At 43.7% G+C, this 72,089-nt stretch overlaps 1 protein-coding gene across 1 annotated transcript; it reads left to right on the forward strand.

The window, feature by feature from the left end:
• Window positions 1-3,320: 3,320 nt before the first annotated feature.
• MTHFS (methenyltetrahydrofolate synthetase) lies at window positions 3,321-26,964 on the forward strand (the record flags this gene model as incomplete). Its single annotated transcript, XM_084293297.1, has 3 exons — window positions 3,321-3,473; window positions 6,867-7,131; window positions 26,282-26,964. The coding sequence occupies 3 exons, from the start codon at window positions 3,321-3,323 to the stop codon at window positions 26,503-26,505; spliced, it is 642 nt and encodes a 213-aa protein (XP_084149423.1). The 3' UTR covers window positions 26,506-26,964.
• Window positions 26,965-72,089: the final 45,125 nt, after the last annotated feature.

Below are 72,089 nucleotides of genomic sequence, written 5' to 3' on the forward strand. Positions count from 1 at the left end.
ATGCTGCAATGCAAGCCAACCTTTCCAGGCAGGACTGCTTCGAGAGAGAGAGATCGTCCCCCGCATCCAGACAGTTCTTGGAATCTCTGTTGCACCTCCATGAAAGGACATTGTTTTTCTCAAATACAATCCAATGGGTTAGGAAACAAACTTTAATCTCATTTGTTTTGTAAATGAATACTATTGTAATGCATTTTTATTGCAACATTTGTATAAGTAAAAGGAGGGGATTCCTCTGAAGAAAAAGGAAACGCAAATTCCAATGTAAAAGTGGGTACAAATTACTGACACAAAGCAATCTTCATAGAACAAATTGTGGAAACTATCAACTTAGACTTGTACACTCACTCACTGTTAATGCAATGGTATGTGTTTCTTTGTTGTATTTTTAATTGCTCATATCTACAGTGACTGTTCCTTCAAAATTTTGTAATGTAGTCACCTGAACATTTTTAAACTAGATTTTTTAAAATAGAGAAATACAAATTATTTTTAAATCAAAAAATTTGTGTAAATACACTAATATTTTTGAAAAATACATTAAAATATGTATTTTAAAGTCTTATGATTGGCCTCATCTCTTTCAGAGAAACTGGAGGAAGGGGAAAGATCTACCGGGGTAAGATAACTCTCAGAAAAGCTGTTACAGAGCTACGAGAGAATCTAAGTAATACATGGGTTTGAGCTGAAGCCCAGGGATGTCAATACTTTAATTTTCTGTAGTACTCTTAAGTGTTATATGGCAGTTTATACAAGAAATGGATAGCTTTTTGCAAAATTAATGAACTGGATCAGCTTCAATGACAGTAACTGGTGTTTTGGGATACACGGCCTAGTCAGAAAATTCAGAGGTAGTTCCTAACAGACTTCCAGAATTTTATAATCTGGGACAACTATTGTTTTGACTCAAGTTCCATTTGCATTCAAACTTTAAACTGTTCTTTCTCAAGAATTTATTTTAGAAGGGTTTTCTTTAGCTGTAGTGACTGCCCTACATTTGGGGACTAAGACTAGGTCTAAATAGTCTTCTTCTGTAGACATGGTGGGAGGTGAACTGAACCAAGTCAGCAGTGGGCCTGTGGCACACAACGGCAGTATTCCCCGAGACAAATCCTCTATACCATGAAGGCTTTATGACACCAGCAGAATGAACCAGCTTCCTCCTAGTATTGGGCTCTCTCTCCAACTTGCTGGGTTTAACTAGAGAACACATGCATGCGTTAACATTCACAAGAAACAGCACCGCTCCCTCTTCCTCTCCAATGAAAGCAATAAAGATGATTTAGCATGTATACCAGGATTTCTGAGATTAATTTTGTTGCTGTTGAAGAAGAGACGGCAGCTTCCTGAGGGCATATGGCAGCTAAAGGAAAACATCCCCTTCAGGACAGCTATGGAAGTTTCTGTCAGGAATGACATTTTAAATGTATTTTGTCATACTTATTTATTTATAGTCTCAGTCTTCAGGATAAGGGCAGTAATTCTTATTCAGTTCCCTTTCTTATGCCATTTAAAGCTCTTACTGTGTTATGGCTAATACCAGCCTTTTAACGCTATATTCACTTCCTTTTATACTAATATAGTACCTTATTTTATACTGGGGAGTACAATTTTTGAATTAAATATAAAAGACTATCCGACCCTTTAAAAAGTCTAGATGTTGTAATGATTTGATAATTGGCCTTTCATGGATAATGCCTGGGTTTAAATAAAAGAAACCTAGACCACTGACAGTTCCTTAAGCTCTAGATTATCTTCACTAGGACATAAATAATGTGTTTGCTTCGCATTTAAGAGCAAGAAAAGCTGGGTTGAGAGGCTGCACCTCGAGTTCTGTGTCCAGTTTTGGGCTCCTCACTACAAGAAGGACATTGAGGCCCTGGAGCATGTCCAGAGAAGGGCTACGAAGCTGTTGAAGGGCCTGGAGCACAAGTCCTGTGAGGAGCGGCTGAGGGAACTGGGGTTGTTTAGTCTAGAGAAGAGGAGGCTCAGAGAGACCTTATTGCTCTCTACGACTCCCTTAAAGGAAGGTGTGGGGAGCTGTGGTCAGCCTCTTCTTGAAGATAACTAGCAACAGAACTAGAAGGAATGGCCTCAAGTTGCGCCAGCGGAGGTTTAGGTTGGAGTAAAGAGACATTTCTTCTCAGAAAGAGCAGTCAGGTGTTGGGACAGGTTGCCCAGGGAGGTGGTGGAGTCACTGTCCCTGGGGGTGTTCAAGGAAAGGTTGGACATGGTGCTTAGGGACATGGTTTAGTGGATGACATTGGTGGTAGGGGGATAGTTGGACCAGATGATCTTGAAGGTCTTTTCCAACCTTAATGATTCTATGATTCTACGATATACTGTCTAGAATCTAAACAGAGTTTGTCTTAAAACAGCAGTGCTACTAGCTAAGTCTTCTAAAGTAGTATAGATATACTTTGTTAACCGTCATGGGTTTGTGTATGACACTGTTCGACATGTATTGCCTCAGGTTCTGGGGCAGAGCTGTTTCACAGCTGCCAGGCGATATGTTGGAGAACACAATACTCTTTCCAGAGCAAAACATGTGGCCAACAAGCCGCATGTGGGATAGCTGGTGGCTTCAATAAACACAGTCATTAGACTGAGATGTCTCCCATTAACACCTAGAGAAGATGTATGAAAGTGCCTGTTCCCAAGTTCCTACCAAGAGAGAAACCAAAGGACACTTGCAGTGTCTCCCTTTCAATGCCCCCATCACCAGGCCAGCACCCGTGGGTGAGGGGCTGTGAGGCTGCCATGGGCCGGTGCCAGCACAGCGCTTTCAGTTCCTCTCAGGGCACAAAATCTCCCCTGTATTCCAGGCCCACCAGCCACCACCAGAGCTTGTAGGGATGTGAAACCATCTGTCAGGCAGTGGTCAAATATCCTGCTGAAGTGTAATTTCCCTTTCTATAACAAAATTAGGAAAGGGGAAATTCTTTGCAATCAATGCTAGCTTGACATTCCGCCTTGAAAATGGTTCTGCATGGCACAGGGCTCACCCTGACAGGTGTTTTGTGTGGAGTGGAGACCGTGGGCAGAGCACACCAGGCCTCAGAGCCACGACTTTTTGCTGGGAATCACCCTGCAGGGGAGGCTGACCCCATGGCTGTGAGGGACGGAGGAGGTGGCTGCCCCAAGCAGGGATGGAAGCACCCATGTTCCCCTGACCCAGGCTGGGGCACAGTGCCCAACAATCCCCTCCCCGGACAGCGGGGCTGTGCTGGGACCTCAGCTGGCTGCAAGCCACCAGGGAACCCAGCCCAGCAGCTCCACAACGCTGCCCCGAGGCGCTGCTGCCCGGCTCCCCGGGGCTCATGGAGCCGCCGCGGGAGGGCGGCGGCGGCGTCCCCGAAATGGCGGCGGCGCTGCGGGCCGCCAAGCGGGCGCTGCGAGCCGAGCTGCGGCAGCGGCTGCGGGCAATGGGCACGGCGGAGAAGCAGCGGCAATCCCGCCTGCTCAGCCGCAAGGTGGGTGCGAGCCGGGGCCCTGCCGTCACCCGGAGGCTTCCAGGAAGAGCGGAGCAGCGGGGGCGGGCGGGAAGGACGAAGGAAGCGGGCCCGGCCCCGGCTCTCCGCGGGGAAGCCCGCCGGGGGGTTTCCGAGCCCCGCTGGGAGCCCAGGAGGGGACTCGGGGCCGCCGCCAGCTCCTCGGATCCCTCCTGGAGCAGCGGGGGCGGCTTGGCCATCGCCGTGCCCCTTCCTAAAGCGGCTCCGGCGGTGATCAGGCCGGAGCAGGGCGCTGGAAGAGGACGGGGCTGGGATTTCAGGGATTTGGGGTGGTTGCTGCGGGCGAGGGGGCATTGTGGAGTGGGGACGGGCTCTGCGGTGCATTCCGGCGCGGGGGGGCTTCACGTGGCTCTGGGGTGGCTGCTTATCCTAAAATGTTCGCGTCGGCCTGGCTTTACAGCCAGCTCCGTGTCAAAACTTAGCGACTGGCTCATCCTGGCCTTTCGCTTAACTGTCTGTAATTGCCCTTCCGTGTCCTTCGGGGTATTTCTTCCCTGCAATTTGATTTCTAATGTGATTTTTATACTATAAAAGGTATTGAGAGGGGTTTACCTCACTGGTGTCATAGCACAGAGTGGTACCAATGTGTTCTTTTGAAATGTCCTGTTCGCATTTGGATTGCAAAGTTTTTATATAGATGTATTTTGTCATTTTAATAAACACAATAAAATTTTATTTTTCAGTCACTGTATGTAATAGAACAGTCATCCTTTTTTTTTGCAGCACCAGAGTGTACTTCTAGATGATCTATGTTTATATTGTTATTTTCCTGCCAAAGGATCTTAAATCTTTTTATAAACTTTGCTTAGTACTAATGTGTAGCCACTTCATGAATGTGACATGGCAGCACAGAAACTTTAGGTCATAGGTTCAGTTGGAACTCACATGAACTTTTTTTCATTGCTTTTATATATATACAAATATATATATAAAATATATATTATATATATATATATGCATTACATCCTACTACAATGCAAGTATATTTTAATAATTTCACACCCCTGACTTAAATCACAATTTTTACAACATACTGTCAGAGTCCTCTGCCAACTTTATAAGCACCCGGGCCATATACAGAACTTTATGGAGCTCTCAACCTTGGTCTAACTGCAGCCGATAAACTCAGCAACAGGACACTTGTCTCTGTGGGTGAGGACGTACAGAATATAAATGTTTATTTTGCTTAAAAGAAAGCATTGGGAAATATGACATAAGTTGATGTTATCATGCCATTTTAATATTATGACACAAGTCGAAAATCATGAGCTTTCTTCAGACACAATGGCATTGCACAGCTGACAGAAGAGAGTCAGCTTCCTTATGGGAAGGGAATGCAGCTGACATGAAATTCTTGAAAATGATGAGAAATACTTGGAACAATATGAGGCTGAAAGTGTAGCTCTATAATGTATATCAGTAAGTGTAGCTAATAAAAGTGAGTATGTTTTTTTATAGCACCTGAACAGCATTTTTGGTAGTAAAATCTCATCTCAAAATTATCTTTAAATTCAAACCAAAATTGCTTAGCTTCTGGATGACTGTTCTTTTTTAACATGTCTGTTCATGATTAAAGTCATGGTGTTAGCATGCTCTAATTCTGCAGCAACAGCCATCAACAAAGGGCACACAATACTTGTAAGTGTGGAAATTTTCTCACTCTTCTCAGAAACTGCTCAGAGTCTTGGCAGCTTTGTCTTCACATTTCTGAAAACATTTGAAGTCATGCCTTTCTGATAGCTTGTGGTTTTACATCTCCAACCTCACTTCTTTCTGTACTGCATAATCATTTGTGTTGTTGGACATGTCAGAACAGATTTGACCTGTGTGGTGCCCACAGCACCTCTTTGACAGAGGAGAGTTTTGTGTTTCGGTTTCTCTATGCTGTCAGCCCATGAAAAGGTTCAGCTCAGGAGCCCCTCAGTAACATGAATCACAGGCATTGTCTGGAGTCTGCAATTTGACTAAATAGTTGGTTCTTTCAAACAAAGACTGCCATGGAAATTCCGTTGTTTAAGAGCTTAATCACTTAGTTGGAAAAATCCATGTGTAAGGTTGAACAAATTATAAAAAGAAGTAAAGTACGCTTTTGAATTGTTAGGCACTTCTATGGCCAAGCAACACGTTACCATAATTTGGGCCAGCGTGTTTCATTATATCTTGCCTTACAAAATATATCCATCTTTTGAATATTTCACCTGGACTTTTAGCTGGTGTGCTAGAAAGAAAAAAAAAAAAAGAATGAGAACCAATTCTCCACTCAGATACGGGCATATATCTCTCAAAACAGGGAAAGGGCAAGGGGTAAAGCTCAGGAGAGCAGTTACCCTGCAGTTACGCAAACACAGAACAGAGGATTTGGTGTAAGCACAGTTTCTCAATTGTCTGATATTTCTGACAGCTTTTTGCAAATGCGTAGAATAAGCATAAATCACATTTAAGTCAGAAGGGACACATTTGTATTTGTCTTGTCTTGATGTAAGTAACAAAATATATAAGATACTAAAGAGAGAAGACAAGCTTTAAAAAAAAAATCCGCACAAATTTTAATGTGGAATTTAATCTGGAATTGGGCAGAGACATAGTAAGGTATGAATCTGTTAACACTCTTTCACCATATAAGCATTTTTTATTTTCCTTCCTACATTCGATCTTTCATAAGTCCAGCACAGACGACCTCATGAAAATAAAAAAAAATGGCAAGGCCATCTTTCCTTCAAGCTCTGAAAAATGTGCAGTAATAAGATCACCTATCAGAAGCAGGTGATGTTTGTAGTCATATATCTAAATTTGCTGGATGTAAGGCATTTCAGATTAAAAAAAAAAAAAAAAAAAAGGGCCTGATCTTGCAAGACTTTGAGCTCTGCAGTCAACTGCTTTGATGCTAATTTTCTTTTGAGAAATTTCATTGATGCACTTCTCATCCTGCCTAGGCCCAGTTGTGAAATGCAGCATGTAAAAAGGATGGAAAAAAAGGAATGCAAAATCCTCATGTCTTGTATAAGCTGGCAGTTCTGACCTGCTGTATCTTTCTCAAGTGATGTTTGGTGTTTGAGGATGCCTGCACTATATGGCACAAATATTTAAAGGATCTGGACTGTCTCTAAAACAGTTTTTTGATGGCCCAAACCTGTGTTATAATGTTTTGTTCACTTGCAGCAAAAATTTGCCCATTTTGATTTTGCTCATGGTAGGGAGTAGGAAACAAAGTCAGTTTATTTTATTCTCTTTGTGATTCATGGTAGTTTGTATCTCTGCTCTTTCCAATGGGTATTTTCCTCCAGTTGTGTTTTTTATTAAAGTCTGTTGTTTAGTAAACTTTTCATAAGCTCATTACAGCAATTTCCTGTATAGGTGATCGGGCATTCAAGGTACCAAGAATCCAAAAGAATTGCAATCTTTCTGAGCATGCCAGATGAAATCCAGACAGAAGAAATCATTAAGGACATTTTTAAGCAAGGCAAGGAGTGTTTCATCCCACGTTACAAACCTGACAGCAATCACATGGACATGCTAAAGTTATCATCAGCTGAAGACATTTCTTCACTTACTTTGACATCCTGGAATATTCTTCAGCCTAGTGACGATGACAGTGCAAGAGAGGAAGCTCTTGCTGGTGGTGAGTATTTTCCTCCTACATTGCAGGGTTGTTGATCAGGAGTAGTCAGGATGCTGGTAAGAAGTAATCAGATAGCAAGAATTAAATGAAATGTTATGCTTTGGTCTAACGTGTTGTGGTAGAGATGCTGAAGTCGATGTCAGCAGGTGCTACTTTCTCTTGCCTGTTTTTCTCTAACGTGTGCCACCCCTGTGATATGCCAGCAGAGCTGGCAAGAAAAATATTGCACAGTTGATCCAACTGAAAGTAGCCCCCCCTCCAGATAAATTTGCTCCCCGGTCCCCTTCCACAGAGAGGCTCAATGCAATCTTGGCAAGCACAGCATAGGGCCTCGTGGAGGCAGGAGCTTGCTAGAAGATGCTTGGGCTGCCATTGAAAGTCATGGGGATTCGCAGATATTTTCAGACACACTCTGAGAACTTTAGTTTCCCCTGCCTGAAAGGTACAGAACTTTTCAGGTGATGCCTGTAGGCTGACAAGAGGATTTTCTGAAATCTTTGATCCTGCAAATTGTATTGCATGGATGAATCACAGTGCTGATGTGGAGCCTGCCCATGCAGAACAGCTTTCTGGACTGAGACCTTAGACTGAAAATAAAAAAAAACTTTATTGCAGGCTTGGGTAAACATTGCAAACTCTTTTCGATCATTGTCTCTTACATTTTCATTTTGATCTTAAAATGCTGTCTCAGACACTGGATTCTTTACAGAGTTGGAAAGTTACAAGTTCATTTAGGTCTATCTATGACATGTGGTTTGGTCCCAAAAGAATCTCTCTCCTAACCTAAAATTCCCCAGCTTTTACAGAATTGTAAACAAACTTACTTTTTCTGTGTCTGCATTAATTATTTTCATTCTTTTTGTAAACACATTAGCGTCTTCCTGAAACATCTGCAGAAATGTTTAGTGGATCAGGCTTGAAACCTCAGGCTGGGGAAGTTTTCTCTAGATGGAAATTTACCATGCAGACAGCTTCCACACCTCACAGACTCACCAGCTTTTTAATGCTCAGTACAGGAACATAAAATTTATATGAATCTGTTTGGTTGAACTGGGTTTTGTGTTTGTTTTGGGATGCCAATGTGCTTTCCCAGAACACTGCCCTATAGACAATTCTGCTGGAAGCATTAGCTCTAGTACGTAGTCTTCATTTATCAGCATTTTCACTGTGTTTGTTTCTATTTGTTTTTTTGGATCACTATCTCTTTCTTAATTCAGAATCTTTTCCATGTCCACAATTCAGGCAGCAAGGGATTTAACTGCTTCATACATCTGTCTTCTTTCCATTTAATATTTAATACTGTTATTTGTTTTCCTTTTTTTTTCCCTGTAAATTTCTATATATTGGTGGTATCAAGTGGCTTTTGAAGGTAACCCTTAAAGTGTCCAGGGTTCTGTTGATTAAGTCTAGTTAGATACTTGGGACAAACTTTTGCACTACTAACAAGCTGCTGTTGAATTTAACAAGTCTGTTGCAGAGATCACAAGGGAAACATACAATTTTAGGTGTAATGGGAGTAGGGACTACGAGGTGCAGAGTGCACTGGGATGGACCTGTGGTACCTGGCTAGCCCTGGAGCTGCTGTTTCATTCTCGGCACCAGGGTATGCTTATGGGCAGAGAGCAACACCAAGAGAGCTACAGCGGTCCTGTGAGTCCTATATTTAGGCTGCTGACTGCAGTGAGAGGTCAGGGGAAGAGTTGTAAGAGGCATTTCACAGAGATTCCATGTGTTGTGTTTTGAGGAGCATAGAATGATGAGAGTGCATTTGCTCAAAATTACTCATACTTCTGTTTTGATGTAATTTCTGAAATGGTACTGTTTCTCTGATCAGCAGTTGTAACAACTGATATAAGGCCATGTCAGTGTTGTCCCGTCTGAAGCTTCAGTTTAGTCTGTTTTTACTCTATAATACAGGAATAATTTGTTGTGGATAGGAAGTCAGATTCTGGTCTTTTTTCCTTGGAAAGCTTTTGAAGATTAGAGAGTAAGTTTAGTTTTTTTGCACTGTTACATAATTGGACAGATACACTCCAATTTGTCCCCACAGAAACAGACACTGCATCTCAGTGCATCTTTAAAATACTTCTGCTATATTTTTGTGTCACTTATATCTTTTGAACTTTGGTACATTTGCAGGAATGCAAATTGCCTTGCTACTACATTTGTCCTTCATTGTTGGAATTATGCATGGATGAAACATTTATCTTTGTGATGTTATCAAATACTGTGGTGATCTGAGGCATTTACATTGTTATAAAGAGATGACATGGTGTTATACTAGTAATGTTCCCATTGCTTGCATAAGTTGCTATGTAATTTCCAAGGAATACCCTGCAGGTACATAAATAAGTCATGTCACTACTGAGTGTATTCATTTTGCATGACAAAAAGCTTAAATTCAGACTGTCCTTAAAACTTCTTTCCTCTTTTTAAGGCAGAGTTATTGTGAAGAACAGCTCAAATGTAAAACTAGGTGTAATTTTTGCATGGTTTCCCAATCTTTGGTAGTACATGCAGGCTGTGTTTACTAGACATGAGCCCCTCCTCTGGGAGATGGTCCTTTTTCTGTTGGATCAGGATTTACCTGTTTTCATCTTGACAGCACAGCACATTACACCTTGTTGTCATAAACAAAGATCAGTGTAGTTTCTGTAGTAGAAAGTCTGTTGTCTTCGCTACCATACATGGATAACTATTTTAATATGAAATATTCCTTTCTTCAGGCTAAGTGGACACAGAAACAGAAAGAACAAAGCTGGAAGAAGCTCAGATATTTTACTTGGAGTAGGGGTGTATGTAAGTGCATGACTTTCCAGGTATGCTCACTGAAAGTTTTAGACAACTTTTGGAACAAGCCAGTGGTACATTTTCTCAATAGGTCTGAATTCACATGCTTAAATCCTTTCCCATCAGAAATATAAATATGCACCGGTATAGTTTGTTGCCCAAGGTAATACTTTTGATGAAACTTTAGGCAGGTTGCAGCAATTGTTTACACGAGCGTAAACACCTTACACAACCATGGAAAGAGTAAATCAGATAAAACCATGCTCCCTGTTTGCTTCTTATCACGACTCCTACAGAAATTTAAAGGACACCCTCCCAGCAGCTCTCATTTCAGTGTGGTTTAGGGAGGCGGTCTGATTCAGCAGGCTGGACATGGGTTTCCTCATTTATAATGTTATTTATTATTACTTAAATCTACTCTGAGTGCTATGGGTGAACAGCTAAGTTGTTCCTCCTAAAAAACAATTATTCTTACTGCGACTTGAAAAAATTGATTGGGTTGAATATGTCCCTGTGGTAAAATTCTTGGAGGTGACTTTTTTGAAGGGAGTTGTGACCAACTTTGGCCTCAGGGATCTCAGCTGGAAATCTTGCATCCAGTGCATATTAAAATTAAATGTCCATAAGCAAATTGTAGACCAGTAGTTGAAGATGTACAATAAATTATAGTCAATTTTTAAAACATTCACCTGGGTGATGGGGAGAGGATTTTTGGCCTAGATACTTGGTTTTGACTGAAATAGGTATTAGAAATTGTGGCTCTGAATCTGCTTACTCTAGTGGGTTGTGAGGTACTCTCAGAAGAAATGCAAGAAGCAGGATTACATGTACAAACTTAGTTCAGCCTCTTTATCTGTGTATATTCTGCCTCAGTCTTCAAGTAGGCCATTACATAGTCCTTGCCCATTGGATCTGGGGTCATTCAAGATGAACCCCAATGCAATGATCTAGACTCTTCCAAAGATGCAAAGGATCAATGCTGTTAATGAATGCTGCTAATAAGTATGCATTCAGTCATTTGTTTTCTCCCTTCTGTTCAAGTTAGAGTGGCAGGCCTTTTTTGCTGTACATTATTCCAACTATGGTATGACACAAGTCGTCATTTCTGTATGGGCTCTTTATCACTGTAATGTTCAATGACTTAAGAATACTGCCTGGCAGTTGCTGAGGACCAGCAGAGGCTCAGGATCCTGGGTTCCAGGCTAGGCTGTGGGGAAGAGTTGCCCCCAGTGAACACAGACTCTTTTGCCTGTCTTTCCAAACAATATGGCTTCTTCTCTGTTCCCTCCAAAGTGATTGCTTCCCAGGCTTGTCTCATCCTTAGGCTGGACCCCCCTTTTCCAAGTTTTAATTTCTCTGCCAACCGAATACCTGCCTCCTGCTCTTTGCCCAGAGTCAGTGTCTCCCTTCCTGTGTCCTTCTTGGCCTTTCTCACCAGACTGCCCATTTCCTCTTCCTCCCAGTTATAGGCTGTCACTTTTTCGGCAACTGGGCCCACATAAATAGCTTGCCACCGCCAAAAGGAAGGAGATCATGTGTTTTCTCTTCTTTCACTTGTCTGAGTCCAGACTTACATGATTCCTTGTCCCAGTTTTCTCATTTCCTTCCTCACTGGTGTGGCTTCTTTCTCATTGCCTTAGAAAAAAAAAGAAGATAAAAAAAGAAAAAAAAAAAGCTTTTCTGTTAAACAGCACTTGTACTAAACAGCACAAAATTGATTGTGGAGTACTGTGTTCAGGTCTGGGGCCACCAGCACAAGAAGGACATGGAAAAAACTTGGAGAAGAGAAAGCTCTGGGGAGATACCACAGCGGCCTTCCAGTGCCTAAAGTGGGCCTACAGGAGAGCTGGGGAGGGGCTCTTTGTCAGGAATTGTAGTAACTTTAGTTTAAACTAAAAAAGGGGAGATTTAGATTAGATATTTGGAAGAAATTCTGTACTATGAGGGTGGTGAGGCACTGGAACAGGTTCTTTCCAGAGAAGCCCTGTCCCTGGAAGTGTTCAAGGCTGTGTTGGATGGGGTCTTGGCAACCTGGTCTGGTGTGAGGTGTCCCTGCTATGGCAGGGGCTTGAAATTAGGTGATCTTTGAGGTCCCTTCCAACTCAAACCATTCTGTGATTCTCATGCAGAGTTTTGTGATCCTTTCTTGTGGGCACTGCTAGATTAAATCAGCCGCTACCCTCTCTTCTTGTCTTCTGTTTGTCCCAGCCCTCCGCTGTGGTGCTGGTACTGTTATCCGTGTGGCCCTGCTGTGAGCTGCACGGGGAAATCTTCCACCAATTTGGACTGGTGCAACTAAAGGCTTGGCAGGAAACTGGTGATGAGGGGTTGCACAAACTGGTGACTAGAAGAAATGTCAGTGAAACTCCAGCCCTCATTTCCTTCCATGTTTCAGTTCCCAGTCTCGCCCAGGCAGAGGGACTAGGGCAACCCCTGCAATAAAAGTCCTTCTGAGTCCTTCTGAGTCTGAGCCTGCAGCTCCATGTGCCCTTCTTTGCCTCGCTCCTGGCCTAGGGAGTTCTCCCTCCCTGCAATTTCAGCGTATTCCCACCCCGGCCTCTCTGTGGCAAACTGGATCAATGAGCTTCTCTGGATGAAAAAACGTTTTGTTCCTCTCTGCCTGTTTTGGTTGGGAATTTTGTAACCCAGATAAGTGAATACATCCAGTTTGCCACATGACCATCTTGATGCAGGGTGCGTGGGATGGGATTGAGTAGCCAGGATGGAGACAATGTCCCTTATAAACTGGCACTAGTTCCTCGTGAGCTGTGGGGCTATCTGTGCGCTTGCAGCTCCAGCAGTGGTAGAGAAGGTGGCATCCTCAGAGAAGCCCAGCATTAACCCTAATAAATCTTCCCTAAGATGTGCAAATGGCAGATTTTCAAACATTGACAGTATTTTACAAGATCAACTCAAATGGATTCGAGTGGCTAAAGCCATATTGTTGACACAGAGGCTACTCTGATCAAGTTTTCTACTTGCCCCAAAACATGGAGCAACAGAGGTTTCCTGGCCATTTTTTGCTAACATTGTTCTTAGAAACCAGTGAACCATTTTGCCTTGAATAAAAAAGAACATAAAAAACCTTGGTTTGTCATAAATGCCCAGATTGAAAAATATAAGCACTTAGAAATATAGCATCTTATATATAATGGGGAATGCTGAATAATCTGGTACTACTCTCCTGGAGAATAATGTATTTTTGCTTCCAGAAATGAATGCATTAAGAACTGGACTTGTATTTTGTAATTTAATTTGGAGACTTCCAGAATTTTTAGTGTTGGAAACAGTAGTGGCCTACTGATCACAATATTTGTGTTGTCTTCAAATTAATTAGTGAGATGCTAACTAGATAATCCGTGATATAAATACCAGAATATTTATTAAGGAAAAACCCAAAGGTCAAAGTGAGGAAATGCTAACATATGTCTGTCTATCAGTGACTTACTGCTGTTCCATTTTCACATAACCCTTTGTACATTAACTTTTGAGGTTAGAGCAGTTATATTTTTCTGTCCTTACAACCTGCAGAATACTTTGAGCCTTGCTGTGACATAAATGACAACAATATGCTGATAGTGGGAATGGACAGGGCCAGTTTACCTGTGTGGATCGTATTTGGTTTATAAGAGCTATTTACACTGGGAAGTGTGAACCTCTTGCAAGCAAAATGCTGTCTACCTCTAGACTACAATTCCAAGCAAATCCAAATAGTCTGATTTTTTTCCAGAATGATGATTAACCCCATTTTAGACTTTGCCATTGGGATCTGCCCTGCAGAAACATTTTAGTCTGTGAAAGCTCTGTTTCACCTGTCATTAAAGTCCCACAATTTTGTTGCACATTCGAAGAGTCTGCATGTGCTGCCAGGAGTGATGGCCTTTTGATGACATTGCTATTCTGTCATTCCAAATTTTAGCAAAGTTCTTCAGAAATGTGGCTGAGGTTGTGGCAACACAGTCTCAAGAGGAAGAGATTAATTTACAGCTGCAAAGTAAAATAGGATGTAAAAAAAAAAAAAAGATAATGGGTTAGAACCCACTTCCTCTCCTGCCCCCCTCAAAAATGCACCAGAAATTGAAAGATTTTGAAATATACGGCTCATGAAAGCTTAGAAATAAAAAGCAGTACAAAGAAAAGCAGTGTCTTGAAGCACAGGGAAGGTCTAATAAGCTACTTCAAACCCATTGGAGGTTGTAGAGTTGTACATGGAGGCATAATGGGAACATACAAAATGGTGTTAATCATTCTGAAAAAACACTTGTGGTAAATAATATTCGCAGGTAACTGTGACATATTTAAGTGATATACACAGATTGGAAAGTATCTGGAATAAATGAAATACAGGTTTGTGGAAAGCAGACGTTAAATATTACTGCTTAGTTAAAAAAAAGTGAAGTGATTGAGGGTAGTATTAGATTTTCTTTTCCTCTGGGAGTCTTGATTAAAACTTACAGTACAATATATGTCAAGGGGTAGATTACAATTTAAAATCTTTTTACACTGGTCATAAAAAAGAAAATCTGAGACCATGGGATGAAACAAAATTGAAAATCGAGGCTTAGCTCTTAATATAATTTATTTTTTAATGATATGATCAGAAGTTTGGAATGAACTTCTGCTTGGAGACAATGAGCCATAGTATTGTGATACGCATGAGGAGAGCAAATTCAGTGCAAGTGAGGCGTTAACATTCTGGTGGTGAGTGTACTAGTGGAGGGAGGATGCTGCCCCCATGAAATGCAGGGTCACAGCACTGGCCATTCAGTCCAGCATCGTGAGTTTTACAAGATGTAGGAAACCTCACAACTTGTAGCTATGTTGCAATAGCTGAAATTTCTTCCTACCACTGCAGATACAGCTCCTGGCTTACCCCTTACACACAGGTTCTGGTTTTAAGTTACCTGTGGGCATTCTGGTCATTCCTATAAGCAACTGTTTTTATTTCTATTAAGCCCTTGGTTCTGCAACATTCTGACAGCAGTGAGTTGTAGTCAGTTAGTTGTAATGTGAAATATTGTGTTCCTTGTTACATTAATATTACATTATGTTCCTATGCTATGTGAAATATTATGTTCCTTGTATTCATTTTGAATTTGCTGCTTTCAGTTCAAGTGATACCTCATTCTTCTACGATAAGAAGTAAATAAGGATGTTTGATTTACTTTCTTTTTATTATTCATTGCTTAGTTAAACCTGTATTATATCAATTGTACCTTTTTTTCTTTACTAAACATTTTCTGTTTTGTTATTCTCATATGGAAGTTTTCTAGATCTGCAGCAGTTCCACCCATTGGCCTGTCAGCCTTTGCAATTTTGGAGAAAATATGCCTGAGAAAACGTTTTATGCCCAGGTGAAGAAATATTGTGAAATATATGTAACGACAGTGTTCAAGTTAATTCTTTCTGTATATGCCATAACACTGCTTTCAGATGAGCTTGCTGGGCAGGCCTTTTTACTGGGTTCCACACAGGTATCCCACAGCTACAAGTCGTTACAAAAATGTCTGTTCCAGTGTTCCTGATCCATAAAACAGACGAGATAATCTTTAATTGTTCTGTATAGGGTGTTCCCTAACATGAAATGCTAGGAAAATACTTGCTTGTAAATAAAATAGTTCAGGTTTTGGACCCAGCTGTGGCAGCAGCTGCTTCCCTTAAGGTTTTCCTGCATTCCAGCCTTCAGTTGCAAGTTGCACGACTCTGTCCCCATGCCTGCCCTGCAGTCTGCACCACCTTCCACAGCTCTGGAGCAGCCTAATAACAATCAGCACCCAATTTGCTGGGCGAATACCCATACTTCTAGCTGGGCTTCTCCCAGTACTTCTGTTTAAAAAGGTTCTTGCTATGATTACACAGAATCTCTTCTTTGAAAGACTTTTGGATAAAAAAAATGTTGAATGCAAAAGTTGATGTGTTTCTGTGGTATCACTTTGTAATGCCCTTTTGGTATGCTTTAGTCCTGAATTTCTTTGGTGCAGACTAAACCACGAACACTGTGGTTTAATTTTAATACTGTGTCTGTGTAGAGGTATCCTGCAGTGAACCTGGAGGTCTGAGAGCTCTGGAATACTCTGGTTTTTTGCTTTTGTTAAGGTCATTAAGGCTTTAAAAGTGCTTTTCTTTGTAATCATCCTAAGATTAACATCCATATTTGCCTTCTTGCAGAAAACATTCTCCCTGCACTCAGCAAAACAACAAAAAAGATTACTTCTTCTGTCATCAACTAACGTTGAAAGAGAAGTGAAAACAACATAGGCGCAGGCTTTAAATTCACTGCAAGTGACTCTGAAGTGTTTTGTTTCAGAGAGCTATTTTGTTAGTGTGAATAGTGGTATTGTCATTTTCTTTACACTGTTTCCTAGGTACAGGAGTCTTTCAAAACCAAATAAGAGGTTAGGTTATTCTGTGCAGTGTGGCATGGGTCTGTATACCAAACTAGTACAGGGGAAATGCAAACATGCATCTGTGGCTGCATTAACTAATCCACAGATTTTTGTCTTCCTTTATTTTCCTTTTTGGACGGGAAGAGGTGGCACTGAATTTGTCTCTGTGCCTTTGCTCACATAATCTGGATAATCTGGAGGACAGGAGAGGATGCCTTTACCTGGTGCTCACCTGTGTATGGTGACATGGATTGAAGATGCAGTTTGGTGAGACAGCTGAGCCCTGCAGCTGGTGCCAGGAGGGGCAGTCCTGCTGCCTTTTCTTTGCTTCCAGCTCTGTTCTCCCCTTGTCCTCACAACAATGCTGATGTCATCTCTGGTGAGCAGATTTAGCTCAAGAATCTGGCAGAAAATTACTATTTTATTTTTTTTTTTCTTCTCCTAAGATTGGTTTTCTGCCAGATTAGAGGGCTATTAAATCAGGTCAGCACTTTTCCAGCTACAAAAAATTTGTCTTCCTGGCACAGGTGTAACCCCTGCTCTCTTTGCTGAGATTGAAAATACTGTCATTTCCCCTGTACAGTGGGAAATCCCTTGGACCTGGCAGGGAGCTGCTGGCTTTCAGAGGGCAGGATTCACATGCTGCTGTTCCACCGTGTAATGATAGCTCATAACTGGATGCAGTTCTTGCTTGTGATGCCTTTTGTGTGTATGGGACGGGAATCAGTTTTTGGGTGTAGATGGAGGGCAAATTACTGTCCAGGAGTGATGTGAAGCCCTTTGCCGGCAGGTGTCAGTATTCCATAGATTTGCTATGGAGCACTGGTGTCATTTAGGCAGTTTTCCTATAATTTAAGTCTCATCCAGGTATTGTCAAACACACAGAGAGCTGGAGGGAGGTGGAGGATTCCAGGGATGGTGACGGTTTTTTTTTGTCGTTGTTGTTTGTTTGTTTGTTTGTTTTGGGTTTTGTTTATTTTAAGCTGTGCAAGTTTTAAATATAAAACCTTGTGATGGAAGAAGCTGGATTACTCAGCTGTTGTGATGTTAACATGTTTGACACTAACAGGTAAGGTGCTGTCACCTACAAACCAGCTGACTACATGTTCAGCAAACCCTGCCTGGAAGGATGCCTAATGTTTCTATCAAGTGGTGTAGCTCCTTACAGGAGTCAGGTTTATGTGCTGACAAAGAAGTTGATGATATTTCACAAGTGATTCTCTGTATTTTATGATAGGCTATCTGCTGACTGAGTCAAGGGGTGTTGGAAATACTGATAGTGATACATGATGTGTTGAAAAAATCCCCAGATGATTCACTTGTGTCATATTTTGATTTAAAAATATCCAGACAGTAGCAAGCAAAAGAAGACCAAGAGTAGAGAAATGAAGTGCACATACGCATGTATCAAGTGGAAGTATTTTAAATAAGTGCTTAGATAAACACTATGGGAAATGTAGCTGATAAAATCTTAATGAATCTCACACAGGCACACAGAAAGATGCACAAAGATCCTTGTGTTTTAGGTTGTAGCAGAGTTATGACAATCCCAGCATCAACAGCTCAAGCTCCCTTGCCTTGTTAGTTTCTCTGAAGGAGAAACTCAGCAGTCAGCATTTACTGATTTAACAGGATGTGTTGATGTGCTCTAAAGTGGTTGTAATGCAGTTTGTTCTCCCTTTGGAGTTGTTCCTTTGCACATCTTGTTTCAGAGTATTTTGGTGGTTTAAAATCACAGGAGAACGCAGGTGCAACCATTAGAACCAAAAATCTTCCATTGCCCAAGTTTTCCCAATCAAATTGTTCTAACTGCTCCAACGTCTGAATAGCAGAAGTAGGTAAGTCATTTTTCACAGACTGGTTGCTAAAGCATTTCTAAGCAATGATTTCCTTTACTTTGAATTTGCAAAAGCAGACGTTTTTGTAGGTGGCATGGAGTGATTATGGTTTATTTACTGTGCCTTTGCCAACTCGATGAATAATAGCGAAATAGAAAAGAACTAGTTCAAATTTTCTCTTAGGTAGACATTTGGCAAATTCTGAAAATGAGACACTAGACCTCAGCTGACAATAACTTAAACCTCAGGGGAAATGAGTGTGATGGTTATAACCTCACACAGCCTTCCCACATGATGAAACCAGCCAGAATTTGAACAAGTCTTGGCCTTATACCGATGACACATGAAAGGATATTTATTCGTGCGGCAGGACAGGGTTGTTTGTGCAGGGCTGAAGTACCACATCTGAAGCTGTGCAGTGCCCTTAACCTCTCAAATGCTTTGGCACTAAATTTTGTTTTAACTAAATTCAAATTAGAAGGAGGAGGATGTTTACTTTTCTGAAGCTCAGTAGCACAGCAGCTGATCAAAAGTCATTATTAGTGGGTTTTGCAGGTTTGATAACAGGAGAGGGACTGACACTCCGTTGTTTTAAACCTGTATGACTGATGGCTATCATGTAGCTTCTCAGAGAGAAGTATAAATATTTTATTATGCCGTAGTTCAGGAGGGCAAGTGTGAACTGTGGAGACCAATGTTTCATGCTGACACGAAGCACAGACATGGATGAGCAGACAGATAAGTGCTGAGTTGCTCCGTGCTTGTTTGTAGATTCTGCTGATGGTTCTATTTTCTGCAAAATATTTTATTGAAGCAATAACCAAAGCTGTCTCAGTCATTCTATAGTGGACCAATTACCTGTGGCACATGGATGGCAGAGGAGATTGTCTACTTGACATATATATGTATGTAAAAGAGATTGGTGGGCCATGTGTATGTGTGGATGTGGATAAAATGTTGTTTGCCAGAAGACAAAAGGACACAAAAACCTTCCTTGTGCCTGCAGTGCCCTTAAACAAACAGGAATACAAATGAAGCAAGTGAGTGCCCCTGGATGAGGTGAGCATTAGCCTTGGGGACCTCACGGTGTACCCTGTACCTAAAGTGTGGGCACAGCCAGTGGGACCTGGTGTGCAGAGGTGCTTGTGGAGGCTGTCCTCCACTCTCTGGGTGCTGAGGGACTCAGCTAGCCCTTGGCACGGGTCTGCAGGCAGTCACGCTCTGCAATGGTCTGTTTTTTGATTTCTGTGCCTGGCCAGTACAAGCATCTCTCTGGCTTTCCTTCTTAGGGGAAAGACTGGCCATGAATAGTTAGAAGAAAGGAGGTCCTGGCAAAGTGCTGTGGTACTGCACAATTAAAGTTGTTCATGTAATGGAAACACCTGGAGGAAGAGCTCATGTCTGCAGTTTAAAATTAGCTGTGTTTTAAATCTAATACGAAACACAACTTTTAGTCCTGTTAGGTAACTGTGTTTGGGATCACAAGGAGACTACAGAGTGAGCACTCTAGGAAAGCTTTAGAGGAGAGCTGTTTATGAGCAAACAACAAATACCTACAAGAGAAAAGAATTGATTTTCCTCAAACATGTGTCAGTAATTCATGATACTTCCTATGTAGTTCTCAAGGTCAGTGCAGAGGGGACTCAGTGGGGCAATGCTGATTTACAGTAACTGAGGATCTGATCCTTTTGTGTTGTAACTTAGGTTTCAAAGGAAATGAGGATTCATGCTGAGCTTCTGATATTGATTTTCAAAGACTATGTCATGTGAGCAAATCAGAAATGAAACTCTTACCAATATTTCTTTTTCAGGGATTGTATTTGCATTTTAGCAGCCTGTCTGGGGCAAGGTTAAACAACGCACTTGTTTATGGCTGTGATCACTTGTGCTACTGGAAAAACTCGCCATAATTGGTTCTGGATGAATGGCTTTTTTTTCAAATGCTTATCAATTGCAGCGAAGGGTAATGCTTCTGTCTCCTTGCTCATTAGATTGGGATGATAACGCCACAGGGCAGCCAGAGCACAGCCTTTTGCTGGTGGCAGGAGTGGGTCCTGAAGGACACGAGCCCCAGAGGCCAGGAGCTGCAGGATCAAGGCTGGCTACAGGTCCTGCCGTCAGAGCAGGGTGCTGTATAGTGTTCCTTACCCTCTCCTGGGCTTAGGATAATGAACTGGTTTCCTCTGGAAGTGATCCCAGCTCTGGGAAGCACACACACCGCTGGGTTCAGGATTAGGCCTGTAGTGAACAGATTTGTCATTTCCCTTTCCGAACTTCTACCATGGCAGGTGTGTAATAGCAGAGATGCTGTGCCTGAAACCAAGAGCAGGTTTTTTCCAGAGGGCAGAAAATTTGCATCTGGAAGGAAGTACTGGGCGGTTAGCAACCTCAGTAGTGGTGCAAGGGGCAGCCAGGGCATTCCAGGGGGAAAGCTGAGTACTGTTCATCTGCAGCATAACTGAAATATTTACTTCTGTGGAGTTGTTTTCCCCAAGGTCTGGTGATTAACCGAGAGCACACTGTGGTAGGTGCTGTGGAAAGAGCAAGATGACGATCTGAGTCCTGCAGAATATATGTTAAGAAGCTAACACTTACCCAAGAGGCCTAACTGTGCTGATGCTGACAGTAATTAAAGTTATAGTAATGATTCTGCCATTAATTAGAACTTTCTCAGTTATTCCAACTCATTGGCCCATACCCTGCATGTCACCAAGACTGATACTTCAATATTAGGATCAAATGGATTGAGTTAATGTTTTCTTCTCTGCTGGGGCAGCAGTTACAGAGACAGCAGGCAGTTACCGTGTCCTTTTAGTTCTGAAAAGTAAAGTTTTCCTGCGTAAGGGTTTGCTTTTTCTCCATTGTGGTCTTTGGTAGATCATGAAAGCACCAAAGTCAGCTTTCATTCCTTGTAAATGAACAGCTTTCAAGTACTTGTCAGCTCTGCAGAGGCTGTGCGTAGACTGATCTGACACTGCTTATGGTGAGCATTGTGCAGAAAGGCTTTCCTTTTCTTTAAACAGAAAATTGTTCTTGGCCCGGTTCTTCATGGCCCTGCACCTTATGTAACCTTTTATATCTGAGCAAAGCAGAGGGAGTCCCTAATGACCGCTGCGGAATGAGCTGTGCTTGGGAAAAAAAAAAAAAAAAAAAAAGCAACTGCTCAAGAGCTCGCTGGTGCTGCAGGCACCGTGCTGAGAGAACCCAGGCATCTTGTGGGGACACAGCAAGCCAAGCACAGGCTGCTGGGCTTGGGGGAGATATGTCCCCCAAGATAAACTGTGGAATAAATCTCCCTCACAGCGGGGTGGCAGTGGGCTGGGACCCCTTCACGTCAGGGAGGAGAGAGGCTGCGCCGGCTGCTCCATCTGAGGGCAGGCCAAGGCCCCAGCAGTCTTTCCATGACCTGTGTCTGGTGCACCATGCTGGACTCTTCTATAATTAACCATTGTCAAGAACACTTCAGAAAACACCGGTTGGCATTTCAAATAGGAACATCAGATTAAGGAGAAGAGAGGTAATGAGGTGCAAGGAGAAAATCCTTCCCTGGGGATCAAATCAAACTTGATATTATCATAAAGGGTAATGAGAAATGCACTGCCGAACTGAGGAAATTCACCGCAGCTGCCTAGAGGAAGCGAAACTGTGTATTCCTATTTAAAACAGCAGAGAGAGGATGCTAATGTTTCGGTCTGCTGGGTAAGTCAGGGGACGCGCAGCATGCACACCTGCCTTTTGCATGTACTTTTGCCACACATTTCCTGAGTCCTCGGGCCAGTCATTTCACTTCTCTGTGTAGACATAAGGTGTATAGACATAGATGTTGCATGTCAGTGCAGACAAAGCATGCCTGCACACCCACATGGCAGGTTCTGAAGCTGTGACTTGATACTGCTAAATATAGCGGGGCCTAGTAGCACAGACTGGTCCTGTCCCCACCACACAGGACTTGGCTTGCCTCCCAGCATGAGGCCTTGTGGCAGACCATCACGGCAGTATTTTTGTAGCAAGAATACAAAGATTTGTGTGGCATAAACTGACAGGAGGCAGGAAAGCCTGTGTCTGGAGGAGCAATCCCAGTTTGGATGGTGTAGGAGGATCGTGCGGGGTGAAAGGGGCCAGACCTGCACACTTCTGTCTTTGCTGCTCACGGGTACTGGCAGAACCCAGCAGAGTACTAACAGATAAACAGTGTGGACCACCTGGGATCCTGTAAATGAGTCTGCTTTCTCGTCCTGCTTTATTTAGCTGTATAAATGAAACCTATGTGGCCGTGTCAGCACGGCTGCATGCCCACGTTGGTAAGTCAGGGTGTATTATTTCACACACGGTGGTACACAGTTGAAGGAGCTGTAGCCACAAGAGCTCATGTCATGGGTAGAGTGAGTATTAGGTGACTGTCATCATAATTGCCAACCTTACATGGGTATCCTGTAGCTTAATTAAAGTTTATAAGAAGCATTGGTATTCTCTTCACAGAAGACCTGGGCTGGTGCAATGTATTGCTGCTTGTGTGTTTTCAGCCCTCAGCATTTTGCAGACCACCTGAGAGAAGTACTCTGAGAGAAGTGCCGATTAACCACAGCAAAAGCCCTCTCAACAGTGGCTGTGCTTTTCTTGGTTTTGTGTCCTGGGCTCCTGGCCTGTTGTCACAGGAGGCTCAGGGATCCCTGAGCCAGCAGTTAATGACTGCAGGCGTGTGAGGGACAGAAGGCATTACAAGGACAGGGACAGAAGCTGGTGGCCATCGGGAGGCCTCATTTATACCATTTTACAAGGCAGTAAAAACTGACTGGTGTTTGATGCTCAAGAACCTCCTCTTTCTTCTCAGGGACGGGGATTTGGGAAAGGAACAGGCCTTCAGGGCATCCTGAGTGGCAACTCATGGTCCTACAGGGCTGGAAGGGCTTGTGAGCATGAGGAGGGCCACATGCCTGGAGGGGCAAGACGTCCTTCCCCTCACCTGCCATCCTGTTGATGTATGCTCACTGCTGATAGTAATCTTATATGTCTGCAATCTTGGTCTCATCTGTGTGTCACTCTCATCCAGCAACAGCTCTTCCCCCGCGCTGCCGCAGGCACCGCAGGAGGTTTTGTTGCTCCCCAAGTTATGTGGAGGGAAAGTGTTTTCTCCATGCAGCTTTCTTCCATTCCTTCTAGCTCCCAGGGCAGGATTTGGGGCTAATACAGCTTGAACTGCCTTCGGGCTCCTTGCAGGGTAGCTGTGTAATTTTTCTACTGAAAGTCTTGCTTGGTATTTTACTTAAATCTTATGCGGTGTGTGTTGCGTGGCTATCAGTGAGTCAGAGCAAAGGCATTCGGTGTCACACTGCTCTAGTGGAAAAAAAAATATAACGGTAACTATTACAGTATTTACAGCATTGTTTTTTATATTGAGATTTGCACAAGCTTGTTTGAGTTATTCGGCATAAAAAATCCATGATTATAGCGGAGCTAACTCATTAAAGCAGACTCCATTTCTCCAGAGAACCCAGAAGAAAACACAGTGCTTTAATACATCTGAATTCACTCGAGTGTGCCCTGTGCTATCAGTTAAACGACACAGAAAATATATTTCTTCCCTGCACTGTTCCTGCCAATTCCCTCTTTCCTTAGTGCTTCCCCAGCTTGTCTCCTTCCTGTCTGTAATATAAATGTAAAAAGAAATTGCACCTTTTTCCTCAGCAGATTTGCCCCTTGTGTACATTCCTACCTGCCAACAGTAGTGGCAGCAAATGTTTTCTGCTTTTTTCCATGAGTCACACGGAGAGAAAACAACTAAAAAATGTGTACGCCAGAGTGTGTTTCTTTTTAAACATGATTGGTGCTTGGTCCGCACTGGTTCCTGGGCCACCTGTATGCCTGTACAAAGCCAATGTGAGGCAAGTCATGGAGAGAACAAAGAATGAGCACAGGATTAACAGGAGAGGATTTGACCTGCAGAATCTCCATTACCGACCATGCTAATGGGGAGAAGACCAACTGGTTTCCGGGTCCTAGGCTATAGGCCTGACAATTGGCAAATACCTGTTTTTATTTTAACACTCAAGAGATTTGACAAGGTATGTCCAACATGGTGTACACAGTGACACCATAAAAATGTCATCCCTATCCAAGTGAGACCATATTTCTGCTCTCTTGCCTCTTTTTTTCTGTTTGCTATTCACCATTTGTCTGTCTTAGGAAACAAAAGTTGACTGCAGTGTGGTAAATTACTGAGGCTCCCTTGTAATTCAACCAGTAATATTCTGTAGCCTCCCCGTTGGCTAATTCCCTCCTCATATTTCCTTGACCTCTTTTAAAAAAGCATACTTCCTAACTGTATGATGCCAGATTTACAAGATTAATCTTTTCCAAGCATCGTATATGCATTGCCTTGCATATTTTATGTCAGTGTTCTAGTTCGGTCAGGTCATGATGGATGGGTGTTCACATCAGTGACTCTTCCTGAAGGATGAGCAGTGGAAGGTGATCTCCAGGAGCCTGAGAAGGATGTGCAAATGAGTTGGTCTTGTGTGCACTTTCAGCATGCTCTTCCAAGCTGAGTTCAGAGCTGATACTTGATCTCACACAGGGTTTCCTGGAAACTGAAAAACTCTGCTTAGCTCTGGTTCTTTCAGTCCATGCTCCCGTGTATCTCCTTGAAAGCTGAGTGTTGTCCCTCAGCTAGATGTGGTGAGAGCTGTGCAGTTCAAAGTGGCAGTAGAGAGTTGGTTTGGAAAAGTACTGCCGCATGCTAGCTCTGGTGAAGGAGCAGAAGGTGATTATAAAACTGCTTCTTAAGGCAGTACTGTTGCTATAAGGAAGAAGCAGTGGACTGAGATGCAGTATTTGCTTTCTTTCTAAACTCATCTGAGCTGTGTTTAGTCTGTGCTATTTTTCCCCTGCCACTCCTGCTTTCCTCTTCTTAAGTGTCTGTCTGCTACAGCAGCAAGTAATGAAAGACTTTATTTGCATTGTGAAACTAGTAAGTGGTGTGTTCCTGGGTTCAGCGGTCAGTACCAGGCCAGCCAAGCTCATTTGTTTAGAGGATGTCCCTGCAAGACTTCTAACACCAGCAGAACAAGCCTCGCATAAGGGATGGAAGCAGCGCGCTGGCTGCTGTGCGCCTGGTGGGTGCTCAGCAGGGCAGCCCGTGCCCTTTGCCTGATGGCAGAGGTGTGATCAGCTCCTGAAACGAGTGGGCAGCAGCCTGTAAATTGGAGCATTGATGCGCCTGGCATGATGCTGCTCCGCATCTGGTGACAGAGTATGAGCAGAGCGAGTATAAAGGGCTTTCCTGATCCCATCTCTTCTGTCTGGAGCTGGCGGGTGGGATCTGTAGGCAGGGTTTCCCCAACTGCTCGGATCTCTTCTGCCCAGATAACTGGCCACTTAAGCAGCTTGCTTAAGTTTTTTAACTGATTCTGAGTTCCAGTTGTACAATCTCAGAAGGGTCTCAGAGAATCAATACTCTTTGTAATCTCTCTGGAAGGAGAGAGATTTGGTGAAGGCAGGCAGAACAGCTGGGTGTGCTGCCAGAGTAACACAAATTGCTGGAGACCCAGTAGGACAGTCCTTTAGGAGAGGAACCTCATGAAGAGACAGCTCTTCAAAACTTCTTCACAATGTAAGAGGGCAGATAACCACTTTCAGAATACTTTGTATTCAAGCCTCTTTGAGTCATAGCATCTTACGGTGGTGTCAAGAAGGTACTCTCTGTCTTACACATCTTCTTCTCATTCTTTTTTTCCTTTCTATTATTGTGCCTGATGTAGAAGTTCATTTGATTTTCTGATTCTTCCTGCATTTAATTTCTCTGAGTTCAATCTCTGTCTAGATTTAGAGTCATAATCATTAGTATTTGGAAGTGTGAGGCTAAAATGATATAGTAAATTTGTTATAAGGTAGATTTTTTTTTCTTTCTAGCTTTTCAGGGTCTAATTATTTTACAGCTGATCTAGTATGCAGTTGGTAAGATGAAAATGTAAATTCGCAGGTTTAGTATTCAAGGTATTTTTCATCTGATCAAAGAGATGGAAGCATTTTGCAAAACACAAAGCTAGCACTTTTGCTATGTATGAAATTATGTGGATGTAGTCCAGCCATCAGGAAATCCACAGTGCATCCACTAATGTTTATTTCATTTTTCTACAGGGGGTCTTGACCTTATCTTCATGCCAGGCCTTGGGTTTGATAAAAAAGGCAACAGATTGGGAAGAGGGAAAGGATATTATGATACCTATCTTGAAAGATGTATGAAACATCCCAGTGGAAAGCCTTACACGATTGCCTTGGCGTTTAAGGAACAGATTTGTGAAGCTGTGCCTGTGGCAGAAAATGATGTCCCAGTAGATGAAATTCTTTATGAAGACTGCTAAAAGCATCTTGATACCAACCCGCCTTCAGAGTGACCGACCAAAGACTTCAGATCCATTAACCACAACTTTTTAATAGTCATATATGATGTTGGGAGCAATAAAATACATTATTTGTATTCGAACAAGAAAAAAAAACACAATGTATATGTGGTAATAGTAATGCAGATTGCATTGATTTGCTTCTAATTAGCAAATATCTGGAGTGAATTCTTATTCTAGAATCAGTAGAAATAAGAATATGTGACTGTTTATTGCAGTAAGAATCATTTATTCTCATCATACTCATGATGAACAAGCTACTTGATACCTAACAGTTCTATTATTCCAGTTTCAGAGTGAACTGTCTACTGATGACATTTCTTTATCCATTCTGATATTTGTTATGGTAAATGTTCTTAGTACTGAAATATTATGTGCATCTGTGAGCAAAACAAGAAACCACCAGATAAGTCGTAGAGTAAGCTGGACAAAAACTGGTGATTCAAAATAAGTTTTAATTGATTTTAGTGTATGCAAGTAATGTTGATTGTTTATTTGTCTCTGTGATCTCATAATAAAAAGAGTATCTGTTAAGAACAAGTTTCATGTCTATGACTTTCATACGTGTTTGTTTCTTTTATCTGAATATAAAAATGTCATGTGGTCTCAAATGTGGGCAGGGAGTTCTTGATCTGGAGAACAACTTATTTTTTTCTTTTTTTTTGTAAAATAACATTCAGAATTACTTCAACCTCTACAATTTTGTACATGAGCCATTCTTAATACCCCAAATGTTGTACGAAGTATGGGAAGTATGTTAAAAGATTAGACACTAAGAATTGCAGAGAACAGTTTTTATGGATTGACTAAGGTTTTGGGTGGGAGGTTATTATTTGCCCCAGGCAGATTAAAAACAATATGTATGTAATTACGCTTTAATGATGTCAAAGGGCAGATTGGAGGAAGATGGACACCCATTAGTTAGGTGGATGTGGCAGAGATTATCAATCCTCCAGACCATCCTGGAAGTCAGCAGGAGGACAATCAGTTTTCCTCTGCAAGCTGTCCTCATGGTAACAGGACATGATATTTTTGACTCAATCACAGTCAAAATTCTGTTTCCATACCTAGTGGTCCAAAAGCCTTACAGAGTTTTTGCCATGTAATTGTGCATTGCTGTGTGTGTGCTGCACGCGTGAACTGGAACTAGAGCAAACTAAAGCATGACTCTGTCTTGGAGTCTGCACAGCATCTAAAATGTGTGTGCCCAGGAAAAGTGTAGTGCCCACTCAGAGGGAGGATGCTAGGTTTTAAAGGAAAACAGGTTTGGGAATTAAAGGCCAATAATAGGTGATAAGAAGGGTGGCAAAATGCTCAGTTTCTCCCCTTCCTGTGCTATTAATAATCCTACCTGCCTTCTTCAACATGACTTCACTTTTCCTATACATGTTTAATCCCTCAATCAATAAGTCAGTGCATTTATTTTAACCAAACTACTGCATGTCATCATTAAAAATTCCATGAATTCTCAAGGACCAGATGCAGACCAGAATGCCCTTAAGACTTCGTCCATGGTAACTGTCCTTGTGAACAAAACCATGCCTACCTGTGATTATATGAATCTTTCATCTCAGAAAGCTTGTATTCAATTTTATTCCCATTTTGCCAATAGAGTAATTAATTAAAACCCTCTTGTTCTGAGGTTAACAGAGCTCCATTAGCTCAGGTCTCTCTGGCCCGTGCACCCTGGTGTTTCTTTACCCCATGCTACTGAAGGTCTGTCTGCCTGGGGTGAAGATGCACCTTCAATGTTGGCCTGCTGGCCTTCCCGCCAGCGTGCACAGCAAACCTGCAGCCTGAACAAGACAGCTGGAAGCAGTTTGCAGCTCGGGCTGTTTAGTAAAACGATGGTGCTCAGACTTGGCTGCCTGTCAGTTCTTTATCAAACTGAATTCTTCCGCCAAATGAAAGATGCATTTTCTCACTTGGTGTGTTGCAAACTATGCAGAATAAGTTGTGTTCAGGTGTCGTACAGCGTTGTGCAAGCAGAAGGTGAGATGATGGTGTTGGTGCATGCAGCAGAGCGTTCTCCAGCTTCTCTCAGCTCTGCAGTGCTGTCAGCTGTTCTGCTGTACAGGACAAAGGCAGACTCTTAAGATTCAAGACCTTCAGGGAATAAATGTGATGAGAAAATTTGACTTTTTTTTCATATCCTGGCAGTGTTTTAATCCCTTCTTCATTTCTGAACTTCTGTTGGCATATGGAGAGCAAAAAGGAAAAGACAGGGCAGGCTTCGTGTGTAGCAGGTTTGTCTGCAAGGCTGCTAGAGTTCACTGGTCACATTAGGATGAGACCTATGCCAGATGGCACTGCCTGCCACGGACATCAACAAAGCTGTGCTGAAGCCAGTATTTTTCACAGTGGAAACCTGGATCCCAATCCTGATAAATGTTTTAAATGTGTATACTATGTCCAGTCCTATTCAAACAGCTACATCCTTCCATCCCATCCAAACTGGGGTGCTTATAGGAGCGTCCTGCCTCAAAGTCTAACCCTGGCAGCATAGCTGGGCTCCTGAGACGTGTTTCTGTGCTTTTGGTTAGTGTGACACTAAGCATGACTGCGTCAATGCCACTCCAATCCTACTTTAGGCACAAATTGAGAGCCCATGGCAGCATAACAGAATATAATCAGGCACTAATGACCTCTTGCTGTTACATTCAAGCAGAGGGGAAGCCATGATGTATGGTTTTGAGGCTGAATAATTTTTTTTGACTGCATTTTATTAGAATGCTTTGTATTACATAAATCAAATAGCTACCAAGAAAGCCTCCTTATTACCCAAATCCTCTGTCTTGTGGCTTTGCTTTTCTTAGGCATTCTTTACATAAGAAGGTATTTTATTATTATTATTACTGTTATTATTATTACTTTATTTTATTATTCTTACTATTATTTGACCAGTTAGATACGAGGTTAGTCACACTTTATGGGCCTTTTGGATTAGCTTTTAATCCTTCTGGTTGAGCTTTGGTGTGTTCACCAGAACAGACCTTGGTTTGACACACATATTTCACTGCGGGTGATAACAGGTGAGCAGCTGTGTACAACAAGGCTAGCAAATGATGCAGAGACTTCAGGGCCAGCACTAACAGCTGTACAGAAACTAGAGAGAACTGAGGGCTTGGTCACTCATTTTGGTGTGGGGGAGTTTAAAATGGGGCAAAAGGGAAAAGCAAAAATTTGGCTGCAAACTAGGAGCTCCTGTCCAGCACAGCCGCAGGTAGGTGCCAAGCCACTTTGTGGGCTAGCTGGAAATAATTGGTACAGAAAAAGAAAGCATATTTTGAAGGCTTTCTTATCTCACAGATCACATCACTGGGCACTACAAAGCCGATCTCTGCCACTCATGCTCCCAACCGCCCTTTTGGCTACGGCTGTGAGGGAGGCATTTAATGCACCGTGACACTGGGAACGAGAGGAGCAGGCACTGTGTTCCTTACCAGCCCCTCCTGGGTCAGAAGGAGATCAACACAGGCCTGGGGAGCCACAGGGCCTCAGCTGATGCAGACAGCCCTTAACATTTGGCTGGTGGGGACAGTAAACCAATATTTATGTATATCGTCTTGAGAATCACAGAGCTAAATAAATGTGACAGCTTTCATTTGACACCTAAAACTCGCCGCTGTCGCTCTGGGTTTTTCTGTTTGCCACATAACATGAAATCACTGTCAGTTTGATGGTATATAACAGTGTTTCTGAAGCACAAAGGTTAGGGGGCTGGTAGGTGCGTCAGAATTATTTACGTTTGCTATGCATAAAATGGCACTTGGGGAGCAAGGCAGGCTGCCAAGGAGAGGAGCCTGGGCTGTCTGTATGCTCCCTCGTATCAATGCTGGATTGTCAGGGTAGGATTTATAAAAATTGCTTCGAAACGGTATCATCCTTCCCCAAATGGATGTGCCCCTGTCTGTTGCAGTGAATGTCATTATTGCTCTTCTCATGACAAAGCGCCTATCAGGCTTTACTTTGTTTATAAACAAATCTGCCTGCCCTGCATAAGAAATGGGTAGTTTAAGGAAAAATACCATTACCAAAGGAATAAGGTAATTATATTTCAGGATCCCAGCAGGGAATGCTATCTCAGAGTATTCAGGTAGATCTGACCAGTGGAGTTACAATTAAAAAATGTCCCCAGGGAGGAACTTGTAAATTATTTACTGTAAGGGGCTTTTCCAGGCTCTTTTAGTTTAATTACACACTCTGAAAGAGAAAGGCCTCAGAAACAAATTAACTAAGAGGTTGAAATGGATTTGTTAAAATCATGTTCACGGCTAAGCAAGTGGAAGACTGTGAGTAAGGTTCAAATATAGGACAAATCTTCGGAAGTTTTCGAAGATTGTTCGTGGTTTAAAAGTCAGATGGAAAGCACCAAAATGTACATGCATGGAAATGCAGTCGGTGGGTTTGTCCAGGATTACCACTGGCCTTTGTATGTACTACAGGGGCTCAGATCTGACGGTGCTTCATGTCCTCACAGCCATTTGCTTTGTGAGAGGAGGACCTGACATTTGTGAGCCTTTGGGAGGGTGCAGATGACGTCTGAACGGAGGGGGTTGAAGGATTAGAGGTGATGGAGAGGCACAGTCAGAAGATGTTGAGACATAATGAGTTTTCCATTGCTCTCATGCCTCCTGTGGCACTTTAGCTCAAACCAGCCTGGTTAACCCTTGGTGGAAGGTGGTCTGAATGTGGCCCTTGGTGCTGAGCTGCAGGCACCGGTACCATTAACCCATACCATTGACAGCTGTCTCCATTTCGAATGCCTGGCTGAAACCTGACTTGCTTGCTGGAAGGCAGCTGGAGTGATCTCTGGTCAGATGTGGAGAGGGGGAGTCAAGAGGCCAGAGCTCTCCTCTCATCTCAGCCCCTGACTCATTGCTTGGCAGAGAAGGAGGCATTATCTAATATCGGTTTGCTAAGAAATAAGGCAGCCAGTAATACTATATCTGCCTGCCTGCCGATGCCAAACCTTATGTATGTAATGGCCCTTCTAAGCTGCTTTTCTCCTTGCATTTATCTCTTTCTGAAAATAAATAAATAAATAAATAATCCGCTGTGGCACCCTTTGCAAACAGCCAACTGCCTGAGCAAAGCAGCCTGCCAGGCAGGGTTTCTGGTACGTTAGCACATGTACATGCATATAGAACTTCTCTTTTCCTCATGTTTCCTTTTTCTTTCAATTTATTGCACTTACATGTCTTTCTTAGATGGAAACTGCCCCAGAGTTAGCAGTATTTCTACCCCCTGCATGTGCAGAGCCTTCACCACATGCCATTTGGTTATAGCCTCGAGGTCCTGCTATAATGTCCTAAACAATAAGTTCTCCACCTTCAGGCAAACTAGCTGAAAATCTGTAGATGAAAGCTGCTTTAGTCATTCATCAGGCTGATGAGATCTCAGCTTTTATTTTGTTATAGTGTAAATCTGCTGCTTAGTTTTCTAGTCTCTCTGAAAACTACTGAATCATAAAATGCTTGTAGCAAATGCCATCTTGCCTGTCACCAGAATAATACATTAAATGGCTTATCAACTCCAGGAGACGACTACAATACCTTTGAGATGATTTGGATGTATAGTTAGGGAACAAAATATGTTGACAGCTTTAGAATTGTCTTGATCAGTAGATTTTATTTTATATTTTACTATAGTATCCAGTAGTACCTGGGGAGGAAAGAGAAGACCACTAAATTTCTGCAAATCTAGCTTATTCATGGGGAAAACCATAGAAGAAAAGTGGAGTTTAAATGTAAAATGAAGGACTCTTCTTGAAAGGGCAGAACTGTGAGGTTTGACTATCCTCAGCAGGAGTATTGCCATTTAATTATTAGGAGTGGTGAGTCCATATTAACCTTTACGGAAAGGTACTATAGACCATAATAAAATTGAATGTTTTTCTATAGCTTTTTGTTATCACTGTGTCAAATTTAATAAAAATTTATTAATAAAGAAATTCCATTAGAATGACTAAAAAATTACTGGAAAGGATCATTTGCTATTAAATATTGTAGATTCATAGAATGATTATTATTGGACCATATAAAAGCGTGTATAACTTTTTCCTTCTGCATACAGCTGGAAAATGTAGTTACAGATAAACCTCCAAGGGCCCTGGCTGATGTTGCTGTGCCTGAAATGAGTGCCCCTGTGCAGCTCTCCATCACTGCCTTTCTACATGTGGCGTGCCTCGAGTGGCGCCAGGAGCTTCCCCAGACCAACCCAGCAGGAACACAAGGCACATGCAAACCTTGTCTGGAGTGAGATAGCCCCAGAGAACCTCCAGGTCGACTGTGGGTTTCATCCCACCAGGGCCAGCTGTCTGGCTTGCTTTCCCTGGATGTGTAGATCAGGATGGCTCACCAGTGCCCTGGAGAAGGCGCCCCTTTGCATTCTTCTGCCACACCAGTTCTGCACCTTTCTGCAGAAATCCTGCTGGCATGAGGCTTCTCTGCAGGCAGATCATCCAGGGTTTCTCTCCTGGTCTGTCCTCAGTAACTCAGAGGAGGTGGGAATCTGGGGAGGTTTAGGGAAAATCACGTCATGCTGGAAAAACAGAAAAACAGGTCACTCTTGGTGAGCTGAGCTGTGGTAGGTGGCCCACTGGGAGGAGAAAGGGCTTAGCTCAGACTTTGCAAACGAGGGTTTTGGAGATCCCCTCCTGAGCAAGTGGCCAGATGCAAACTGCTCTTTTTTTATGAGCGTGATAAATTCTCTCCACTTTGTGAGGGCTAAAAAGGCGACTTTGCAGCTTGTGAGCTGGGAGAGATGCCTTGCCCTGGGACTTCTGCTGCTTAAACTGGTGGCGCTTTAATAAACTTCATCTGCTGCAGTGCTACAGGACACGCCACTGTCTCCCTAACAGGAAAAGCTCATGTATGAACAGTGTTGTTATAATAAATTAAGACTAGTGGGAAAGGCCGTGGAAGTTAGCCATAAATCTGGTGGTAAGCGCCAGCGAGCAGCAGGGGCTCTGCTGTACATCGTTAATAAAGATGTTGGAAAGGCACAGCAGCGTGTTGCTGGGGATATTGTTACTCGGGTCTCCACCACAGCAGAGCTGGAGTTTGATACGCAGCGAGACAATCAGTCAAAACCTCTCCGCTATCGTCAAATGAGCCAGGTTGCTCTCAGTAAAAGCTGCTGGTGGCAACAAGGTTATTGTTTCATTTTTATGTTAAAAAAAAAAAAAAAAAAGTGTCCAGCTTGATTTTTCAACATAATGCAAATTCCTCAGAAAATTCCATGGCTTGTTGAACAGTGCTGTGAAGACTGTTTTGCATTATTTGCACCAAAATTAAAGCGAGGTTTTCAGCTGTTTAGATCACTGGCCTTGGCTTTGTGCACACAGTCTTCAGCATGACAGGCCTCTGGCTAGCATTAATGCCAGCACAATGCAGATTATTAAAGAGGGAGAATAAAGAGGTGAGAGGAGGGTATTTTAGTGCAAGAGGATTAAATCTGGTTTTGAGTAAGGTCTGTGGATCAATCAGGCTATTTTATCACCGCTTTGGTAGTTCAAAACAACCTAGATAAATAATTTTAGAGCATTGTAGTTTTCCCTGATGGCTACCCAAATTTCTGGAATAACTGTGTTCTCCCTGTGTGTGTGCAGGATGCTCTGAGGCCCACAGGCAGACTCTGAGGGGCACAGCAGGTGTCTTGCTCGTGCTGGCACCTAGAAATTGAAATGTTTTTCTCGCTAGAGCTCAGGTAGAGGATTGAATCCATCTGGGCATCGAGGATGGGGAATGAGGATCTGAAAGTGCATGGCAGCAGAGCAGGAAGGGGACCAGCTCTGCAGCTGGGGCTATCCCGGATTCATCCCCTGTGAGTCAAGAGCAGGGAGACTTTACAGGCAGAGCCCTGGAGAATGCAAGCATTTGTGGACTGTGGGGAGAAATAGAATGCAAATTAAATTTTGAAGTAAGCATTTAGCTAAAATTAGCGCCCATGGGCCTGATGTTCTGTGTAGGCTGTGACAGGAGACATGGCTAATTGCAAGTGAGTTTCCACCCCACTTGATTATTGTTGTGACACACAGATCATTAACATGATGGTCTAAACATGAAACAAATTGTTTAAATATTAAACTGTCAAGCCTTTCCTCTGATCTCTAAATCACTACCTAAAATAGGGGGGATGTGTGTGTAAAAAATGAGTTTTGGGCTCTGCCACCGTCTGATACCGTGTTGCTCCCTGTCAGTGTGGCGACTGCTGCCAGAAGGCTGCGAAATGGTGTTTTCCATCATCTGCTTTGTTTGCAGATATATTTAATAACTGGTCACCTTCCACAAGCTCTCATGAAGACACAGAGGCTGCTGCCTCCTGCGTGCCTCCCTCTGGCCTGGCTCTCCAGCACGACTGGCCCTAGCCGTGACTTAGGGCATTTGGAGCAAGGGAGATGAAGAAAGAGGCCATCTGCCAAATTCTGGCCCCTTCTGCAGTGGTTCCAGGTGGGAGTCATTGAGCAGTGAACAACTGCAGTGTCCTACTGTCCGTCTTGTGCTGAGCTACAGCTGGTCCTGCAGGAGCTGGGTGGCTTGGAAGAACCCCAGGAGCAGCTACAGGCAACGTCTGTGCTCCCAGGTAAGAAGACTCCTTTTGTCACAGAGCTGCAAGATCCACAGGTTTGCAGGATGCCCTAATTGCCAGCTCTTACACTTTCAGAAACACCGGCCTTCAGGTAGAGGGAGGCGACCACAGACAGCCCTCATGATGCAAGAAGGGTGTTGGACATGTGGGTGAAGCCTACACCATTTTCTCATTTTCCTGGTCCTTAGGCCACAGAACAACACAAATATCCCCTACACGCTCCAGGTGCAGTAATACTAGACTGGGTGTGGACTAGATGATCTTTCAAGGTCCCTTCCGATCCCTAACATTCTGTGATTCTGTAATACGCTTCCCAGAGAGGAAGAATTTGTTTGTGTCCAAGCACCTCACCTCTTTGAGGGTCTCCCCAACACCATTTCTCCATGAAACGACCTGTGTTCAGCATCAGCTTCCAGATAACATAGGATAAAATGAGTGTAAGAGCACTGAACTTCCATTATTTACGGTTCTGACCAGCTGAATTTTATATCTCAAATAGCTGTTCTGCCATGCAAAAAGTGTTAAGCATAAAAGACAGCAGAAGAGACAGAATAGAAACTGTTTAGCAGGAGCACAATGCTGTTGGGAGAAAAATACAAGCACATTAATGACATTCAACCAAAGGGTTATCAAAGGCAATGAGACTAGGGCACTTATTTGGGAAACTATTTATTCAAGGAGGAGACTCTAACAGGTTTGGATTCATGGTTTCCTTCCTGCGTAATACATGAGAGTGCAGGAAGCCAGCTCTTGAATTCACAGGTCATAACCTTATCTGCTGAAGAGCTTGAGGAGGATCAATTTGAAATGAGTCCTAGCACTCTTCTGCTTTTCCCCAAGAGCACAGGAAAATTAATACACCACTGAAGTTTCTCTCTGTCTCAAACCAGAAAATACACATTTGTGCTGATAATTACTTTGACAGCCATCACATGTGCGTGTTGTAAAGGATCAGCACAGACGTAGCTTCCAATGTGACGATAGCCTGTGGTAATAGCTACTACTAGGAGGAAGCTAATTAGAATGCATTACACAGACAGTCCCTACAGTTCACTGTTCCTTAAGAAAATTTGCATTTGGAAAGAAAGCTGTATTTTTAATATACATGGACAGTGTTGCCTGCAGATGTCTATTGTGCTACACCGGATCCATTTGTACCAAAGCATTCTCTGCAGTATCTCACCACATATAGCAGCTTTCTTTAGCACAGCAACAAAACTCAGAAAAAGCTTTGTCCTAGTTCTCCTTATAGACAAGCACGTACAAAAATATCAAGCAATATTTAGCAGGAACAAAGATTTTAGAGGTAACCTAAGGAATTTTGTCCAATACTACTTTTTCAGAGTTCTCTCAAAGGCTACCTGCTGGCAACGTAATATGCAGAATAATGAAGTGAGGATAAGTAAATCTGTTTCTCACACACACATTCCAAAACTAGATTCAGAATGAGTTGAAGCTTTTGAATAGTACTTTGATTTCTAAGTCACGTAAGTATTTGCAATTTTACCCAGTATCAAGTTGCACATGCAAACAGACGAGTTTCAAGCAGCACGAACATACTCAAATTCTTCTGTGCTGGAGGTATTAATCCACATACGGGCATTCAATTACTATCAGAGCAAACTGTTCAACTGCACTAGAATCAGATAAAAATATGCAAAGCAGGTAACTTGAGGCTCGTTTATACTACAATTCTTTTAGCTGTTTGAAGAGACTTTGTAATGTCAGTATACTCCCACCTGAGTATATTTTTTGTTGTGAGCATAGTAAAGTGGCCTTCTCATATGCAAGAGCTGGATCTGAATATATTCACTTCAAGGATGCAGGGCTTTTTGTCTTAAGATAAAAATGACCAAATAAGAAAAATAACCTAATTATTATTATTATTTTTTTAAGAACTTATGGAACTTATAGAGTGAGAATCTGTGAAAAATAAATGAAAACCTGGATTCTACTTCTCTTGTTTTCTCCTGCTCATCATTTACCCTTTCTTTCTAGTTCTTCCCCCCACCTCCATACTATCGTTCTTGCTATCCTTATCAGCATAATTGGTTTTGTTGGCCTCCAGCTCAAAGGCCTGCCACCCCATCACTGTTTTAGTTTTTCAGATGCAGGGGGGAGGTTCAGGATAGAATCCCATCTTTTGGGAGCCTATGGAGATGCATAGAAAAAAAAAAAAAAGCAGATAAGAACAGTAAGTCTATAAATCTTCACATCTATAAATCTTAAAATGGATTACTGATGACAGTGACTCTTTAATGGAAAGAGTGACAGTCCATGTAGACGAAAGGCAGTGTAATTCATGGAGGCTATTAAATTTGAGAGGCCTTTTCATTCTCATTTGTCTTTCAATGTTATGTGTCGATTTCTGGGAGATTATTCTCTGGGGAGATATGTGCCCTACTCAGCAAGGCCTGAAAACTGCCTGTGTTTGTCTGGCATTGGCCACAGTGGGTAATGTATTTGCTTCTCCTGCATCAGGGGCAACAACCCCCAGCACTTTTGGGGGCTGTGGTAGGGCACCCATCTGCCCTGTCCTGCCCTGCTCATGATGTTTGAGACCCTGCTGGTTGCATCCACTGAGCTTTTAGGATGAAAAGGTGCCAAAAACCCATCACAGACCAGCAGAACACCCACAAAAACTTCTCCACATCTGCTGATCATCTGTGATGCAGCTGTCCCCAGACAGCCCCTTCATGGCATGGCACAAAAATCACAGGACAGGGGTCACCTCCATGGCATGGGACCTGCTGCTGGGGCTGTTTTCTGGGAGCTCCTCAGTTGGCATTTTGCAATGGGACTGAGATCTGGGATGAGACTTTGAGGCACTACTGACCACCAAAATAAGACTGTGGTTTTAAAATGCTCATACATCAGAATAAGAGTGCAGGGTAGCAAGTGGGCTCTGGCGGGATTTGCATCTCAAAGCACTCCCTTTGCCAAGGTTGCATTCCTTTATTTTGATCACGGATTACAAAGCTACCGTGCAACAGGTTCCCATGGGAAAATAAAGAGCAGCTGAGTTTCATCAGGAAACAAGTTACTGCTTTGAATCCAAAGAGGCCAGGAATGGGATAGTTTCACTCCACGGCGCAGGAGGATTTACTGTAACACAATCACTCCATGCAGGTGATTGACTGTTACTGCTGCCTGCGAGAGCCTGAAATCTGTTGCCTTTGCGTCCTTGCCGCTGGTACAATTGTTCATTCACGGGCTGAGACGCTCCTGGTGCATCCAATTCTGCCCTGGGTAAGTGGATGCGATCCCCATCAAAATCAATTGACTGAAGTCAGGCCCCACATCTCCAGCTGCTGAGGGGAGGCAACGAGATGGGCGCTGGTGCAGAAAGTCACTTAGCGCTCCCAGCTGCTTTATGGCAACGGAGGCTGGGAGAGGAGAAGCAGAGACACGAGCAGGGTCCTGCATTGCCTGGGAGTCCTGGGGATGTGGGTGGGAAGGAACCTGGGAGGGGGAGCTGCTCCTTGACCATGTGTTGAAAATGCCCTTTTGATTCTGGAGGAAATTACACGCTATGTATTTGTTTACTTATTTATACAGCTAAAAAGATTGAGGACATTGCTGTCAATCTGCAGGGCTCTGGATTCACACGCTGTCACTACAGCCAGGTGCTCCAGTGCTCTAAATTCCTCACTAGCTGCAATTAGCCCCAGTCTGGCCAAACCTGCTCCTTCCTAGGTCCCTACCTATGTAGCCCAGGTCAGCAGTGGTGACCTAAAATCGTTGCCTTTCCCCCTACAGAGAGGGTGCGTTGGCCTCACACTCCACACCACTGCCTAGAAACTTTGTCACAACACCCCGCTGCATTTTGGCAGCCTTACTGTTGTTTTGGGGATGAGTCACAGGAGACTGAGCTATCTGGTCCCAAAGGCTCAGTTTCGGTGCTGAGTCACTGGCAAGGCGGTGTGGGCAGCCTGGGGCTGCGTTTGTGCTCTGCCTCCTGTTTGACAAAGGACTTTAGCTTATTTTTTGTCCATCTAAAATGTCATGCATCCATAGGCCTCCATTTGCTGATGTTTCTCCTGCACATCCAGCCAAGGATGGTGTGGCTGGTTCATGGTCCTTGCTGGGTAACACGAGGGCTTCGTCACGGTGCATCACCATCGTGCTCATTGGGGCTGCCTCCAGCCTGGCTCTGACTCCAAGGCAGACTCCATTTACTTATTTATTTATTTATTTATTTATTTTCAAATAAAACCAATAATGTTATTGTTATGTATTATTTATGCTGTGGAAAATACTGAGACGAAAAAGTAGGAAAAAATTAGCTCATTCTTTCTAGAATCTGAGAGCAGCTGAAAGACAAAGAATATAGAATTAAAAAAAAAAAAAAAGGCTCGGCTAATTTTGGAACGTTTCATCTTCACAAGATCCTCTCATTTCATAGCTAATTCTTTATAAACCGTTATTCCTTTTGTTGCAAGTTTGGTATCATTTTACATTATGCCAAGTTCAATGATAGAAAGAAAGGGAGAGATGGTTTGAATTATTCCCCATCCCCCTATCCCACAAGTAAAACTTGGGTTTGAAGATCACTTTTTAATATGCAAGAATCCAGCCAAGGACGCCCTTGCTAATCTTTCAAAATGCAGCATTGTGCTCCTTCAAAGTATTAAAAGCTGCTTGGGTTTTGATGGAACGTGTAACCCTGTATTAAACTTCTAATGGCTAACGAGACAGGACTTGGTTATGAGGGCTAAAATATAGAAAATATAAATCAGCAGCCTGGAATGAACACTCGTCCTCTTTTACTTTCATTAAATCCATTTTAAACTAACTTTACCATTTATCTTTCATGAGATTTTCATTACTTTCCTATCCATTGAGGACAAGCTGGAGCAGTCAGTTTTATCGTTCATTTGTCTAATCTTCCCTTCACTGTGGGTTATTCAAGCATCTGAGCGTGATATTTTGCTGCCAGCCCAAGCTAGTGTTTAAGTGTGCACTGAACCTGCTCCTCCTCCTGTAACACACTGTACTGGCAAGGGGAAGGACAGAATATGCACCTTTAAAACAAAAATACTCCCTTCCAGTCTCATTCTAAGCTGGAGCAAAGAATGGAAATGATTATAGTGGATTTTGTTCATCCTGTTTCCCCCTAGAAAGTTGCTTTGAGTTATATTGGGCTTGCCTTGTGCAAACAAAGTAGCGAGGTTTGATTCAGTAATGCCAGGGGGATTTCTGGCTTTGGCTAAACTATAAATCTCTAACTTTGTTAATGCACACCTATGGAATTCCCAACAGCTGTGGCTCCTGGCACCTAGAAAACAGCTGAAGGACAATAACAGGGTTTATGTAAGTTACTTATTTGTGTGGAGGCTACACTGTAGCTCTGCTGGAAATAATGGTAATTCTCCAGTCATTTACATCAGTGAAATGATGTTATTCCCCGATTGCTCTGCAGTTAGCTTGTGCCACTGCTACAACCCAGGAATGGAGCAGGTAGGATATGTTGTTAAAGAAATCAGCGCACTTCTGAAGGTGTTCCTTATGGCCACCAGCCCCCAAAGAGTCTCTCTGCTTAAGAAAGAAATGGACAAGTGGTAGCAGTGAGGATCCAGAAGTATTTTTCAGGACAAAGCTCAGTGTTATTGATGGGGTCGCATGTATGGGAGCCTTACCCCAAAGGGAGAAGTGGTGGTGTACAGAGAAAGAGCTGTAAATTGGCCAGGAGAGCAATGATCTGCATCCAGCCCTGGTGTGTGGATGGCCTCCAGCTCCATCACCCTTCCTTGCTCAGGCCTGGCTGCAGAAATCAGGCACTGAAAATGCTGGAGAAGCCTTCCCAAGTCTTATCAAAAAATAAAAATACCTATGTTAGTTAGAATGGACAAGGGAAGGCAAGGTGCATAGGCTGTTCCTTACCAGAAGGGCTGGATAGAGGGTGAAGATTTATTATATGCTTCTTTAAGGGGTTTTATTATTTTTTTTCAGGGATCAGATGAATGTGACTGCTAATGGGAAAAACCCAGCGCCCACAACAAAGGCATGTGGATGTCAGGAGCTGCCCTTCAGCCTGGTGGGGGGGAAACTTACAGTGATTGATCCCTTCATCCTGGTTAAAGCGTGGAAAGAAGGCAGAGGCTGGATGTGCTGCAGAGTTATTAGCAGCAGTAATTCCCTCCCCGCCGCTGCTGTCAGCTCCCTCTGCAGCAACCAGCCACCGGAGCCGAGCAGGGAGAGGCTGAGCGGTGCCATGTGGCACGAACACATGTCAAGTCCCGAGCCCCGGGGACAGAAACTGGGACAGGGAGCTCCCAGCAGGAACCTCGGCAGCTTCTTACAGCCACTGCTGGGTGCTGGAGCCTCCCCTACCTATTAGCAGACAAAAATAGGGCCACAAGGCTGCGACGGGGACAGATGATGCCGTTCCTCTGAAATCAGATGTGTATGGCTGGGGTGTTGCATGGTTTCTGCCTCAACAGCTGGATCGCATCCTCATTCTTACTGCTCACTAATGTTCCGAAATTAGCTGCGCCGAGCTCTTGCACATTTAATTTAAGGTTTTTAATTCTCCTTATAGACAGTTGCACCCAGTAGTGCACCGCATGAGGAGGTGTCGGGCTGGTTTCCATACAGACCTGCAGTGCTAGATGCTAAGGAAGAAAGTGGGGAGGAAAGGCTTGTTCCTCTCAGCAACACCACCCAGGTAAATGGGGCCCGTGCCACTTTGCAGGCTGTTCAACAAGGAATAAATCACCGTGTTTTCAAGCTTGGCAGCTTGTTTCTCATAATTCCTTGAGAGACAGTAATTAAATATCACTGCATTAGTACCAATATGTCCCAAGCAGAGAACAAACTCATACTCATAATTATGTAGCCATCACATTAAACAAACGAGCTGCTCATTAAAAATAGATGCAAAAGATTCAATTAGATCTGGTGCTGTATTAAGAACCTGATGACATGCTGGCTTTATTTCCATTGGTTCTAGCAATATCGAAACAGCTTTTTGTAGTGACCCAAGAGGAATATATTTCTTTTTTAAATACCCATTTCCTTCCTAATCTTAAAACTACTGTTAAGCACCTTTTCCTTTAAGTGAAGAGAGAAAAAAAAAAAAAAAAAAAAAAAAAGGAGCTTTATTGTTTTCTAGCATTCCAGCTGCGTTTGGAGGCATAAAAGGGCGAGGGAGCCCAATCTTTATTCTGTGTGCTACCTCTAATATAATTCAGGACAATGTAATAAAGAATCAAATCCCTTTAAGGATGATTACTGAACACACAGAATTTCTTCTAGCTGTTACCTGCCCCTCCTTCATATGCTCGGAGCACCAGAAGAGCCGGGGCAATGCGGTGCTGGTGATGGGAGCGTTGCCTTCAGTGTGTGCTCCCCGGCCAGCTGGGCACTGCCTGCCCAGTCTCAGAGGGCTTCGGCATCGCCTCAAGCTTAGCAAGTGGTTTTGTTCTCCCAGCCTGGTCTCATTTAAACCCCCTGCCTGTGGCCCTGCCCCACATGTTTTGGAAGCAAGTTGCCTTTTGCCAGCACACCAGGATTATGCTTTCTCCGTCTCTGCTCTCCTTCCTCCTGAAGTGCTGCCCAGGGGACGGGGCTGTAAATTGCATTCCAGTTCTGTCTTAATCCATCACCTGGACCAAGCAGGAGAGTCCTAGCAAACACTGAGACAAAATCAGCTTTGCTTTTCCCCTGAATCTCTCACCTAGTGCGCAATACACTGTCGACTTTTAATTAAGTGTAGGCAGATTATCCAGATTCAAATGGACTGTGCTACACCAAAAATAAAGCATTTTTATTCCTGTCTTTGACCTTTTTCTACATCATAACTCCAGTTTATACTAAGATTAATATAGAAAATAAAACACTTATTTTCACAATCTGATTTAACTCTGGTTTTGTTCAACTGTGCTTTACTTTATTTGAGTTAGTTCCGCTCCCTCTCCCGGGTCTGGATAATCATGAGTTGACTGAATATAGTGTGGAGAGACATATTAAAATTTATACTTATAAAATAGCCTGATGCAGCGTCTGCTGTAGATGGCAAAATAGATCGGATTGATTGGGCATTTGTCTCCGAAACAGAGGGTGGTTTTGATGTATGTGCATAATTTGTAAGTGAATTTGCTTCTCCCTAGAACTGCTGCGTTTGATGTTGCATAATTAAGAATTTCATCACCAGCCTGAAAAGTGCCCTTCAGTTTGTACTGGGGCTTGATTTCATGAAGAAATCACCTTCTGGACACAATGCACTTGGAAACCCCAAGAGTCCCAGCTGCTCTGGGATATTTGATGTGATGGGCATTTAAAGGACCGTGAGTTTATGGGTGATATCATTATAATGACCAATTTCTTGACTCCACCTTGCAAGTCAATGTATTCTAGCAAAGGGCACTAGCATGAAAAGTTGTTCACCTAATACGCTAATCTGCAAGAGACATGAAAAAGGGAATATTTCAGGTATCTTTACAGTCAAATTTCAGCTCTTGCTGCTGTATCCAGCCTATAGATGGCTGTGAAATCTCTTCTTTGCAAGGTGCATTGTAGAGTGAGGAATAACTTTGCAGTGCCTCCAGTGCAGAAGAGGAGATGATGATGGGGACGTAAGCATGCTTCTCCAGTCTGGCGCTTGCTGTGTTTTCACGTTCTCATGAAGACACAGATTCCTTCAGAAAAGTAACAGATGTTGGCTTTGTGTGCAGCGCATACAAACCTGTGTCTTCAGGAGGAGAACTGCAGGCTGGAAAGCAGAGCACTGGCAGTTGCTGCTGCTGTCTCTGCCGAAACTTGCAGAACGTATGTTTTTTCCACTTTTGCCCACATACTTTTCCCTAGCCAGCTCATTTCCCTTTTAAAAGACATTCTTTTCCTTTTTTTTTTTATTTTTTTTTTTTTTCCAAATGAGTAACAGTTTCTTATGTGCCATTTTACTGTCATCTCCAGGAAGGTGCAAGGAGTTGCCACGAGTGGAAGGAATTTGTCTGTGCATTTCTTCCGCTAAAGGGAAAACTGTGACCGTCCACAGCCAAGCTGCTGTTAGCATTTCCCTTTGCACGACTCTGTTCTGAAAGCTCTTGACTGAAGAAAAAAAAAATATGCAAAAGGTTAGGTTTTCTTTACACTTATAGAGCCTTTCATCCCCCAATGACTGAATTTATTTCATCCATAAAACAAGAGTCTCAAAGGATCCCACTTGTCTGTACATGGGATGGGTTGATTTGTATTCTGCTGCTGTTTTCTGTAAGATAACAAATACAGGAGGAGAACATCAATCCTGATATTTTTTTTTTCTTTCTTTATCTACCCTCCCATTCTCTGTTGTGCCACGACTGCTAATAGCATTCTGTTTTAGTGGTGGTTGTAATGAGATACGGATGCTGAATATTGTCTTTTTGTACCTGTTGCACATATACAGATGCTGACTGCAGGCTTCCCTCCTCCTCTCCTGCTTCTGTCTGAGCTGAATTCATTTACCTCAAAATTACAGATCTGTAGTTGTAAACCCACCGGGTCAGGGAGATACTTGGAAGAAAGATGTAGTCCACTCACCCCTCCTGTATACTCATACGTTATTATCACTCCCTTGCCTCCCTTCTTTTTTTTTTTTTTGAAAACGAGGGACAAATACTCCATCCTTCGGCTTCAGTTTCACATCATTCACTACAGTCATTGTGTGTAACTAAGTTTAATTATTTATAAAGGTGAGACTTTCTGTACTTGTAATAAATTTCTATACTCATAAAAAGCTGGGGATTCATAATACCCAGAGCTAAATTATTTATCAGCCAGAAAGATTGTGGGAGCCATAGTGCCAGGGTACTTCTGAAGACCTGAGCTGCCCAGAAGGGTCATCTCCTTTGGGCAGAGCAGGGATTTGACCTTGCTCTTTCTACTCCCTTGAGCTTTCCAGACAGAGGAAAGTGTTTGGCATTATTCAAGCCCAGGCTTTGAAAATTATGCATTTGCTAGAAAAAAAATACAGTATGGAGACATGATTTGAAACCTAGGAACCAGATATCTGTTCCTCATATATCAAATGGGAAGAGCAAAGGTGCCCATCAGAGATGCTTGTGAAGGGCAGCACTGTCTGCAGTCACTCATGTTTTGCCCAGAAATACAACTTCACCCTTGTGGAGAAAAAAGGAAGGAAGGAAGGAAGGAAGGAAGGAAGGAAGGAAGGAAGGAAGGAAGGAAGGAAGGAAGGAAGGAAGGAAGGAAGGAAGGAAGGAAGGAAGGAAGGAAGGAAGGAAGGAAGGAAGGAAGGAAGGAAGGAAGGAAGGAAGGAAGGAAGGAAACAGACAGAAGAAGGAGAAGAAAAAAAATCCACTTGTCAGAGCTATTAGATGAACCTCAAAGCACATTCATAACTCTGTTGTTCACCAGCAGCAGGGCTTCAGGAAAAAAATCTCCATAGCAGCCAGCAGCACAGGTGATATAGTGCAGAGAATCAAGGGCAGGAAGTCATCCCCAGATTTGTATTTTTGTAAGTAACTGAGAATTTCAGTTTATTTTCAAGACAAAAGAACTGAGCAGGGAAAAAAAAAAAAAAAGTGTTTCTCCTTCCATCATGAAATACATACTGTGGCAGAATGCTGCATGCCTTGTGTCAAAGGATCCATAGTATTGATTTCTTGAAATGAAAAATAAGTTTAAGGTGGAGTGCTTGAAAAAAAAAATCAATAAAATTTAAAGTGACTGAATAGAACTATCAATTGTAATGACAGCAGTCAAAAAGCCTTATCCACTTCCATAACATTTTGGTGTCTGGACCTTTATTTTCATTACATTTGTCATTGACAGAACTCTGACCTTACCTTACCAAGCTGTCTGAAATTAGATTAAAATTAGTTTGGCCGAAAAATGCCTCTTTTCATTCCTCACAATGTTTGTAAGCAAAAAATGGAAAACAGAGCAGAAGGGCAAATGTCTGCAGTGTAAATCGGGATGCTACAACCTGGCCATCTGGGAATAAAATCTGAAAATACATCCTGAGATTTAAAAAACAGACTCAGCTTCCAGCGGCTACCACCCAAACTACCTCCCAGGCTGCCAGACCAGAACTTGAGAACGTGAGGCTCTTACAAACCCTTCTTCATTGTTTTTGCCCTTTATCCCCGCAAGAACTGAATTATCAGCAATCAATAAACAAACAGCCCACATGTGTCTGAGGGCAGTTTCCCCCTGTCCGCCTGACTCGTGACTTTCATCTCAGCCTTGCCCATCTCCACCATCATCACCATCACCACCATCATGGTGGGGCTTGTGGGATGACTCGAGGCTCGTGCCAGCCTCAGGACCCCAGTGCCCTGCCCAGCATAGATATTAAGAGTGCACAGGGCAATGCTGGGGAAAGGTATATGGGGGAAGATGGGGTTGAAGGAAACACTTTGCTCTTAGAGGGTGTCAGGTTTGTGCTGCAGCTCCGGTTAATGCGTAGGAATTCATTATTCACTGTTATAAACCATCTTATCTCACTGTACATCATGTAAACAGCAGCATCCTTTTCCACACAGGATGCTCCCTGCACAAGATACCACCGTAACCCCTGCATGACCAAGGCAGTGGCTTTTTTGGTGCCTCAGGGATGAACAGAGGCCCGGTAAGACCAGCAGGTCTGCCTGCTGCTTGCTCCTGAGCCCTTCTCCTTCCCCTGCCTCTCCCTTTGCTTTGTGGCTTGGCTGTGCCATCCGCTCCGAGCAGCCCTGCAGCCTGCTGCACCTTTCCCACCCATCATTTGCAGCCTTTCCCAAGCAGAAATCAACTTTCCCCCCTCAAGCAAGCTCTCCTGCTCTGCAGAGAGCTGAACAACCACCTAGCAAATCCACGGTGATATCTAACCTGGTATCACCAGAGCAGTGCCCCTCTCTGCCTCCAGGCAGCGAAAGCCCAGGATGGACAGTGCCCATCGCCTGGCTTGGCCATCCCCAGACACCTCCTTGCTGCTGGCAGCCCGAGAGGCAGCAGAAGTGTGGTTTCTGGCTGACCTTCTGGAGGCTGCTGGGGCTCTGTTGTTTAGATACTGCCTTGCACACCTACAGCAGCCTGAGATGGTTGAACAGCCGGGGTGTTGATATCGCTGGTTTGCACCCTTACCAAAACCTTATTATTTCTTTCAGTTTCCCCGCCTGTCTGTCCACACTGACCTACTGCTACTTGTCTTCTCCCAGGGGAGAGGCGATGTGTTTTTGTTCTCTAGCAGCACGTAGGAGAGCGAGGCCTGAGCTGCTTGTGCCCACCAGAAAAGTCATTCCCAGCAGTGAGGACCAGCAACCTCTGCAAACCCGGCATGGTCCTGGCCTATCCTTGAGCTTCTTGCAAAGAGCCAGTCCTTCAGTCTCCCTGATGCCCAGGGAGTGCATCTTGAAGCTGCTGGCCACCAGAAGGTGAAGCAGGATGTGCCGTTCAGGGTGAAACACTCTGGCCACCCCGATACTCTGCATTCAACAGTAAGGCCCGTGCCCAGGGCTGAGGTCCATGTGCACGGCAATGTTGCTGATGTGGGATGCATCAGATGCTTTTGTCTGGGCTCTCATCAGAGGCTTCATGTCTGCCGGTATCTGGAGGTTGAGTCCTCCTCTCGTGGAGAGTTTTGGCCTCTCTTGCTCCAAGTGATGACATTGCAGCATACTCAGCTGATGGGAAGAGCTCTCTGGAAATATTGCTTTGTATTAAAACTAAAAAATCAAGGCTCTAAATAAGAAGCTCAGTGGCAAGTGATTTTATCTTTCTTAAAGCCTTTTGAACTTTTGAAAGCTCCAAGTGCTTGATTTACTTCGGGGTCCAGATGCCAGCTCAAGCTGATTATTTTCGAGACCTGTTCTCTCGTCCCAGGTCACTGAGTTTTGCACTTGATCTTCAAGAGCACCTTGGCTTCCACTGCTGGGCTCCTTCGGGAAAGAACGAGCTTGCGCTCAGCTCCAAGGAAAGCAAGTCCAGCCTCCCCCAAAGCACTGGAGTTGATTTACAGGAAAAGGGCCAATTTTTCCTTTATCACTTCTACTGTTGCAGAGAGATGAATTCTCCATGGCATAATAGCGGAACAAAAATAGATTGCTTTTGTAATACACTATACAACAGGCTGGAATGCATCAGCCTTTTTTCCTCAGCTCTTCTTTGACAAATGGAACTTTATCTATCTGACTTTACCACATCGTTCTCCTTCTCACTTTTTCTCCCCTTTCCCAAAGTCCCTCAGGAGCCCAAACGGTGCTGCCTGCGGTAGCAGAACTGTTAGGGCCATGCATATTTTTCTGACGTGGACATGTACTTGATTTACCAGTTGCTAGTGCTGCAACCAGAGCTGTGCAGAGTGGCTCAGTGAGGTTGCGAACACTTTCTTGCTGGCTGGAAGGACAGAGGTTTCCATTTGCAGCTACTGACGAGCAGCAGTGGTAGGATGACTGGGCTTGGGTCAGGTACCGGCCAGGTTTCTGTTTATATGGGGCTGGTTTTGTTTTCACAGATGACTCACAGTCATTTTTTTGCACTGCATTCCTGTTCTGTTCAGTTTTGAAGCAAGAACAGCATTAGGGAAATGCCCTTGTCTATAGAAAACCTTCTAATTAAAACAACTGCTTGGCTGTGTGCAGCTGAAGGTAAACAACTCTGAAGGGAGCATTTGCTTTATCAGTACGTAGAGAAAAAGCAATAAGAGATCACAATCTGTCTAAAAATGGATGTCAAAGTGAAATCCCTATTTTGCTTCATCCACAAAATGTAAAACCTTTAAAAAAAAATTATGCTTTTTGTCAAACGCATTTCAGCATTGGGGGAAAAAAACGTTTCCTTCAGCCAGGGTGAAACATCCCCTTCCACCTGAGGGCTTTGCAGCTTCATCCTTCCCCAGCACCTCAGCAAGGTGTTTCTTTAAAAGAAGGATGTCAAATGAGACTAGCAAGGAAAGCAGTTCCTCCATATATTGCATATATTGTGATTCTGTCACATATTTTCACCCCCTTTTTTTCATTTTCCTTTTTATTTTATTTTATTTTTTTGGTTTATTTCCTTTGCACAATGACAAGCGCTTGTGGATGCTCCAATGGCTGTGGGGCTGTTAGCCCAAACACCAGTGACAGCCCAAATCTGTGCCCAGAACCCATCAGGGTCCCCGTGGTGGCACACAGGGCTTGCACCATCAGGGTCCCCGTGGTGGCACACAGGGCTTGCAGTGGCACACCAGGGACATTGCCCCAATTGGGCAAAGACATGTGGAGCTGCTGGTGGGGAACTGCTCACATTCAAGACCAAAAAGCCACAAACCAAAGCATCTGATGGCTTTTGGCACCGCCGCGGGGAACCCCTGCTCCGACTCATTCTGTCGAGCACCAAAAGGGCCCGTGCCGCGAGCTACAGCCCCATCAGGCGCTCTGGGTGAGGATGCCAGATTTCGGGTGCGGGGAGTGGGCTGCAGATGGCAGGCACAGTTTGTGAGCTCACTTCTCTACCCTGGGGCCCGCTGGGCAGGATTGATTGTGCAGCTCGGAAAGCGGCATTAGCAGATGTTATTGATGTGGGACCGGAGTTATCCACAGCCCGTGCTGTCGATGTAGAAAAATACCACAGATGGCATCGTTTTTTAAAACCCCTCTGCCAAAATCTTTTAAAACAAAACTTGCCATTTCTGCTCGCATTGATCCTCCCTCCCTGTTATTGATTTTCGCTTTTTCCCATTACCGATGCGAGGAGGGGGAGCGCCCTTTGCAAGCCGACTGGCTGAGGGAAGGAAATAATTCCCAGAAATCCTGTTAATGGTGGGGGGAAACTTGTTTTGCTCGGGTTCTGATTTTGTTTTTGCTCTGCTCTTACTGCTCTATTTAACATCAAAATAACAGGGATGTTAGACTGGCTACCAAGTCCCCAGGTGGCCATAAGGAGAACTTGGTGCTGTATTTATGTGACGGCTGCACCATAAAAAAGGATCAGTAAATGCTTCAAGCAGAGAGCTCAGCCCTATCGCCTGATATGAACTGGAGCTGAGGAGGGATTTTGGAGCCTGAGAGATGCATTTTCAGGAAGCTGAGGAGGAAGGAGGCTGCTGGATAAGGTAGAAGAAAACCTGAGACCTGGAAGTCTCAGCCTTCCTTCTGCAAAGGGACCTGAGGTGAGTTTGACATGTTGCAGTGGTTTTCATCTCCACATTGCAACTTCTCTTCTGCCTTACTGAGAACTCACTGCAGAAAATCAAGCATGGCTTCATCCTTCCAGGAAGCGAGTCAGTCCTAAAAGAGCATCCTTAAGGTGGAATTGTACCTGCAGAGCTTTTCAGCAACAGAGCTGGCCTGTGCCCAACTGCTGAGCTGGAGCAGCTCACTCCCAGCCTGGATGTCCCAGTGCAGCCAAGGAGGCCATGACCTGCCACGAGGTGTGATTTAGGGGTACAGAGGGTATAAACAGCCAGACCCTGGCACTCGTTACCAGAGCTACCATCGCAGAAGCTGTGATTGCAGCCACCCCTGCCGTCTGTGCCAGGAGGGGGACGCAGCACCCCATGGACTCTCGCCATCCCAGCATGTATATCTAGAGGAAAGCCAGGCCAGAAATACAAAAACAGACCTCTATCTTTCCAGGAAAGTGTTGCAACCCTGAGTCATGTCCCCTCACTGGAACCAAACAACTTTTTTCTGCTTTGCAAACAGTGACAACACCATGCTAATGCAGAGAGCAGAACAGGAATAGGTTCACCCCTGCCACATGGCTGCAGGGTCTGAATTTGCCCCTTGGAACCTCTCTTCTATGGGAAGCTGAATTACAGAGAAATCTGTGCTACCTTTTGTACCAATTTGTGCTCACTGAGATGTTTGCTGGCTAGATCAGCCAAAAGAAAGTCATGATGCCTTCTGAAGGAAGCTGCTTATTATTTTCTTGGGCCTACCAGATCAAAAGACAATCACTTTTAACTAATTAGTAACTGTGCAATGCTTGATCAAGGATCAGGGTGGTAGCCCTCTGGTGGCAATGTTTGCATGTGAGCTGTCCTGGAGCAAGCAGGGTCTGTGCTGAGGAAGACCCATGGGATGCACTACACCACATCCCTCTGGCCCCACTGTCCCTGCAGCAAAAGCCCTGGTGCGGCTCAGCACCAGCTCAGGACAGCTGGAGGGAACATGGAGGAGAATCAGCCTCTGATTTGTTTTCAGAGCCATTACATTTACGAGAACAGACCTCTTCTTGCAATGTATTCACATGAAGTTTTGTGTCAAGCAGCAGATAATGGAAATCATCCTGGTGCCCATTACTTTGGTGGCAGCTTACCTTGAATGCAGCATTCAGTCCTGGGCACATCATTACCAAGCAAAAATAGAGAAGCCGGAGACAATTCAAAGAGCAGCTAAAATGATTTTGGAGTTGAAAAGATTGATTTATGAGGAAAGATGATGAACTAAATATATATAGCTTCACTGAGTAATGACTAGGGTTATGGTTACTATGTTCAGGCATACAGAAAAAGAATTGTTGTGTGTGTACGAAAATGTGATGCTAAGAGGAGCACGATAGAAAAGGCAGAAGCAGAAGTCTGAGCTCAGTAACAGGACAAAATCTCTGTGAAATAGTCTCCTAAAAGGCATGGAAAAAAACTCCCATCTTCTTATGGGCATTTAAGAGAAAACAGGGGAAAATGTAGAAAGTGGTTATTTATCCAATTGCTTTTTAATCAATCTATAAGCCAGAAAAGTAAAAAATAAATAAATAAATAAATAAATAAATAAATAAAGAGATTCATTTTCCCTGACTTCAGTGTTCCTTAAAAATACCAACAACTATGGTGGAGGAGAAGCTTCACACTACATATCTCTCAATGAGATCTGGATTTTGTAATCTTGGCAATTCTCAGAACCCAACAAATACTCCCTCACACTGGGGACAACATTTCCAACCCAGTCGGTCTGTGGTTTTGGGGGTTCCTTTTGTTTATTGCACACCGCAGAACCCAGAGGACGTGGGCGAGGCGTCCTCGGGCGTGGGGCTCAGCCTGCTCCGGCTGCTGCTGGAGCTGCCCCCTGCCAACACCTCTTCGCCAGGCCCAGGACCCTTGCGAGGCAATAGCCATGGAGAAACCCAAGTCCCATCCCATCCCTTAGCCCTCTGAGCCAAATTTCCCAGTAGGTTTGCAGAAATGCTCGCTTAGCCCTGGTAAGGGAGAATTAAGTAGAAGAGAGAATGATAACTGGAAGAAGTGGACAAAATGGACAAAATCCCTTTTTCTTCTGTCCACTGGGATTCTCCAAAGCCCTGGAGAATATGCACAGTGAGTGCTTTTGGAGTTTGAAGGGATTCCAACATCCCCAAATGGTTTAGTTTGAGAAACTGATGTTGGAGGCCATGGTCAAGGGCCACCATGCACAAAGACCCTTGTTGATGCAGTGTCCAGCTGAGAATTTCATGGGGAAAATCTGCACCCTTAAAATTAGCTAACCAGCAGAATGGCTAAAGAAGTAGTTGGCTAATTTGGATCGCAGCAATGCTGGCACTTCACACTACCATGCCTGTAGAAGTAACAGCATGGAACATTAAGTGATATAAGTGAATGTGCTATTAAAGAACTGAAGGGCTATTTTTTTCTAGATGTCATTTAAAAAAAAAAAAATTGCCTCATTTAACCTCATCCTAAAGCTGTTAAAGCAATTTTACACATTGCTGTTTACTTTTGAAGTATGTTGAGACCTTATTTTATTCCCTCCTACCACTGTTCAAGGCTAATCAGAATATATTAATGCCTTTACAGTAAGAAAATCTATTTTCCATTGCAATAAACCAGCAAATGAACTTAGAGATTTCTACATATTCTGATTACCAAAGACCTGTTCTTTTTCTTGTCCAAAGGCTAAGAAAGGAAGTCATGAAAGAGAAGTGAGATGCTGTATGACACAGGCACCTATTCGTGGAAGAGAATTACAAAAAAGCTTAATGGTTAAACAGTGGGAGTTGAAAGCAAGCCTAAAATGACTCAGGCTGTCCTGAATAAGGAGGCTTTCCAAAATCTGGCCATCAGCAGGCTGGTGAAGCATTTTGCATCCCTAAAATCAGCTCTGTTTCCCAAAGGGGAAAAATACCTGCTCGGTAATAAAAACATGGGCTATCTGCTCTCAGTGCACCGGCTCAGGGACACAAGAGGTGAGCGATTCTGCATCAGCCATGCTCACCCTGTGCTGAAAAGCACCCTCCCACATACAGCAGGGTGCAGGTAAAGGGGAGATGTCTCAGGCTCCCCTGGGGCTGCCTCCCCCCGTGGGCTGAGGATCAGGGACTGTGCACGGGGCGGGCGCTGAATCCAAGTGAGCTGATGGAACATTTTGATAAGAGGACTGCACGGGGACTTTGCTTTGGGTTGTTTGCTCTCCCTGCTTAGGCAGGGACAAGCAATCTGAGCTTGTTTCTATCCCTCTGCAAGAAGCCAAGGAGAAAATTTAGGGGACTGCAGGAGAGACTGTAGAAAGCTTTGGGAGATAAAAACAAACAGCAAACAGAGCAACACGAGGGGACAATGCAGTGTAAAGGGTAGGAAGATTTGCTTGATGCCTATGGACGAAGGACAAATATGCAAAAGCATTTTTCTTTCTCACTGCAGAGTTTGCAGTGCTTTTTGCAGTTGCTTTTTTTTTTTTTTTTCCTACACAAAAGAGACTCATATCTCCCCTGCTTCAAAAAACAAAAGAAAAAGAAAATCTTGGCTCAGAAAGGGTCAACAGATTTATGGCTAGCTTTAAATCAGTGCAACTTTACCTGGGAGGTTTAGTTTTGGATGTATTCAGAGCAGGGAATAAGCATATGAATTATTTTGGTATAGTGGTAGTAAATAGTCCAGCGGTCTCAGACCAATTTCTGCGGTGCCATATCTCATACGGGCTGATAAATCCAGCATGTGCAGCTGCTGAAAACCAAGCTCCAGGTCTGTACAGCCAGTGACTCGCTGACCATGTCCCAGCCCCACCCCAGTAATGTGTTTTTTGTGATGCCAAGATCTGGTGATGGCCTCAGCCTCCCTTGATTCATTTGCTGTTTCTCAACATCGGGAAAAAAACCATTACCATGTTAGATGGTGAGAAAAGCTCTCTCTGCAGCTGGAACAGCAACTCTTCCTCCCACTACTAGAAATTAAAAACAAAATTATAAAAATATTGTTGTGGATAATTTCAGCCCAGAAATACTGAGCAGCTCTTATGAATGATAATGTTTTCGCTAATGCTTCCTGGTAGAGCCACATCCTTATTCCTGCTGCTCGGAAGGGTGGTTTAACGTGTTTAGGAGGTTCGGAGAGCTGTCTGAAAGCAGTCAGTCAGTCTGCACTGTGATATTTTGGCTCTGCCTGTATTTTGTTTAAAAAGCAGAAGTAAATGTTGCCTGAGGAAATAAAAAGAATTGAGAGGAAAAATGTGGCTGTGGAAAGCCAGCTGTCAGTTATCCAAAATGTATTAAATCCTGGCAAACAAGTCTCCAATATCACCTCCAGCCCACTTTCTCCTTATTTTCCTTTCCTCCAGCCACACACAGTCTTTATGCCATCAGAGCACTAACAGAGAGTTGATGGCCCCCCAAACTCCACCACCATGAGGTCCGTTTGACCAGCCCCAGCACCAAATGGAAGCCCACCAGGAGCACACGGGATGTATCAGTGCTGAAAATTCAGTGACCTGGATAGCACCGAGCACTGCGCCATGCTGCAGTGGAGTGAAAACAGCCTGTTCAGAAAACCAGCCCTGGAGACCTCCCTCTCACTTATCTTGAATCATCCTTGACACAAGGGAGGTGTGAGACTGGCACCCGTGTACAGCCACTTGCTTTTGAATTTACAAGGTGGAAAGTCCTGGAAAATTGCCCTTCAAATCCAAACCTGACTTCCCTCGGATAGATAAAACAGCGGGATTATCTTGTCTGCACTATCTCATTCAGCTGAGACTTTATGTGCTGAATGCATTCCTGATGTGCTCTCCTCTGAGGGGCTGCTGGTTGCTGTATGGATATACGTGGTGGTGGCTTTTTGCCAGAGCATTTTGGTCCCAGCAGCAGAGGTTGTCGGTTCAGCATTTGTTTGATATTGCTCTTTGCTTGATATTGCTCTTTGCTCAGGAGAATTCTTCTCTTCTCTCCTTTCCCTCACAGCTATCACTGTGCCTCTCCACGGTGCTCTTAGCACCATTTAAACCATGCCAGCACATCCTATTTTTACACGTCGAGAAATTGCAAGCCTATAATGAAATATGGGCACGAAGGAGAGCGTACAATAGGTGGTGCAAAACGCTCGCCGTGCAGGTGAGTCTATAAAATAGCGATGTGTAAAACATCTCTGAGCCCTGCTACATTTTGGCAGACTATCTCCTTTTGGTTACAATTCAAGCACTAGTACAGTCTGTAGAGACTTGCACAGATTTGCCTTGGGGCTTGCTTGTCTAAAATATACACCTCTGCATCTCTATTGTTTCAGAGCAGTCAGGATCAGATGGGATTTTTTCAGGTGTCTGATCTGGGAGAGAGTTCTTCAGGGCTGATGCCACTCTACTGCACAAGATATATAGGCTTATTTCTCGAAAAGCTGGCTCTAACAAGTGCTTGATATGGAGAAAATTCTTTTGAGATGTGGGATTGATGGCAGCAACAGCCAAAGGACCCACCAGAGGCTTTCATTCCCAGGGAAATGAAAGAGAAAATGACCCTCCTACATGTATTGTTCTGCTGATGGTCATGGTGCACAGCTCCCCCTGAAATTATTGCAAGTCAGCCACCAGGGGCAAGGAGAAGCCCTCTGGAATTCCTTGCAACCCATGTTCTGACTGAGGATGCTCAGGTTGGCATTTGTGAGGGCTCTGCCACCTTTTGACAGGCTGGCCTGGGACACCTGATAGAGTATTAAAGTATTGGCCAGATCTGGCCAATGTTGGTGGGATGCTCAGAGGCACAATGGTCCCTCTGTGGAGAGCTCTGTGGCTCTGCCTTCCAATGAGAATGACAAAAGTTTGTTGTTTTTTTTTTTTATCCACTCCATACTTGTTCTTTCCATGCCTGGCAATAGGAACAGGCAGCAATGAAAACACCAGTAGCTTTCTATTGAAATGTCTTCAAAATGTTCCCGGACCGGTCAGAGTGGCTGAAACCCATGCACAAAGCGTGGCTCATTTTTGTGCTTTTATGGCCCTGATTTGCCCACTCTGATGGCTGGACCTTGCGCTGGGTGAGGGCAGGTGCTCGCCTTCGCCTCTCCCCATCAGTGCTCAATAGCCTGTGAAGAGGGAAGGCTTTGTTTTAGTGGGAGCAGGTGTTTGATTACCTCGCCTTTCTCTTTTTGCATTCAACACATCCCCAGCTCACCTCTCCAGGAGGGATAAACTTGTGGTAGTGAAAGCAGCAAGGGAAATCACTTGAAAGGCGACATTGGAGGTAGGCTGCTGAGCAGAGAGCTTGATGAAACAAAAGAGGAAAGAAATGGAAGAGAGCATTTAAAGTATTTTCCCTCCCTGCGGCAGCGCTGCCAGCCTCACACAAGCCTGTCCCTGGGTAGCTGCCCCAGGCTGCACCCAGCAACTGGGAGAAATTCAGTGAGAAATTCAGCCCCCTTCCCCATCCCTGGCAGTGTCCCCTCCAGGGGTCCTTGCCTGGAGGCCACACCACTGCTGGCTGCTCTCTCACCCCCAAACCAGGAGCTGTGGCTTCCCCTCGCAGGACAGGATCCAAGGAGAGCGAAGGCATCCCCAGAGGGGACATTGGATCCGCTACCGCCCGTGCCAAGCCGCAGTCACGCAGCGGGGCCGTGCTGAGCAGCAGCAGCTGAGGACTTGGCACCTGAGCTGCCCTTGGCCCAAGCGCCCAGCTCCATGTGCCAACACCGAAAGGACTGGTGGGCCAGAAACAGGCAGGACGGACACACGGACTGATGTTTTTTAGATGCAAAAGAACTGGTGGGGACCCTGCCTCGTTTTAGCACACCCCAGGTAAGCATCCATCCCACCAGCTTGGTCCCAAAGGAGCAGACAACTACCATCCAGGCTACATCTTCCTTTCAAAGATAGAAGGTGGCCATACCTCAGTGACTCCAAGCCCATCGCTCCGCTCTAACCATCTGTCAGGCTCGCTGCCACGGTGCCTGGGTGTTTGCTCAGACACTGAAAGGGAATTACCCACCTTGTATCACGGCAGATTGTCTTTTGCCTTCTCGCCACTCCATTCCCCTGGTGAATATTTTGGATCTTTGCCTCTAGTGGCTCAAATGCAGGTGTTGGATGATTGCCATGGAGAGTCAGGGACAGAGAATAAAGAAATTCTTGGTGTCGTTGGATGAGGTTGAGGTTGGAAGGGATTTGTGTCAGCTCTCCCAGAGTTTGCAGATACCAGCACAGCACTGGGATCAAAAGATGAGCAAAAATGATTTCTAAGCCACTATTGTTCCCTTTAGATAACATCCTCCAGCATTGTGCCAGAGAGTGGCCCAGAGTACAGACTCACGGCCAAACTGGGAACATTTGCCTATTGGAAACATCTGCTGTTCTTCTCTGCTCCTCATATAATTTGCCAAAATTTACTTCTCGTATGTTCCTGGCTCAGAACACTTTGTTGTGAGGCTTAATTCGCGGTGTGTAATCTTGTGACACATTGCTGCCTGATGATGTAGGACATGGAGATGATGAAGGAGGATGACTGGAGTCTAAACACACCAGAAAGAGTGCAGTGCCCAGCTTGGAAGCTGGACAAAATATTTTCATAAGCATCAGCTAGCTTTGCTGTTATTAGTCTTAAGAGCTGGAGAGAATGAGAAAGTTGTGCAGCCAAAGATAAAAGGCCTTTCAATAGATGTGCCCATGAATTGAATGCCCTGCTGAAATTTCAAGGTTTCTTTGACCTCCTGATGTGATAAAATGAGTGTCCTATGCTGGCATGTAAGCTCCTCATGCCCTGTGTGGACATCTGAATGCCCTCAACCAGCCTAGGTGCCCTGTAAAACACACCATTCCCTTAAGAAGACATCGTTGCATGATATGGTTCATTTTCCCTGCCCTAGATAAACACTACAGCTCATTAGAGCCTCCAGCCCTTTGGTTGAAGGATTTCCTGAAGGACTTTTCTGGATCAGAGCACGGAGTGGTGGGCAGTGGTCTCACTGCACCTCAGCTCTTTGGTTTCTCCAGGTTGGCCATCTCCAAAGTCAGTGATTCAACCCATCCTGAACCTGGGATCTGAAATGTGTGGGTTCGATCTATTTTGCTCTGATAATGCCATGGTCTGTCCTTTAATAGGAAAGGTAGGGAAAACAGATGAACAACCTCAGCAAGACACAGGGAAAATCAAGGAAGATTAACTCCCCCCACCCAACAAAAGCTGGGACTAGGTGCTGATATACAACTCCTACAGCCAAAGAGATGTGAATGCTCCTAAAACTCATTTCTTACTTATTTTTGGGTTGTTTGAATCTAGAGGTCAAATACTAGACTTTAGCATTGCAGTCATGCCTTACATGAAAGATGAATATATGAATACTTTATAACAGGCTAATGAACAATTAATAGTTAATTCAACAAATGGATAATCAAATGTTATGGATTGTTATACAGTCCGACAGGTCAATATGCTGCCTGTGACCATGGCTGATTGCTACCAATAACACCTTGAGTGATGTGATTACTACCAGCTTTAACACAAGACGTTTGTGTCTGGGCAACTTCTATTAACCCTCTCCCCACTCTTCTAGAAATAGAAACTTCCTCCATTGCATGCCCAGAGTTAATGGGTTATGATAGGAACATAAGGCTGTGGGCTGTTGAGTAGCTCATTTGTAGCTCAAAAACTTGATTATGGATGAGCAGAAAGAAGTAGAGACAGATGAAGGCAGACTGCAAACGACGACAACATCTGCTAACTGAACAGGCAAAGCTCTGAGTGCCAGAATCGCGCATCCAGAAGTCAATGAGTGGTGGGACTTTTAATCTGTGCTGGGGGGGCTCAGGAGGATCCTAGAGATTCCTTCAAGGTTTAGCCATAAGCCTAAGTGTCTACCCGACTGTTTTAAAATTAGAGTTTGCAGAGCAGGTTAGCTAACTAGCCCAGATGAGTCTGTGCAAGAGAAATTGCTCTTTCATGATCTCAGCTCTGCTACCATACAATCAATTTTGCCTTTAAGTAGTAGAAAGGCTCCCTGGAAGTTGCCAGCTCTGATTACAGTGTGAAACATCTAACCTTGGTTTACAGCAACCGCAGTCGCGTTCCCCGTGGCTTGAGATTTACTTGGCCTGAGGCTGTGCTGGGCGAAGGGGGAGAACATCCCCCCAGCACCCCTGGGGAGGTGCAGACCGCTCACACATGCCATCAGCAAGATGGAAAAGCAGCTGAAGGAACAGCTCAACGTGGGCTCGTGTCCTGAAATGCAACCGCACAGCCGCTGCTCGTTTGTCCTTGGAGCTGCAAGGATTGCTTGAGTGACGGCCGAGGCATTTCACACGCCAGTAAGCACGTTCTCCCCAGGTATTTCTGATCGCTGTTCATTTTGTTTGCTGACAAGTTTGTGGCAATATGCTCGCTCCGGCTAAAAATTACACACCGGCTAAGAGATGAACAGGCTTAATTTTCCTCACTTTTACACTGGTTTTGCAATCAGTGTAACTTCAATGACCCTTTACTTTTATACCAGAAATAGTACTGAGGAAATTGGATTTAACAGAGTAAAGAGCTGTTCGGTGGAGGTATCGTAGGAAGGCAAAGACAAACCAGAGACTTTTTTTCCACTCTTCCTGATTCTGGCACAGGCTAAAAGCCAAATCTGCCACCAGTACAAAACAAAGCAAACCTCAGACTGCTTTAAATGCCCTTGGTTTGTAAAAGCTGCTAAGGAGCCTTATGGTGCCATGTTTTCTGCATCTCTGTGCGCATCCCCTCCAAAACACGAGCAGAGCTGCCGTCCTGGTGCTGTATGAGATGGTTATGATCCCCAGCTGGCTGATTTCAAGTCTCTGCGCCAGGCCAGCTACAAAGAATCTCTGGTCCAGAGACCACTGATGTGAAGATTCACTGTTCTGAGGTCTCTGAATCATTTTTTTCTGTCTCCTCTCATTTCTTCTCCCACCTGCTGAGTGTTAGAGGCTTGATCAGCCTGGTAGAGCATGCAAATATTAACATTTTCCCCCAGAAGTGCTAACAGCCACATGAACTTCTTGCTAATGGGTGCAGCGAGCAGGAGATGTCACTGGTGCACCCAGCAACTGTCCCAGGGAGCCAGAGCTAACACCTGGGGGCTGTGGCCATGGGAGGCAGCAGGAGCAGCTTCCCCTCCCTCTGCATTTCTCCTCTGGAAGGACAGCCCAGAGGGACAGCAAGGAGGGGGAGCTGGCTGCGATCCTGAAGGCATTTCAAACCATTACCAGCTTGCAGTAGAAAATGTTTCCCAGCAGATGAATAGCCCCAGGGGTATGCGCAGACAAAAGATCCTTCTCTCAGTACGTGTGTGGATCTCAATGCCAGTATCCAAGTCATTATTGCATTTTCTTTTTTTAATCCTCCCTAATTTTATAATGAACTTATCCTTGCTTATTTGCAGACATTTGGGGTTTGTGCCCTTTTATATGAACATAGATAGAAATAGGATAGGAAATCTTTTTCCTACGGATGGTGGAGAAGTGTCCATGTCTCTGCCACATCCAGAGTCCATGGGGAGCTTCTGGCTGCCTTGTTCCTGCTCCCCCTGTTCCCAGGCCCTCTTCCCAACTGGCTGAAGGTTATCTACTGGGGGAAGGTAAGAAGATAAACCCTGCTGGCATGCTAATGCCTGCTGAGTGGGATGTGCAGCCTAGAGAGCGCAAGGAGTCCGCAGCACTTGTCCTGGGCAACGGAAGGAATGAATCAATTAATCTCCAAAAGTGGGGACTTCAGAGTTGATGAATGGCACTCAGTGAATATTAAACTCCCTTTTCTGTGGGATGGATGTTTTCCAGCCTGGCAAATTTTGTCCCTGCATACTTTACAAGAACAAGCTGCAGTGCTCTATGGCTGTGACTAAGGACTGGAAGAGAGAGCACCTGCCTGGGGCGAGTTCCTGTAGCACTTCCAGAAACAAACATCCCTGTTCCAAAAGAAGATCCAGCACAATTTAAGATTGAAATCTGTTACTTCGAAGGATCCAAAAATGGTTGATTTTAGCAGAGATTTCGCTATGCTTTTTAACTATCATAACAAAGGAAATAAAATTAGCCTGCTGGATCCACACATCTGACTCCACTCACGTGGCGCAGGCTCTTGTATTTCCCAGAAGATCATTTTCCAGCCTCCTCCTCTTTTCCCATGACAGGTGATGATATTAGTATTTATTGGTTAATAAGCTAGCTTGGGAATTATTGTACAATTTCTGAATGGGGAGAAACATGTGGTTTGTTTTACGGCCCAGCTGACGCTGTTGCCTCTCGGTTGAGAAGGATGGCTTCTCCACAGCAGGACGACCCACGTGTCTGCAAGGTCTGAAGGGTTGCAGGAGCCCTCATGCAGTGATGTGGGGTCCCAAAGATACTGTGAGATCTGATACTTGTTTCTAAGAACTGGCACAGATGGGAAGCAGGAAACACCAGGCTCCCAGGACCCAGACAAGAAATGAAAGCAGAACAAGGGAAAGGAGCACAGGGCTCCTAAGAGAACAACTGCCCCATGGCAGAACTGGTGCTACCAAAAATACTTCACAGACATTTCTCTAGCCCCTTCCTAAAAATCTGCCTGGGCATTCAGTGCCAGCACGTAGCTCCCCAAGCACCCAGGCAGCTTTTGCTGGTTTCTAACGTCAGAGCTCGCTGCATGGTCTCACCCCCAGAAGCAGCAGGCTTCAGCAGATTAGAGCTGAGGACTCAGCCTTTCGAGTATAAAATTGAACAAAATCTTAACTATCAGCGTATTATGCGCTCCGTGCAGCAGGCCTGAAGTGGCTCTGGAAAGGACGGAGCACTTACAGTTTTCACAGAAAGAACTTAGAGTAGATAAAGATGAGCATTAACTTCTAAAATAAGGGCTGCATTTCATATAATAACTTTCATTATCTGGTGCTGCTGGCCTGGGCTGTGTTATCCATGTGGATTTGTGGATGTTTAACCTGAATTGTTCTGCTTGTTATCACCCTGCAGTTACTACAGGGCTCCTCTTCCACCAGCTGTGCAGCAGGAAAGTCTCATCCCTGGTGAGATTTCCCTGCCAAGGCTCTCAGGAACCTTCAGAACACCAGGAAGGCCAGATCCAAAGGCAGATGGAGTCAAAGGGAAGGTTTCCAGCAAAGAGAAGTGTCTTTGGATGAGAAAAGTCCCCAGAGAAGACTCCGGCTTTCACAACTTCACTTCCTTTCCTCTCAGCAGCAGCTGCCTGTGTGGCTGGTGTTTGCACAGCTGGGGAACACCAGGGCAGGGCTGGCCTTTTGGTATCCAGAAACTGTCCTTTTGGGGTTACTTCAGCTTTGGTATATTTTCTGCGTAGAAGATAGAGGGCAAAGATACGCTGTCTGAAAGCCACTTTTCTTGGTTTGTCTGATTTTTGCCTCTCTTCGAAGAGAGGAACTGCTTTGGCCTTTGGGGGCAGGGTACGGACACTTTCTCAAAATGCTGCTAATTATACCTCAAAACTCTTGCTTAAGTTTCAATGATTATTCTGGGCAAATTCTGCTGCTTTGTTGCAATCATGTCAGGAAGGGCATTGCTGGGGCTTTGGTTGACTTTGCTGGAAAAACAGGGGAAACAGTCTCCTATATTCATCACCTTTCCTCCCTGCTGTGCCCCCCACCTGCTCACCACACACCACTGCCCACATCTCTCAGCACATTTTGGGATTGCAGGGTGTTGTAAAGCAAGGAATTGTGCCATGACATTTTTCCAGAGGCTAAATTTTTAGCACATACTCAAATGAGAAATTCTTCCGATACATTAGCAGCAACATAAGAGAAATAGAACAGCTTAGCAAGCACACTATGTACTGCCTTGCTTTTGTTTCTTCTCCTGAAAAGTAATAACATAATGGTGCAACAGCTAGCTGATGAAGTTCTAAGTCTTTTTTTTTTTTTTTTGCATCAGATCTTCACTGAGTTATTGCAAAGTTGTTTCCAAGTAAGTAGCCTTGTTGTTATTCTGTCTGAGTACCAAAGGTTGTTTCACTACCGCGTGGAAATTTGGGAGTCATCAATATTTAATCTGTGTTCTGTTACTACACATTTGTTTTCACTAATCCCTGCTTCTTCCTGTGATGTAGGTTTGACCTGTTTGAATTTTGCAACTTTATGTAAACTGAAAGCACTGTCATAACTCAGCCAAATGCTACTTGTGTTTTTCTGGATAAGATACTTACATTTCACCATAAATGTATTATAGTACTACAGAAAATTTACAGGAAAGATTGCAATCAAATAAGAGTGGGGTTTGATCTCTCTTCCAGAGGAAATAATTTGGATTATTTTCTTGTGCCCACATCCTCACTTTATTTCTGCTAAGATATCATCACTTTTTCTTTAAATGTGATCTCCTTGAAACACCTGTGCATTCTCACAAGTGTTGGCTTTCTACCATCAACTGAGCATTACAGCCTAATCTTAATCCCCTTTACCTCTGTTGTTCTGAGAAAAAGAATTAATGGAGCTGGTGTTGTTTTGATCTCTAGATTCTCACTGGATATTTAAGAGTCCATTTGTTCTGCCTACTTATTCCATCATTACACTGCTCAAAACCCTCCAAAATAATAATGCTCTTGTCAATCCTGTAGACTCAGGAGGTTAGGGCCAGAAAGAACACACAGGTTTTACAGGTGAGTTTGGTGCTACTGAAATAATCTCATACAGACCATCCCATGATCTGTATGAGGGCATTCATCTGTAAAATGCAGATTATATAAAATTTGCTTAATCACAATCTGCAGAGCCACACAGTTAACTGAGATGTAGATACTTCACCAGAAACCAAGCTTTCCTCCCACATGTTTGGGAATGAGAGGCAAGTTCAGGCACATACCTGATACAAACCAGAGACAGAATAGAATTTTAATTGATAATTCTTTTGTTTCAATTTTCCCTTAAATAATTTCATTGCAAAAGCCTGCATGGTTCAGTTTTGCCTCATTCCTCCTGCTGCCTCCCTTCCCAGCCTTAAAGCAGAGGAGTATCTGAGGAGCATTTGCTTTTTATTAGCAGAAGAGACAGGCTAAATTGGGACATGATTCATGCTTCTAATTTATGCCTTCTCTTCCTTTATTGTCAATGGCTAATGAGAGGTAATTGCAAAAGCTCACAGAGGGAGGCACTTTTGCAAAAACAGAAGAAATGGAGAAGGTGCAAGTGAGGTTGTTTTTGCAGTTCAGAGGCTTTTCATCCCATTGTTGGTCTGTTCATGGCTTGCCAAAGTTGCTGCTCTCAGAGCTCAATGTAATTTCCAAAAGTCAGAAATCTCTTAGGTGAATCAATACATGCAGCAGTACTCTGGCTCTTGCTGCAGGACACAGTCAGCATCACCAAGTAAAAGCCCGGCCCCTCTTGGTTTCATGGGAGAACACACAGGATTGGGGACCCCAAAAGAGCTTATAAATTGCCAGCCATTTCCCAGCTTTATGATCCAGATCTCATTTCATCCCAGTTTTCCTGATTTAATTATGTTCATCACTAAAAGGCTTTTGTTGAGAATGGACTGGATTCAGTATGAGTCAGAGGCAGCCTAGGATCAGTTGCCAGGAGTCATTAGAGGGGACTGCTGACCAGGAATGTTTTTCACCATTTGTCATTCATTTTACCTACAGACTTTCCCCAGCAGGAGCCAGCGCCCCTGTGCAGTGGTCACCCCATGCAGACCTGTTCCAGCTTCAGGCAATTCATGGGAGTGCTGGCCCATAAACTGTGTTCACCGACTGCCACTGACAGCATCATTGGTTAAACCTTGGCTGAGAAAAGAGGGAATAAATGCTCAGGACAGGCTCCTATTCCCCAGATTTCTCACTGCAGTATAGCCTTGCATTCAGCTATGCAAAATAACCAAATTCAAGGATGCCACCAAGTGTCCTGGTTGTTTAAGTGACAAAACATCACTGCAGGGGAAAAAAGTTACATGACCAGAGCCAGACAGCATACAGTATTGGACAGGCAACACAGCAACACTGCAATACCTCTGCCCACAAAAACTTGCAGCTCCATGTTGTGCTATAGCTGCATGAAGAGCTGATGTCTCCCTTCAATACAACTTTTTGGAAGGTCAATGTTTGCTTCTATCATGGGGAATCATGCTAGATGTAAGCCAGGCTTCAGGCTGATAAACCATGGATAGCTAACAGAGTGCTAAATAGAGCAAAGAACCACCAATGTGTTTAAAAATTACTCCTACAATTAGATTGTTTAAAATGATGTTCCTTAGTTGTAGGGTATCAAAGGTAATATTTCAGCACTGTGTCACATACACCTTACGAGAGCCTCCTTACACTCTTCTGGCACAATGTTAATGCACCTAGACCATGGCCAGTTGCATTGATGGATTTGGTCTAATTATCTCCTTGTACTTCTTTGTCTCTCTGGCTCCATCTATCGTCTCTCATCTCCTGTCTCAGACTAACGTTTCCAGCTCTGGGACACGGGCTGCCCACCGGGTCTGCCTGATGCATCACCATAGGAGCTTTATGAACTGGAGAGAGGTGAATAATAAATAAACAGAAGGTAAAATACAACTCTCATCCAGTATAATCCAGCATTGCAAGATAGGTTTCCCAGGGAATGGCAGTATATTTGTTTTCCAGATCATTAGCTGATGCAAAGGAAAAAGGAGAACATTTATTAGCCTCCCTCAGAACCAACTTTAACAAGAATGAATATTCACTGCTATAAATAAGACTGTTTCAATTAAGTCTGCACATAAAAAATGCTCCATGGTGTCACAGAAGGCCACGCTATTCAAAAAGATGTGCCTAGATGAAAGTACATAAGCCCATACCTGAGAACAAACACAACTGCCTTATTTCCAGTGCTTCACAGTCACTGAATATTGTTTTTGCATCTTATCTGAACATCAGGTTGCAAGATGCAGAAGAAACCTTGGGCTTGCTTTTTTCTACCCGTTAATGGAAATCTGGAATTCAAGAAAGCTTTAATTGCTTTCTTGTTCAAATTCAGATCATCTACTGTACTGGCAATATGTTTTGTGCTTGCCTGAGTATCACTAACAAAGAGCAGTCACAGTACCCGACTGCAGCCTCCAGGAACATCACCCCTTGATGTGACATCGGGGCCCATCCATCATGTCCTGCTGCACAGATTTTGAGGAGAAAAAAAACACACATTTCTTATATCCACCTTCAAAAATCATTATGAATCAACTCCACCAGCATATAAGTTCACACCACATTGGTGCCTGGGAAAGCCCAGACAGTCACAGGCTCTCTGACTACCAAGACCAGGGAGAACACATTGGCAAAGTCCTACAGCTTGCCATGATATCCTTGCCCTGTACTTCAGGAGTCCACTCATGGCTGTTTCCAGGGGCAGTCAGCTGTCTGACCCAGTCCAGCTATTGTCATGTTCTGTAAATGACATCTACTGAAAATGAAGAGGAAAATAAAGAGAAATCAGTGCTTCTGAAGTCAAGCAGTGGCCACAGGAAAACCAAAGAGACAATTTCATAAATTCGAATACATTGGTGAACAACCTCTCCCAGCCAACCTTTTCTTTCCTCTTCATTTACAGAGCTGTGTTGTGCAACCACTGTCCTTCAGTGGATATTTGCTCCTTGAAGGATAGATCCTCCTCTCCTCCATGGAAGTAAATTCATCTTTTGTAGTAATACTCATCCTATTAAGAACTCTAGAGGAGCTTATTAAATACCACTGAAAAACATGATGCCAGTAATTAGAGAGAATCAATGAAGATATTTGCTGCAGTCAATAATCTAAATTACCAACAAAAATGTGGCCCATATAAGCAGTTCATCTATACTTCTCTGGGATAAAAATCAGAGCCTGCATCTAACATGGTATCAGTGGCAACAGCAAATGGTTCCAGGAAGGATTTACCCTGTTGCAAGACTGCCATAATGTAGAAAAGTGGTAATCTACTCTGAAATTACACATTACATTCAGTCCATTCAATTCAAACAATTCCAGGAAAAGCTGCATCAAAACTGGAAGCCATGACAGCTATGTCACCCCAAGTAGCAAATACAATGAGGCTTTGAGATGAACACCTACTATTAAGTCAAAGAGTAATCTATGGGCAGTCACGGTTCAGACATCCTTATTAGCATTAATTAAAATTCTGGTGATCAGGTGGCTACGGAACGGACAAAACTTTAAAAGAATTTAAGCAAGAGAGAAAGGCTGAAGATAGGGTAATAATTAGGAATAATATCTCGTGTTAAATTTAATTCTTTTAGCCTTGAAATTACCATGACAGATTTCAAATTTAGTGGCAGTTTTCCAGTCACTAAAATGAGCTTAATTATATAGTTTAAGACTTTGGGAGAACTGATTCAGATAAAGCTACATGGGGCCCATATCAACTGTGTGGTATGCTTGAATGGACTCAGATAAAGAAGGAATAGATATCAACTTGTACAAGTAGCTTAAGACATCATACCTGATTATTTTTTAATTTATTTTTGAGACAGAAAAAGTTTGGATAACTTTTAAACTTTCTTTTAATTAATAATCACTCTCACTCAATTTGCCTTTCTACTTCTTGATTTCAGCTGGGACTAAATGCAAGACAGAGATAAAGCAGCCAAAACTCTGAATAGTGCTGATGCTAACAGAACTCCTTAATCATTGCAATTGGCCTATCTGTAGAGCCCAGACAAGACACCTAGAAAGATGAGTAAAGTTCAAATCTCCAAGCTATTTCTCTGAGTTACGGGACACCTTGTAAAAATCATCACTGTGTTTTATTAACTACTGTTAGTTTAGAAGAAAATACAAGGCACTTAAGAAAATGTCATATCCCAGAATTCTATCAAATGGAAGAAATCTTTATTCTAATATGCACATTGTGACAAAGCACTTTTGGGTTTTCATGGCCAGGGAACATCCTGAGTGATGGATAACCAGCAATATGATTAATAGACTGAAATGCAGGTGCAGAACGGTCTCTTCTTACAGAATTAAACTCAAGAAGATAGATGTTAATATTATTTTAAATCCACCTTCATGGGATTCTGCCGTATCTGTGTAATACACTTATATGATCTCATAGTCAGGCTAACCGAACACTTTACAGTTTTAAAGGCATTTATTCTCCCAAGAGCCCCATGAATTGGGAAAATACAGTTGTCCCATTATATAGATGTGGAGCTGCAGCACAGAGGTGCGACGTCACACATGGCGAAGCAGGGAATTGAGCACAGCTTTCCTAAATCCCAGGTTGTCACCCTAACTACTGTTGCTACATACTCTTTACATCAAAATGAATGGTTAAGCCAGAGGCCCTGCACTGCCTCTCCTTCTGTCTACATTAATCTCTGAGCACCTTCGCAAACCCGTGAGAGTGCTACATCAAGAGGACAGAGCAGGTCAGTGAGAGAAGTGCCCCGTTTATTACAGTTTCTTGCTCATGACTGATCCTCCGCCTTAGGACCCACTGGCAAAGAGTAAGCTGTTCCCGGAGATAATCTTTCAACTGAAAGGAATGGGATACAATGCTTTACAAGAGTACAAATGAGCTCTCAGAAGTGATAAAAGCAGGCACAGCCTGGACTCCGTGAACAGAAAGTGTTCATATTTCAGAAGTTATATTAAAAAGTTCAAATTCAAAGGAAAAAAAAAAATGAGAACAGTCCTGTACAATTCTCTTAGAACACAAAGAAACCCCCAAAATGATTGTTCCAACCCTGCTGAAGATGGGAAAGCATGGGAATATCTCAGGGTCTCACCCACCCCTGAGGGGGGACCAGTTTTACACCATTCCTGAAGCTGAGAACCTTTATGCTGCACATTTTGGGATGCTTCCCTTGTGTGTTATTCCAACAGGATCCAAACCAAAGGACATGGGCTGCATTTCTTCCAAGCTGAATTACTTCTCTCCATCCTGGTGCAGTTTTACAGAAGTTTCTATGCATTTTCTTCTCAGTTTAGATTCCTGCAAGACCCTCAGATGTAGAATACAGCTTAGCCCTGAGCTGTTTTAAACTTATTTCAAAAATTAACCTTGTTGTCCTCTGAACCTAATGTGAATCCACCATCTGGAGCTCGGCACAACCACACCCAACCATTTTAGGGAACAGATCAAGCATGGAAGCATTGCCAAACATGCTGCTACACAAACAGCTTTTTCTTTACTCCTAGACAATACAAACACTTCACAACACGTACCACAACACATCCTCTATTCACACTAGCTCTGCCAGGACAGATTCATTTCATCATGCATGGAAATTGAAGAATTATTCCAGTTACATGCTCCTAATTGCAACCCCTTTCAGTCCTAGGTTTTCTCCCTTGTGACCTTTGCTAATTAGTAACATTTGAATTTGAGGTTATAAAGCCCTTGGAGAAAATTAATATAGCCCAGCTTTCTTATTTCATAAGGCTGAATCTCAGTGTCTTCATTAATTTCAGTGCAACTTTTGCCTCGTGAAACTGGAGAGGAAGGGAACGAAATGACAAGATGTTTTGGAGATAGTGATCGAAGGAAGATGCAGTAGAAATGATGGATTTCTGCATTTCCTTTTTTCTGACCGAAGTCAGAACAGGGCTGTCAGGTTTAAAGCATTTACAATGGGGATCAAACCACTGATGAGCATGACACCTGCCCTCCCCAGCTCTGATAACCACCACTGGACCTTAGTCTCTGCTGACTGAGGGACCAGAGTGACACCAGAGCCTGGAAGGAGGGGAGAGATCCCAAACAGGAGGCACAGGACGATGGGGAGCCCTATACACCCTGCAAGCAGTAAGGCTTTTAGGGAGCAACAGTGCCTATTGCCAGCTAGGTGTAGCAGATGGACTGCTTCTGAACACCCCTGCTGAAGCTACTGTCCAGGTAATGCCATCTTAACGAGGGGCACAGGATTTGTGAATGTACTGCAGGAAATCCCACATTATATGGGACAGCTGGTGTCTCAGTGTGTGAGAGACTGAGCCAACATGCTGCTTTCCCACCTGGAAGTGTGTCCCGTTGTCTTCGGTAACACTTGTAGCAAATTTCCCCATAACACAAGTCTTTCCTAGTCCATAAAAGAAGAAAGTCAGTCTATGATATATATATATATATGTGTGTAAACAAAACTGCTGAACTTTATACTTGGTTTTTACTGCAGATATTTACCTCCTTGTAACCTATATTTTCTCATTGTTAAACAAAAAGAGCTTTTCTACTTCAGTGCCTACACTTCAAGAAATCACAGTGGCCACCTTCTCCTGTATTTTCCTAGTAAAAAGCCTGTGGTCAGAAATCAGCATATCCTAACACAGGATGCCACGTGAGCAGGAAGACAGCGGCCTGGTCCCAGCCTTTCCATCACTATAGGGGTAAAGAGACCTTTCCCCAGTTCTCTATGCCAGTGGCAACATTAATCATTAGGAAATAAAAGTAAAGGGTGAACTAAGTTTTAATGAACATTCAGAGTCTGGATCCCTGCAAAAATGAAATAATGTACTCTGGGCCCATGATTAATTATGGGCATACCGGGTGACTTCTCACCCTCTTATATTAAAGAGAAGCTAAAACACCTTACTTCAGAAAAAGAGTAATAAGCGTATGATGTACCTTCATTAAATATAGATGTTGCTCCTTTTACACAGCCATAACACAGAAATCTGATCTTTTTCCAGCATGTATACATGCACACACACTGTAACAGCAATAATACAGCAATTAGTGGTACAAGCTCCCAAGAAGCAGCTAACTCCCCAGCTTTCTTGCATAAACATGTAGGTCTGTACAGGTAAGCTTGCTGGAAGGTTTATATAAAATTCACCTCAGTAGCCCCTGAAATTAGTTTCCAATTTTGCTGTGAATGAACAAGAACAGCGTGCCCTGCCTTGCCACCAGCCCAGCCCCATGCTGCAGCCAGCAGGGCTTGGAGCAGCTGCCCAAATGCCAAACAATCAACGCTGAGCAGCAGCTCCTAATTGTTATCACTTGCATTCATGCCTCTGACTCATTCCCGATCTTTTATTTTTAAACAGTACAGCTCATCTCTAGTGGGGTGGTGAAAGGACTTAGAGCAAAAGGCAAGAAGTACTTCTGGCCACCTTTGAAGGCTTTGTGTCTGAGCATGTTGACAGAGACCAGGGGATAAACAGCCTTCTGTAAACAGGTCAGGAGAAGAAGAAAAGCATGAAACAGAAATACGGGCTGCCTTTGATGAGACAGGTCTTAGGTCCCTGCTTTGTGCCACGCTCAAGCACAGCTATTCAAGACTGATGCTGGTGGAGTTATCCTGCAGCCTCTTTACAGAAAAGTGCTTACAAGCATAAAAAAGCATGATTTTAATATTGACGTATTTATACTAGACAGCACAAGCATGATAATTTTTCCAGCATGAACTTGAAAGTTTGTTTGTTTGTTTTTAAAGTGTTGAAACATTATGCCTCCTCACTGCTACGTATTCTGGATGTGCAGCAGGTTGCAGACAAGCTGCTTTATTAATTTAATAGCACTCTAATTCTAATCTATTTGCTTTCCCCCTTCACTGGTACAGAAAGCTCCATCAAAGTCATGAATCCAACACCTCCAGCTTCAGAAAGCAAGCTAAATCCTGACACATCACCAAATAAAATCCAAACATCTGAGGACTGAAAACAAGAGCCTCTTCCCACCTGGAAAAATGATTTGGATTCCTAGGTGCCTAGAGCACCAAAGAGCCCCAAAGTTTCAACCTTCCCCTTCCAAGCACCCATGCCCTTCCCCAGTACCGCACAACCACTGCTGCAGGAGGAAAAGGAGGAGCCCAGCAAAGCCCTGAGAGGTGAGAGCAGCAGCTGCCATCCTTATGTCAGGGTCTAGCAGAGGTGTCTTTGCCCAGAGCTGAGAGCTGCCAGCTTGGCCTTGCACCCGCTGCATGGAGGTGACAAGCCTGGAAGCACAGAGGCAA

This window comes from Netta rufina, assembly GCF_964035555.1.
Source record: "Netta rufina genome assembly, chromosome: 11".
Taxonomy (NCBI): Eukaryota; Metazoa; Chordata; class Aves; order Anseriformes; family Anatidae; genus Netta; species Netta rufina.